The following is a 58,353-nucleotide window of genomic DNA, read 5'->3' as shown; positions in this document are numbered from 1 at the left end:
CTCCTCCCCCGGAGAGGAAGGGGGGTTCGTCATGCTGTGGGCTAATTTTTTTTTATTTAACGTTGATACCCATACATTAAGCAGAGCTACACATATAACAATTAAACACATGAAAAAGTGAGGTGTGTCATAGCTGTCTGAATGTGATTTACCTCCACGGCTGTCGGAAAAATGTACATTTACAGTGACAGTGAAACACCTCACTAGCATTTTCACGTATTAAAGGGGTGGTGTAGACTCACACCATCAACAAATACATTCTGTACTCCCACACATAATCTATTTTGATTGACTCTTCTGGGTAGCTTCAATACAAACTGGAAGTGAGATGAGAAAATCCGGAGGAGCAGAGCGCTAAAAAGGGGCGGGCTGAATAAGGTGAATATTTTCCCTCTCTTTTTCATTCTGACAGCGTTCTGTTAGTTGGGTTCATACGAGGCTACGGGCGGTTGTAAGAGATGGCCTACTTCACCTGAAAACAATGGGGAGAGGGAAGAGGCCACAAATCTCATAATCCACCCTGACCCTGAACCTGGGATGATTAAAAAACCAAGCCTGAATAATGCACTCTGCTTTAAATATACAACCATAGCCTAAATACCCCTAATGGGCTCACCAGAGAGATGGGAGAAAAAACTGAGAACAAATGAAAATGGAGCAAGTGTTTTGGCAGAGCTAAATCAGAACAGGGTGGATAGTGAAGGACAAACCCGGACAGCTTTGTTTTTGAACATCTCTTTAGTTATTTTCATATGCTGCTACATGATGACTGAAATGTAAAAACGCTATTATAATAGGAACTCTGTGTATTGTGCATGATAGTAGCATTATAGCTTATGTAGGGTGAATTCAGGTACATAAACTGCATGTAAGGGATACTGTGTACAGTCATAACCCCTGATATGACATTGCATCTTGAAGGGGTTTATTTTGCGATAATGACCAGTTGACTGTACATTATCCCACTTATTACATGTCTACTTACCAAATAAATAAGTAAAAGGACATGAAATATTGATTTTAGCTTAAATGTTTCAGACAGTTGTTTAATAAATGTATATAAATTGTATCCAAACTCTGACTGTGCTGAAGTCTTTTTGCCCTTGAGAGTTCGGCTTACAAAGAATGCCTGAAATGTGCTGCTCTATGGAAGAGAGATCAGCTTAACATTTGAATGACTACAGGTTTTTGCATTAATAAGTTCTGCTTTGATCCCAGAGAGAGAGAGAGAGAGAGAGAGAGATTGAGAGAGAGAGAGAGCGAGAGCGAGAGCGAGAGAGAGCTTTGGAGGTAATAATAAATATTCACACTTCCAAACCTCCATAATTATATAAATCAGTGGTTCTCAACTGGTTGTTTGCGACCCAAAATGACGATGAATAATTCAAAGCAACTTACTAAAACCATGCATAGTCGGGAACTTGGGATAGCAAAATAAATAGGCTTATCAACTTATAAAATGGAGGAGAAGAGGGGCTTGGGTAGCTCAGCAAGTAAATATGCTGACTACCACATCTGGAGTTGCAAGTTAGAATCCATGGCATACTGAGTGACTCCAGTGTGGCTTCCTAAGCAACCAATTGGCCCAGTTGCTAGGGTGGGTAGAGTCACGTTGGGTTAACCTCCTCGTGGTCACTATAATGTGGTTCTCGCTCTCAGTGGGGCGCGTGGTGAGTTATGTGTTGATGCTGCGGAGAATAGCATGAGCCTCAACATGCGCTATGTCTCCAAGGTAACGCGCTCAACAAGTCACATGAAGATGCGCAGATTGATGGTCTCAGACACAGAGGCAACTGAGGTTCATCCTCCGCAACCCAGATTGAGGCGAGTCACTACACCACCGTGAGGACTTACAGTGCATTGGTAATTGGGCTTTCCAAATTGGGGAGAAAAAGGGAGAACAAAAAATAATAATAAAACAAATTTGGTCACAATTTGATTTCATTGAGTTTTATCCAATTAAATGTGTTAAATTTAAGTGTTCTTAATCCATTTGTGTTGGGATTACATAAATACATTTTGTAGCACTGATGAAACTGGTCAGATGATTTCCATTTCCCAGCATGATTTGCATGGGACTGGATGGGTTGAACAAATATTGAAATTAAGTGTTATTTAATTAATTTGAGCAAAATGTGAATGGGATATTTGTTCATGTTTAATGTTCTGTTTTGTTGGTATTTAATGGAGATTTGGGGGTTACCTTTATGGTGAAGTCTGTCGCTTGTGCTTAGATTGAGGAGGAACTTTAATGCTCAAGTGATGTTCATGTTCAACTGAATGAACAAAATTAAATAGCTTGTAAAAACTTTCTCAAACTCAGTTAAAGGTGCACTCAGCAACTTTTGTCTTTGTGTCATCTTGGATTTACACTGACACCTAGTGGCTTGGATGCAGTATAATTTAAAATACATAGTTTTCAGTTTCAGATGCCGTTGTAGAAATGTAGTATTCACAGTCAGTCATGATTACTTTAAACAATGAGTGAAAGTGTCAAATAACCAGCCTGGTCTCATGAAATTTATGTGAACATTGTAACGTTTCTGCAAAACTGAAATGACGTGCTTCATAACCAGTTTGGCTGCCAAAACCTGGCAAAATGAGGTTGTAATCAGACAATTTTTTAAAGCTGAATTTTAGATGGATGTTTTAATAAAAACATACCTCCCTAACCTTAAATTTGACCCTAAACTTAACCAATAGTGTCTAAAAAGAGAAATGAGAGTTTAACAAAACAGACATCTTTACTCTGAACCAACACCTAACCTTAACCGATAGTGTTTTAAAAAGCAGAAGTGAAATGAAAAGGACATTTTCTGAAGCAACCATGTCAATTCATGTTGCTTCTATCTCTCAGTCATGTCACATGTCAGCTTGAGGTTATGTCTGGTTTTGAACCACAGTTCTCCAAATTCAACATCCAACGCTCTATTAGGTGTGCTACCACGCAAGCTGATAATATTGTAATAACTGTATATATGTTGGTGGGTCTGTAATACAAGCGTTAAAATGTATAATACTTCAAAAGATGCGTCATATTATGGCAGGATCTGAGTAACAGACAGAAAAATATGTGTTTATAAAGTCATAACAGCCATTGAACTCATGATTTGAGTGAACGTGGAGAAAACAAACAGTTGTTGTAGTATCTCTAGTGTACATTTCAGTGGTTGGCAGTGGGTGGCTCAGTGGTTGAGGTTCATGATTACTGACCAGAAGGTTGGGGGTTCAAGCCCCAGCACCACCAAGATGCTGCTGTTGGGCCCTTGAGCAAGGCCCTTAACTCAGGTTGCTCTGGGGGATTGTCCCTATAATAAGTGCACTGTAAGTTGCTTTGGATAAAAGCGTCTGCCAAATGCATAAATGTAAACTGCAGGAAATTATACCTGGAGACATGTATAACAAGTTTTGCAAAAACGTATATAAAGTCACGTTTTCACTATGAGACCAGGATGGTTACTGAGATTAAGCGAGTAGTATTCAGCTGGTCATGTGATTTTAACATGGCAGCCCCCATGTGCAGACCCTCTCCATATAGAATAAAACAGCTTTTATAAGGTTTCAGACATGAATGGAGTCTTTATCTTAGTGAGTGCTTAGAGGGCTCATGATAATACGTATATTGCAATATTACAATTCATGACTGTTGGAGTTAAAAAAAAATGTAATGAGGAAAGAATTACTGTGTGCACCTTTAAGCAAGAGTATTGCCAATTTAGGGGGTTTTCAAACTTTTGGATTCCAAGGACCCCCAAATAGGATGATCCCTTAGGACCCTGTTCAAAACATAAAAAGGCAACAATATATTTTCAGTCCCTTTAATACTGAATGAGACAAATAGTAAGCGTGATGTTGTTAAATAATTGGAAAAAAAGTTATCAATAATTATTAAATAAATAATAATTTATTAAATAAACAATTAACTTTTAATATACAATCAATCCAAAATTGACATTGTATTAAAGCCAAAATAAATTAATAAAATATTATCTGGAAAATATTTACTTTGTATAAAGTTGTATTACATTATTTTCTACCCACTATTAAAGTAATGTGACAGTATAATGCTATGTCACATTATATATGAAACATATGTAAAATGTTACAATTATAAATAATGTCAAATTTGTTAAATGTTTAGTTTTTTATACTTAAAAAAAAATCTAAACTTTTTTGTTTGAAATTTTCTGTGGACCCCCTAGCACTCCATTGTGGCCTCCTGGTGGTCCCTGGACCCCAGTTTTAAAACGGCTGGTTTAACTAAGAACATAGACAATATTAGACTGACAAAATATTTTCTGTTATTCAGTCCATATTGGATTTAAATACAAAATCCATTGTATTATTTGATTCCCACACACATGAACCATGTAGCCTTTTTACTGGAACAGAAATCTGTATAAAATTGCAATGCCAAGATCTCACAACAGAATAAAAACACCCATGCCTTTGAGCAAACAATTGAGGGACTGAAAAGATACACCCCCCAGACACCATTGACAGGCTCTTCTCCCTCCCGGCACATGCTGGGTAACAGTTTTGGGCACATTCAGGTGTCAGCAGATCTCTGTTGTTGGACGTCAGTGCTGATATTTCATGTCCCTTCCCACAGCAACCTCCAAAAACCGTCGTCAGCTGGACATGATGAGATGTGTCACACTGCATGACCAGCACAGTCTGAAAATGGGGACAAAGCTAGCATCATAATGTTTCAGGGCACACAGTGATGCTAAACCCTGTGGTCAGGCTTGCGGTCTACAGTGGGATAATTTGATTGATGTGTCAGTCAAAGCCGAGGTTGACAAGAGAGCATTTCGTGTCAGATATGTTGTCTACTGTATAATTTGGGTGGTGGTGGGTCCTAGTTGTTAAAGGGTTGGTTAACCTAGAAATTAAAATGACTCACCCACATTTGATTCCAAACCCTATATGACTAGCTTCCACGAAGCACAAGATAAGAAAATGTGAAGAATGTTGACATTCTGACTATCCATACTATGAAAATGAATGGTGAATGAGGCTGTCAATCCCTAACATTCTGCCTAACATATCATTATATGTTCCACAGAAGAAAGAAAGTCATGCAAGTTTGGAACCACATGAGGGTGAGTATATAATGACATCATTTTCATTTTGGGGTGAACTATCCCTTTAAGGCTCAGGGCTGATAAATCAAATGTAACAGCTTCAATCTGTGTTAGGCCTGTTGACTGGACAGTTGCTGAAAGAATGCGGTCATCACTGTACCCTTGAGCAGTGCACTTAAACTGAGGTTGCTTGAGGAGAACGCTCCTGTGAGAAGTTAACTGTAAATTGCTTTGAATGAAAAACATATGTTAAATGACATATGTTTTGTTATTCTTATGAACCATCATGAAATCTTCAAGCAAGAATGTAATGAAATTATATACTGTACAAGCTTTGGGGAAACCAATAGGGACATTTTACCAATAGGGAGTCGCTTTAAAGGGGTCAAGACATGCATTTGTTTTATTGTTTTAATATGTTCCTTTAGGTTCACTTATAATGATTTGAAAAATATAATGAAAAACATTTTTAACATTAAAAGAATGAAACAAAATGTATTGTTTTGTGATAGAAAAAAGGCCTCATGAAGCAAAAAAAAAAAAAAAAAAAAGCCTCCTGAAAACCAACTACAGAGGGCAAATATTTTCTCTTAATAAAAAGTTAACTTTTGACACTGTGTTAACACAGCACATCTATAAATCATTGAGGGAGAGTATAATAATGTTTCTTATAGTGATTCTGAGACCCTCATGCCTCTAGGGGTCTTGGGAGCTCCCATTTCACATCTAAACTCATTTATGTATCCATGTCCATGTCTCGATCCTTTAGGTTTGTAAAAATGTAACAGCATCAGTAGCTGGTCCTTGTGAACCTGATGTCTCTGCTGGTTATCAGTCAGTCAAGAGGGGGAGGGTGTGCCATGTGTGAGCATGTGTGTTTAATGTATGTGGTGGCTGATGCATGATGGATCACTCTTGTGTCACTGCATTAGTCTTCTGCCATCATCTCTTCCAGCAGTTGTCCATGACAATCCAGCACCGAATTAGATGATCAACAAGGCCACAGATGGACATGGCACACACACACACACACACACACACATGCACACACTCACGTGATGTGATCTCTAAAATTGATTGGCGTAAGTGTAGCCTTTGGGTGTTTGAGTGCCATCAAAACCATGTGGCAGATTCATGCGAGACATCTATTTCTCAAACTTTAGCTGTATCTGGGCCTTCCACAACTCTGTCTGTCCTTGTTTTACCCAGTTGTCCTTTGTCTTTGAAGACTGTAGTGTACACCTTTATATGAAAACTAAACTTTGGCAATTTCAAACATTGTATAGCCTTCTTTCCTTAAAACAATGATTGACAATGATGTGTAATGTAGTTACAGTTAGGTAAGAAAAGGGGACAGTCCATAAACATTAAAACACACACCATTTCAAGGGTACATTAAAGCCACAAGATGTAAATATTATTTGAGTTAACATGATTTTAGTGTTATAAAAGCAGGTTTTTACTGGTGCTTGGGCAACCGTTAAATTACAGTAAAATACCTTCAACTGTAGTTACCAGAAATTTGTCGTAAAAAATATGGTGACCATGTTTACATCTTCAGGATGATGTAATTTTAATGCCTGTTCATTTTATGGTTCACAACCATTTATATTACTAACCTTCTAGAACTATAAATGGTTACATTTCACTTTTCAACTCTGTACACTTGCTGGCGGGTCAAAAAGTGGGCGCTATAAAAAGTTTTTTCTCAAAATGGTCAAGTCTCCGAAAACATAAGGTATTATGTGGGTTATTGTTTGAAAGTTTAGAATCTGTACTTTTCATAGATTTTCTTCACTTCTGCATTTATGTTACATAAAATAACAAAATAAGCACTGAAAACATTTTCACCGCAAATCAGCGCCACCTAGAGGTCATGTGATAGAAACAGTAATAGGAAAATAACGTTCTTTCAAATAGCACTTAAATAGACAAATCATATAACAAATGACTGCTCTTATTTTCACGAAAGCGACTGTACAGTTTATTTTATTGCCCTAAAACCACAGTTTGAAAGATTTTCAAAAGAATCACAAAGTGAAATATGATATTTGTAAGAAATCAAAAACAAACCTCTTTTTTATGTGCCGATCACTGCTGCTTTAAGCCCCAAATAGCTAAAAATATTTGCTTTTACCTTATGCAGTTTTCAAAAAATTCAAAATGTTTCACTTGTCTGTGAGCTTGCTTGTGTGTTATATCCAATGTTATATCTTAGATGTCCAGAACAAAATATAGGGTCCACCAGGAAAAGCATATTAAACAAATAATTGGAAATATATGTTATCGACAATCAATGATAACATTTTATACATAATTGCAAAGGGGAGCATCTTAGCTTTCTAAATTGAGCTTCTAGTCCACTCAGAGGCCAAGATATTTGAAGGCTAAAATGCATTAGAGCGCACCTACATTTCGGATCGGCATTTTGTGATGGACGGTGAAAGAGGAAAAAGTTTTTGTAGTACTTGCTACCATCTAGTGGAACAAAATTTTACTTTTTGGCAGGATATGGAGTGAACAGAAGCAGAATTACATGCTTAGGACAACAACAACAAAATATGTGATACTAAAATAATTTTAAGTAAACCACATAAAACATGAACTAAACTACATATAATATAACACAGAACGCCCCAGCGTTCATATTGTAAATGATAAGAAATATAATTATATTTCAACTTGTTATGAACCTGGAACATTCCTTTTACAAAACAAAGATTTTATCCATTACTGTTTCCCTGTACCTCTCCATTGTCAGCACATAAAAATGAATTACATGTTGAGATACATGCTGATAATATGAACCAGCCTCACACACTTCTATTTGGAGTGTGCTGTCACGCATGTACTCAACAGGAGTTACTGTGCCTCCATAAATCCTGTCTTGTGTATTGGTCGGGGTGCTATTATCTTATTGATTACTTATTTTCATCAAGGCTTGGTCACGTAGGGGACCTATAAATCACCCATAAATCTTTGTATTAGAGGTTGTAATTCAGAGCAATGACAGCCTCACACTCACTGAAAGCAAGCTGTTAGCTGAAGTTTCCATGAGTAAGCAAAAGGGATATTTAGAAAATGTACATTTTACACTTTACATTAATGTTTCCTTTGTTAAGGGTTTATAAACTGATTAATTAATCACTAAAATGAATTTATAAACGCATTATAACAACAATCATAAAAAAGCAGTTCTTGCCAATGAGTAACCAATTTTGCTGCATCATGACATAAATCATAAATGATTGCACATCATGTTGTTGATTCAAGTATGTTTATTAAGCATTTATTACATGTGAGTTTAAAATGGCTTACTATATGCCAGGTAGTGCATAAAAGTTGCACTAGTTTGCATTTTGCTACAAATCAATCATGTATAATGCATTTTAAAGTATTTATTTGTTGTTAATGAACCCATTTATAATCCCTTAACATTAGGAACATTCATGTAAAGTGTTACCACTTATTTTCAAGCTTTCCTTTATTCCTCTTTTAGAGAGAATAGTTTGAACTGTCATCATACTGTTCATCTTTTTTGAGCAGAAAACTACCATGCGAATGGCTCAAAAATGTATTGTATCACCTCATTGAATCTCACCTTGGATTGGAAATGTAGCCCAATAAATGTGATCTACAGTGGCTGCTTTAACTCTAACTATCCATCCTCAGACATGGAGAGGCTCCGACAACTACATCTGATGATACACTCATCAGTTTCAGTTGCTCCTACATTATTTAAGATTGAGCATTTGCTACAAAAATAAGCAAAAAAGTGAATGTGTAATATATCAGTTTTAACAGAAGAATGAATGTAAGGGCTTTTATAAAATGGTAAGTTTCACATTGTTGCATTTAAACCCTCAAAGAAATTGGCCCCATTCACTTCTGTTGTAAGTGCCTCACTGTAACCTCCATTTTTACTTATTTTACAGAAAAGGAAGGACAAGTCGTAATTATTTTTGTGGTAATCAACATTATGCCACAAATTCTGAGCTTGACTTGTCCTGATTACTTTATATTACTTTAACAGTATAGGTGGTATAATATAATTATTATTGTACAGTGTTTTCTCTTTGCTATATATTTTTTAATAACCTGTATTTTAAGTCATTTGATTGCCATTATGTTTTTTAAAGGTAGTATGTTAATTGTGTTACTTTCCATTGTTTTTTTAATGTTTTACATTGTATTTTAATTCTTTAATGATCATTTTGATATGATGTTTTATGCTTTTTTCACTTCCTATTGCATTATTATTTAAAAACATTTAAATTGCATCTTCAAATAGTCAATACAAAATAACTGATCAAACAAAACATAATCATTTTCATACATTTGTATAGCAAATTAAATGTATAATGTTACGAGCAAAAAATTTCTATTCAGTGTTGTATCTATACTTGCATACTGTATTATTCAGTGTACAGTAAAAGAGGGTGGCACACCAGATGCATCTGGTGGACAACATGGAACATTCTAAAATTTGAAACAACTGTTTTCAATTAAGGTACGCACACTGCCTCTGCCATGTCGCCATGTCGGCGGAACCCAGCTATGACTCTGGAGGCTGCTCAAATTTTGCCACACCATGGAGCGCAACACACACACACACACACACACACACACACACACACACACACACACACACACACACACACACACACACATAGTGTTTCCATGTTTTATGGGGACTTTCCATAGACATAATGGTTTTTATACTGTACAAACTTTATATTCTATCCCCTAAACCTAACCCTACCCCTAAACCTAACCCTCACAGAAAACATTCTGCATTTTTACATTTTCAAAAAACATAATTTAGTATGATTTATAAGCTGTTTTCCTCATGGGACCGACAAAATGTCCCCACAAGGTCAAAACTTTTGGGTTTTACTGTCCTTATGGGGACATTTGGTACCCACAAAGTGATAAATACACGCTCACACACACACACACACACACACACACACACACACACACACACACACACACACACACACACACACACACACATTTAGGCTACTGTACATGCATCAAAACCTACACAAACCAGAGGAGACAGTTAATCTGGGTGAATCTTGTAGAGCCTGTGGTTTTACATTAAGAAAGAAAAGGGAAAATATACGGAGAGAGAGTGGTTGTGAATCATGACGTATCAAGATGTGACGTCTTAATTAATAATCCACTTAGTGGTGAGGCTCAATTGGGATTAACCCGTGCTGAGTCTTTTCTTGGCACAGCAGAGCTAGAAACTACCTGTCCTTACTCGTCTAGGTGGTGCAGTGATACAGTAGTAAAGTGTGTTTGGGCACGAGACAGCTCCAGGGCTAATACGATTGGGTAACATGACAACAACAACACCGTAAATCATTAAGGTCTGTCTCTTTGTTGGCCTCTTAAAGAGATAGTTAACCCCAATATAAAAATTATGTCATTATTCACACACACTTATGTTCCAAACCTATTACTTTCTTTGAGTTTGGAACAAATGAGGGTGTGTGAATGATTTTGGAGTTAACTATCCCTTTAAGGGCTTTCTGTACAGTATGCCACAAGCCGGTCTGCTTGGAATTGTTTCAGAAAATGCTCGCTCCTATCTTTCTGTATGGAGGTCAAAAAGGTCATACAGGATATCAATAGCACACAGAAACATGGTGCAGTAATCAGACACCAGTTCTGCCCCTAAAACAAAAGCAGACCTTTATCTGGGAGACCCTTGTCATATATCTATATTCTCTCTATATCTGCTCTCAGGGACAAGTCTATAAACCACTGTTCACACAGGATGCATTCTTGCATTCAAAAACAGATAAACAGGGCACAACAGATTAAAACAGATGCTGGGGCTGGAGACGCGTTTTTAAAAGCTGAAACTGTGAGCATATAAAATGCCTATTGCATTTTAAAAATGCAACGTTTACTTCAAGGGACTGTAAAAAAACAGCAGAACGGTCAATGATGACATCTAGTACATGTTTACAGATGGACACAAGAATGCGACCGTGTGAATGGCCTATACAAATGAAACAAACAGGCACATGGAGCACAACAGAATGGAAATGAACACTTGGGTCTTGAGATGAGTTTGAAAAAGTTTTGCAAGACACTGAAAAAACAGATAAATGGTCAAAGACACCATCTAGCATATGTTTACATAGAAAAACTATTAAAGTACATTGCATATGGACTAAAGAGCTTTTCTTGTGTGAACGGCCCATGTTCAAAAACAGCTAAACAGAGCCCAACAGAATGAAAAAGAAGCAAGGGTCTTTAGACAATTTTTTTTAAAAGTTCCACTTAATAAAAAAAAAAAATTGTTTTTACTTTTTAAAAATGTGGCTCTGACAAAAGTTTACAGAGTTTTGTCAGATTTCTTATGCCATTTTGCTTGTCAATTAAATATATCTTGTTTTTGTTTTTTTACTGGAAAACAAGACAAAAATACTAATTAAGTATTATGTAAATGAATGAGAGCTTTGAAACTGATGTAAGAGGACTGTGATAAGGGGTTTTTAATGAGTGATTGATGTACCAGTGCAGATGAGTCCCTTTCAATCCCCCATATATTGTAGGTGAAGAAGACAGAGTGAATGAGACAGAGAGTCTAGTCATGTGACCAGCTGCATTATGTCGGCATGTGTAGGGGATTAGAGAGGAAACAGACAGGCTTGGACAGCTGCACTGTGACTGAATGACAACTGCCCCTCCAGGTTTCCCTTTAGAGTTGCTGGGAGATACAGAGCAAAAGGAAGCTCTCGCTGTGCTGAGCTCCCATTGGTGCAGTTGTTCATTTGTTCAGACACTCAGTCACTATGATATTCCAGCTATCCACTGCAGGGTAATTACAGCAAAAACAGGAAGTCTCCAAGGATAAGTGCTGTCACAGAGGGACTTTCAGAAACATGAGGGGATTAAATATGTCAGGCTTTATGAAAATTAATGCGCCTGTCACAATAGTTCTTCAAGAGGAGTAATTATGTTGCACTCCTGTGAGTTGCATTCCTGTGATGTGCTTGTGGAATGGAAAAGAGAATTTTAGAGACATGGAAAAATAGAGCAGTAAAAGACCAAAAAATACTTAAAAATATTGGAGACAAAAATCTAGCATCATTTTATAATAAAACATTAAATCAAACCAGAATTTTAAAACTTTTCAAGGTTAATGCTAGGTGGTTGCTAGGGTCTTATGGGTGGTTGCTAGGTGGTTGCTAGGGTCTTATGGGTGGTTGCTAGGTGGTTGCTTACTGCTCCAAGTATAAAAGCCCATGCCCAAATCTATATGATATTCTGGTTCCTAGATATGTCCAGACTGATTTCACTGTGAAATCGGTGACTGTAGGTCGAAAGTTATTCAGCTGAAATCGGTCTGTACTTACCGAAATTCAAATAACTGCACCAAAGTTTAACACTTAAAGTTAGTAGATAGTTAAAAATACTTATCTCTATGTATAAGCAATAGTAGTATGAGAATAAGTCCAGTTTCAGAAAATAGATATACTATAATAACAGTGGTCTTTTCCTAGGTGGTTTCTTATTCATACAGTATGTTAACATCGTAGATTCTTCAATGGTTTTGTCCCACCTGCTCACATATTTGATATCTTTCCTTAGCTAGTCTTAGCTATCTCTGTTACAGACCAGTTTCAAAAATGTAAATATCTTTCTTGTTTATGCATTCAAATTTAGTGTCCTAAGAAGTGTCCTAAGAAGCATGAAACTATAAAACAGTGATCAATTTAAACTTTATAATAAGGAAAGTGATATGTAGGCTTTCTAAACTAGCCACTTTCAGACCCAGACTTATCCACTCTAAACCAGAAAGAGTGGGAATGATATACCTTATTATACAACAGTTAGTTCTGGTCCTTGAATCTGATTGGACGAGAGGCATTCCAAGAGTTCTGATAGCACAGACTAAGTTTCCGAGTTGGTAGAAGACGTAAACTTTCAACTTGGCGGAAGAGAGAGCGCTTTCAGGGTCGGTGTTAAAAAATACAGTTCCCCAAGAAATGTTATGTTTCTCCAATAACAGCCCAAACTGTCGTTACTAGTTCTAAAGTGTGGTGGGCGCATCTTTCCAGCTTGCAATGGCAGATCCTGAATCTGTGGTGTAAGAAAGTAGTTCCTCACGCAAGAGTATTTTTGGGGTCCTTAGTTTTTCCCTATTTATTTATTTATTTATTGACTTGTTCATTGAACTGTTAGCAATATCACATTCTCAGTCATTCTGTATTGTCCATCCATAGCTGGAAATACTTGCCAGTGTGATATTGCTTTATTATTAATATTATATTATTATAATAATATTACTGCACTATCCTACAACTCAATATTTTACTTAGAGCAACTCAGCCTTAGCAACCAGACTGATTACATAAGTAGCTTATTGGTTAGCCTGGCAATGAACCGAAGAGGATGAAACCAAAACAATCAAAAATCCAAACAGAGTTTTTCACACATAGCATGAAGAACATCTTTCAAGGTGTGATGGTAAACTAGGCACAAAATAGCACATGCAAGGATGGAGCTGTTTTCTAATAAGCAGTAGCAATTCCTACACTATTACATTTACATTTACATTTATGTATTTGGCAGACGCTTTTATCCAAAGTGACTTACAGTGCCCTTATTGCAGGGACAATCCCCTGGAGCAACCTGCAGTTAAGTGTCTTGCTCAAGGACACAATGGTGGTGGCTGTGGGGATCGAACCAGCAACCTTCTGCTTACCAGTTCAGTGCTTTAGCCCACTACGCCAAGACCACTCCGAATTAGAAATTTAGAAATGTAGAAAATAGAACTATTAGAAATTTCATTCAGGTAATTTTATTGCACAGCAATATTCTCTCCAGGTTTCTGTTAATGCAATTTTGTGGCACAATAGGTGTCTTTAAATGGTTTCCACCCTTGCTATAAATAAACCCTTGCAGAGCTCTTCAAACCTGCATTCTAAGAGGCTCAGGTGCTTCTTGGCCAATGAGCACAGTTCTTAGCATTATCAAGGATTTTCTTTTTGATTGATTTGGCAACTGATAACCAATCACGTCTCACACAACAGAAGACTTGACGGGAGCTTCAATGTCATCTCAAAGTCTACTAAAAAAGGTAATGCCTTTGATCCCCACATCTTACACAGGGAGATTATGCTACCCCACTGTGAAAACATAGAGTCTTTAAGGGATGTACTTTGAATGAAGGCTCTGGTGTTGCAGGACGGTGTGGGTTGGAAAAGGACCAAAGGCTTAAATCGCTGCAAGACATTCTAATCCCCTTGGATTTGTACCAGTGTTTTGGCAGGTGACTTAGGGCCCAGCCATTGTGTTCCAATGAGATTTGTGGGATTCTAATGAGATTTTACTAGCAAGAGTTGGCAACTCGCTTGAGCTGTGTCATGAAAACCAGAAATCCAAGAAAGTGATCTTAAACAGATGGAGTGAATATTGGCAAATGAAGCAGTCAATTTCTCTTAGATTGTATAAACTGATACCTCAATTTCAGTTGCTTTTATGCTCTGCCTCTGACTTGGTTTTCTGTATGGAATCTTATTAGGGGTGTTTGCAATTTTTTGCTCGTACTTTTATTACTCTTCCAACATGATCACATGGGAACTCGCCATGTTGCTACCGAATGTTGCAGTACCCTGACATCGACCCCATTCTGCCAAGTTACTGACCAGCACCATCCTCCATCAGACCTTTTGAATCAACTCAAATGTGTTTTAACTTTTCTGGTGGAGCTGCCTGGAGCTACTCTTCAGCCTCGGAGACATGGATTATAGTCTCATAAAACCAGCAAGAAATCGTGTTCACATAAGCAACGATGAGCTGAATTTGGAGGTTGCATTTATGCTCAGAGACATTTTTAATCCACTGATGGTTAGGTCTAGTGTTGGGGTTAGGGTGTAGTGTTCTTCTAAGATTATGCTTTCTTATTAGAAGTTCTTTGGCTAAAATCTTTGTCTGTGTTAATCAAAATTGAATAGTTGTCCCCAGTGAAGCTGGAAGTGTTGTTGAACTTATTGGCACATGTGAGCTCCAGTTTCCAGGTGAAAAGTCCACAAAGTGGCCCAAAAGCGAGTTGTAAAACAAATTGTATTTTTAGATGTAAATTATGTAATTCAGTCAACAGGAATGCATATTTTATTAACCATACATCCACACTCAAACCCCAACCCCACACCTAACAGTCAGTGGAGGAAACTGTAATCTTAGAGGGTAAATGCAACCTTAAAATTGTGCTCACCATTGTTTATGTGAACATGATTACCTCCTGATTTCCATGGGACCCGAACCCATTTTTCTGGGGCTGCTCTTGCAAGTCGCTATCAGTAGAACCACAGGCAAAGGTAAACACATTTAAATTGATGCAAAGTTGTCTGATGTGAGCTGGCACCCATCAGTAACTCGGCAGAATGGGGTCGATGTCAGGATGTTCGTGAGCAATATATAAAGTTCCTGTGTAATCATATTGTTCTCATCCAAAGCAACCCTTGCAAAAAATCTAGAATTCCGCAATGTTTGTCAGGAGTTTGCAGATCTTCACCGGTAGTGGTGAAACAGCAGTAAACCATTGGCAACAGTGGACAATTTGCTATAAGTTTCAGTTGCTCTGAGTTTCCAGTCCAGTTCTCTAACCACTAAGCAACTCCACCTCTATTGGAGTTATTTTTACCACACAGAAAAAAAAAATATCTTGCTTTTTCTAAGTAGCAATATCTAGTTTCAGAGTATGTCACAGTGCAAGTACTTGGAAAGATGTCTGGGACTTACTAAAACAATTGAAAATGTCTATGATGTTCTCACTGTTGTGCTCTGACAGCTGTTCTTGCTGACTTTGACTTTGTGATTCCGATGACTTTGCCGGAAATCCCTGTGACTGACGGCTGATGACAGCATCTCAGCCTAGACAAGTTTTTTGATGCCCCCATTTTCACTGATGGTTTGGGTGTGTTGAGATGGCACTATTTGAACTCTGTTGTATATGCCGGGAATTTTTATGGTCATATAATGCCAGTATACTGGCATGGGCTCAGATCTCCTTGTTTTATGAAACCATGATAGGCAGACATGTGGGTGTCTAGTGGGCTAATTGCCCAGGCAGCAACCCTGTATGTGTAAATGCCTTTAATTTCACCTAATACACTGATGACAGTGTGTGGGCTTCAACAATAACATGGCACATTGCCCTTGTTAGAGTTACTTCTAGGGAGTCTCCTTTCTCTCTTTGGTTTAAAATATGATGCCAAACCACTTAGCCCCCTCACACAATTCCATTTTGAAGATCTCCACTGCATTTTACAGAGTAAAAAGGAAGAAATATTGAATAAAAAAACTTAAGAGCTAAATGTGTAACTTAAGCACCACTTGCATCATCAAATGGAATGTAAAAATAATCACTGTTTTCAAACAGACTTCAGAAGACTTCATTTTCGATTGGTTGTACAATTAAATTCCCACCCCAAACTCAAACCATTGATTGAGGCAATGTTGATGTTTCGGGCAGGATGTGCCACTCAAACGAAAGAGGAATTCTTTGATAGTGACACAGTGTTAAACACTTTGGTGAAATCAACCAACTCTGCATATTAAGAGAGAAAATAATTTTTTACATTGGAAACATTACATCCATCAGCTTTAAGTGTCCCCTATACCTGTACTTACTGCTGTCTAAATCATAAACAATATTTTTTAAATAATTCATATAATCGTATAATATACAGGCTAAATATAGTGTGGAACGGGGCTATATACCCCCTACCATCCTATAGGCGATATATTGCATAGCAACGCCCCTTTGACTGATGTTGTTCAAACCGTCAGACAGTCCCGCCCCCAACTCACGCAATTGGCTGAATAACATTGTTGAAGGCAAGTCTAAGTAGGTCTCTCAATACAAACAGGAATTTTATAGTGCCACAGAGAGTGTTTACTATGCATTATGGAGGACCGAATGTGACAATATTAAAAATTGATACGTAAATAAATATATTTGCAAAGAAATGTAAAAAACTAAAAATGTTTACATAGAAATCAATAAATACATGTTCAAATCAGATATAAATGAATATTTATACATTTATTTCCTTATTTATACATTATTGTATTATGTTTTTTCCACATTTATTTATTTATTTATGTTTTTTCCACATTTATTTCCAAATGTCTTTATTTCTACATTTGTTTATTTCTACATTTATTTATTTCCACCTTCTTTGTCCACATGGTAATGAGGGGGCATGTTTTCTACTTCAGGCATCGCAATCAAACTCAGAGTGATCAAGAGTGGGTATACCAAATTGGGGATAAAAAGTTTAGAAAGGATAAAAAAAAAGAAATGGGTTAGTGATGTGTTGATCTGGAAAATAATTTCAAATGAATAGCTGCATAGCTTTCATTCTTTGCCATATTGCCTCCCTCGCTGTGCTGCTGCCCTACATATATACTGGTCCTGAATAAATGCAAGCCTTTATCACCAACATCCACCACTTTTGCATTAAATATGATTAATACTTGATAATCTTATGTGTGCTGCCTTCTGTTCATGTCAAAGTGTCTGTAATCAGATCTGTTGAAGTTGCGTTTTCATTTAGATTGACTGTCAAGATTTTCAGCTGAATCCTGGACACAATTCCCCCGCACGCGGCGGTGACGTCACTCTGCTTACATTTAATATATGATTTACTGTCTATAAATGTAATTAATGGGAATAAATTATTATTTGTGCCAGGAGTACAAATGAAAACATGCAATATCAAAACGGACTTCATACCTTTGTTTTACGAAAACGCGATAACCAGATGAATCCAGATCCCCACACTTGGGTCAATTGTCCATGACAAGCGTTCATTGAAAAACATCCAATAGCACGTTTTGTCCATAAAAGTGATAAATCTGAGAAATATTGATATATTCTCCATTGTTTACATGAGATCACGCCTGAAAGAATTACCCTTCATCATCGTTCTTCAACAAACTGTGCAATCTGAGCAGCGTTCATGTTGTAAAACTGTATGTGATCTTATATATTAGAGTCTCGTAAAAAAAATGAGCCTGTCTCCAAAGTCTATTTTTAAAAACGGGGCATAGTTTTATTCAGAATATCCAAGCAGTGCAGTCGGATTGTGTGTCGTCTTGAAAGGCTGAACCTTAATTTGACTGTATGCTTCCAGAGATTTTCAGAATTCTTGCAGGAACTTAATTTTTTGTTAGATCATCTTCAAATTTGAAACGTAACTTCTTTAGACTTGTGGCTTTGAGATTGTATTTCTGGGTTGTCTTGGCACATTTATTATTGTTTTTTTAGATTATAAAACATGTTCAGCACAAAATAATTCCATTACTATAAACTTCAGCTTCTCTAACTTTATAAAATTACAACATATATTAATTTTGAAAGTGTTTATTAAAGCCCAAAGTGTCTTCTTTCAAAAGATACCACAACTGTGTCCATACTCCAAAGTGTTCAGTAAATACAACCATTTAAGCTCAGGTATGTCATTTTCATGGTTTGTGCTCAAAAAGGGTGCATACCAATGGGTTAAACATTTATTTATTTATGTCAAAAAGTACTTTTTTTTTTTAATTCCTTTGTAAATATGTTATTTATTTATTTTTAATATTGTCACATTTGGACCTCCATAATGCATGGCTTACAGTTGTATCTGCATATTAAACTGGGATGGAATAAATTATTTGAACACTGAAAAAGTTAAGTAATGCATAGAACTCATCATTTAACAGAAAAATGACAGTGACGGTGATAACCAAAAATAACATGTTAAGAATAAGGTTAGCTCTGAATAATAATAGCTCCAGATGTGCAAGATAAGTGACTTTGTGAAACTTGAGTTTACTGCATATCTACTCGCCTGTTTGAAACTTGCCTGTTATACAACAAACTCTGAATGTGCTGGAAACATGACTTTGAGAACTCTGAATGAACTTTATGTCTTATTCAAACCCACTCAGTTTATGAAAGTGACTCCCACTTTTGACCCTGTCTGATGTTTAAGTTACCTGTTTGGGCACATGTTGGTTTGGTGTATCTGTGCCTACAACCTTAGTTCACTGTATGACCAAAGACTGTGTTCAAGGACTTTGTACCTTACCTGAATACTCGACTCTCATTGCTTTTTCTTCTTTTCCTGTGTTCAGTGCAATAAACTCCCACATCTGGGTTCATCTCATTTCCAGAGTTTGTGTCATTACAGTTTAAAGAACAGCAGGAATGGCGTTTTGTCAAAGCATTGAGTTTGTAAATAATCTGGGGAAGGATTTCAGACACTGACATAGTCACTCAATTATGCTAAATTTGCTCTCCAATAGATATGCGTTTATACATTGAGGTGTTCTAGGACCTATTTAAAATATGTCATTTTTTTTAGGCAGAAGCTATTTGCTCTAAGTGCAAATGGCAATAGATGCTACTGTATTTACACTTCAATACAACTGTAAACGGCAACAAAAAAGAATCCTATTTTCACTCCTAATAAATTCTAACATACAGTATAGGAACATCACTACAGTGTGTTGTGTTTAGAGTCCCACAGACCCCCCCTGCCCCTAACCTTATATAATTAACCATGGTGTCACCATGGCATTTTGTAGTAAAATCAGAGTAACCACAAAATTAAACCTGGTTTCTATATTAACTGCAGATCTGGTGCCAACTGTGGAGAATGCCTCAAGCATAATTCAACACCTGAACATCACGGCCGCACCTGAAAGGGCTTTTCGCAGTGAAAAAGGCCAATTGGGTGATCGTGTCATGTGAGTATAACTTGCTCAAGCCTGATATCAGCATTAATCCTGTCTCTAATTTGAAGAAACATATTGAGGTAAATTTCATATTTCTGCTTACTAGATTCTGTGTGTCTATAATGTAGCCTGTAATATAAATATCTATCTCTGAGATTATTGGGCTGCTGTGAGAGATTAATGCAATGTTATCAATAGGGCTGGGCAATAAAATGATCTAGATGTTAATCGTAAAAAATAGAAAAGTCCTCGATCAAACTTTTGAGTAGTTTTCTATATTTAGCCTATGCTCTACATCTAGAACAGGGGTGTTCATTACATCAATCGTAATATCAAGAGCATCACCTGTAGCTGCGTGCTGTTTGATTGACAGGCGGCTAATGTTTGAGCGCCAATTCGGATTCACACCTAAATGGTCAAATATACTTTAGAATTCTTGGTGATGATTTAATGTCAACGCAGTCGTTTATGTATAAAGTTAATTTAAACAGTGGGACAAAATGTGTATTTGCATCAAAATGTTGGACTTGAAGTGTGCATGTAACCGAATAGAGCAATGTTTAGTAGGATATGTCAAATAAAGGCTATTAATCAAACAACATTAACAAGGAAACGAGAAAACCACTCACTACTTTTGGCCGAATAACTTGAGTAGCTTTAAAAGTATTAATGTAATAGTGTTACGATTCCCCGTTGTCTGCTCAGTGTTTCTTCCCTGTCACCTGTCCCGAACTACACTTCCCATAATCCCCTGCCCTCATCACTGCCAGTGTCATTGTTCTCATCTGAGTTGAATTTAATCATCACCCTTGTGTATTTAAGCCCTGTTGTTTGTTCATTCGTTGTCGGTTGTTGAATGTTATGGTTGTCCTTGATTGTGTTCCTGCCCGTACCCTCAGTGGATGTTTTTCATGTTTATACTTTGTTTTCCCCTCGTGGATGTTTTGTTTGTTCCCTGTGTTGTTCAGATATTTTGAGTTACCCTGTTCACCCTTTTGTTCCTTCATTAAAGAACTGCACTTAGATCCTCACTCCTCATCTGCCCTCGTCTGATTCAGAACAAATAGAATACAACAGTGACATTTTTAATAATAGTTTTTATATAATAATACCGACCCTGATGTAGAGAGTGTAATAATTGGTATAATAAAGTAACAAGAAAGTAGAGATGATAAAATAATGTATAATTATGCTTAGCCTTTATAAAGATAGAAAAGTATCAACATTTGTAGATAATATTTCAGTAGAATATTCCACCAGTCACACACTTCAGAAAATTGTGCATCATGCATTAGAATGAGAACACAACTATTTCTGGGCTTAAAAGATACAAGAACTAAATCAATGTGGAACTTAAAGAAATAATTCACACAAAAATTGTAATTATCTTATCATTACTCACCCTCATGACATCTGTCTATGACTTTCTTTCTTCAGAATACAAATGAAGGTATTTAGAAGAATATTTCACCTCTGTTGTCCATTCAATGTAAGTGAAGGGGTGCCAAAATTCACGATCCAAAAAGCACATAAAAGCAGCATAAAAGTAATGCATACAACTCCGGTGGTTTATTCCTTGATTTCAGAATTGATATGACAGGTGTGGGTGAGAAACAGATCAATATTTAAGTTCTCTCTGCCCAGTAGGTGGCGATATACATGACGAATGTAAATCACCAAAAACACAAGAAGAAAGTTAAAGTGGAGATTGACTGAGGAGGGAGGAGAATTAATAGTAAAACATTTATTAAATATTGATCTGTTTCTCACCACATCTATCATATTGCTTCTGAAGACATGGATTAAACCACTGGAGGCACATGGATTAGACCACTTTTATGCTGATTTATGTGATTTGTGGAGCTTCAATATTTTAACACAGATTCACTTTCATTGTATGGACCAAAAGAGCTGAGATATTCTTCTAAACATCTCTTAATATGTGTTCTGCAGAAGAAAGTATGTCATACACATACGGGATAACATGAGGGAGAGTAAATGATGAGAGAATTTTCATGTTAAGGTGAATTATTCCTTTTATTACCTCCTTTATTGTGCAGGACATGACATGCTAAGTGATCCTGCTATATATATATATATATATATATATAATGGGGCATAGGTTTTGCAATACTTACTACTCAAGAGTACTTTCAAATTAGCTACTCTTTTACTATTTTACTCTTACTTGAGTAGTTTTAGGACAGCTACTTTTACTCTATTCTCTCTACAAATTGGGGAAGTAACAGTACTTCTACTTCAGTAAGATTTTTTTAGTACTCTATCCACCCCTGATTATAAGTAGTATGAAAGGACAATTTCTGTGTTTCCACCAGACTATATGAGTGCAAATAGCTGCACTGTTTGGCAGATGCTATTTACACCAAGTGCAAGTAGCCAATCCATTTTAGGGCATACAATATTTTTTCCATTCCTTTCCGGTTTTTTTTTTAACTTGTTTTAACTTTTATTCACTTTTGCACATATTCTGGACAACTTTTTGTTTTCATTGATTGTTTTGAACTATATAAAATTTGTGCACAGTCACTCTGAAATTTCAAGCATCGTCAGCAGTGTCCTGTGTTGTGACACTTCCTTCATCTAAAACTATTTTAAAAAACGTTTTCGTATTGCAATTGCTAAGACTTTACAATGTGGTTGTATTGGTTAACATTAACTAGATTAGTTAACATGAACTAACAATGAACAATACTTAATAATCTTTGTTAAAAAAATGGGTTTTAACATTAATAGTTGTATATATGTTAACATTAATTAATGCATGAACCAACACGAACAAACAATGATACCTAATGCATTCATGTTCAAGATACCTAATGCATTTACTGAACAAATAGAATCTTATTGTAAAGTGTTACCCTGTGATTATCATACTTGCAGTTTTCAGTACCTCATATTAATTTACCCACCAATTTAAGCCCCATTGTACCCTACTTTACAAATCTCAGGGTCATTGTTATAGATAGTAGTGTCATGGTTTGCCTTGGTTCGCTTTTGCCTTAATCTTTTACTAAGCTTCATAGTTGGGGGGTGTTGGGGGTTTGGGGGGGGGGGGGGTTCTAAGAATTCCCTTTAACCTGCTTTAGAGAATTACAGCTTGTGCCGGTGTATTAAGCTTGAATTATTCAAAACACTTTCCAAGCATTGAACAGTCCTAAGTCAGGATGAGAGCTAAAAATAAACAAACACACAATCCTTTGAATTGCTTAAATGTTCAACATTTTAAATGTTAATATGTATGTGATGTATTTGTGTTGGGGAAATGATATACTGAATAATCAAACAAAGTAAAGTGTTTTGAGATAATCGTGAAAATATGAGCAATATATTTTGTTTACTTTGTTTGTATTGCAGAAGACTTTGAATGTGTCTGAGGAAGATTTATTCTTTTGAACTTTGGAGACTGATTGACTAGCAACCTATAAAAGTTTGTTTCTCATTACTGATGCAGGGTGGCGATGAGAAAAGGTAAATGGTTTACATGTAAGCTCTTGTCTCGCTAAGGGCCATTGGAGCAACACTTTAGTGGAATGAATATTTATGAGAGCTAATTGAGACATTAAATGGACTATTTATATGTTGCTCAAAATCACTTGGAGTTTCTGTTGTTATTATGGGGCCAATACATGAAAATAGATTCCAATATATTATTTATATATATATATAAATATATTTTTGATGTTTTAACCCTCTACATGCCATACAACTGAATTGATTTCCCTTCAAGTACATGAAACTATGACTTGGAGAGTGAAAAGAAGGAACTAATCAGAGTGTCTACAAAAGAGGAGAGGGACTGAAGTTGCACAAGACATACACAAGCACACAGAAATAGCTTCCACTGATGTCCTGTCAAGTTGGGCCTGCGCTGTTTGTGTTGTCAAATAGGTATCGCAGGTCCCGGGTGAATTCCAAATTGATCTAAGCTGAAGAGTCATCTTGGCACTCTTGCGAGTCTCAGGCTTCTCACAGTCTGTCAGCAGAGAGAAATCCCGGGTTGAGGCCACCAGCTGCAGTGTTCAGCACTTTCTCTCTGACCTTGGCTCAAGGGCCATCGTGGCATCTGCAGGGACCCGAACTCTGTGATGCTGTACACTAGGAAGCTGCTGTCATTGTGTCAGCACAACTAAAGCTGGACAGGTAGAACTAAGGCACCGGGATCAAATTTAAGCACTGTGATGCTGAACTGCTCAAAAAACTACATGCAAGCATTTTAACCAACTGCAGAGCGTTGATTCATGGAGGAAGATGAAGGAGACATTGCATTGTGAGAGCAATCCCACAGGAAAATGGTTTCAAATTTTATGAATTCTACCAAAATTACCTGCCATACCATACTAGTAGAGGACTTTTCAAATAAGGATGGTGAAAAGTACCATAAAGCAATGCAAATCACACATCTGTGGTTATCATGAATTCCATCATTTATTTTTTAATTCGTTTTTTTTTTTTCATTTCATCTCAAATAATCTGCTAACAACACTTTTTTTTTATTAGAAATAGAAGCACCAGGGGAAATGAATCTCAACCCCTTATTCACTTTTTAACTCAACTGTGCTTTAAATGCCTTATCATACTTTTCATGAATGCAAAATATGTAAGGATGTATGCTCACTCTTCCATTCCCCAACATCTCACATTAAAGGGATACAGTATAGGACGTCCTTTGGAGCAGTCCATGCAAAGAGTTCATGGAATTCATTTCTCACAATAAGTATTACAATATACTATAATATTTATATATCTATGTACATATATGGCACTTGAATACATAAAAGCAAGAGATCAGTTTCCCACAAATGAAAGCAATGGGCGCTTTGGTGTCAAAAACAAACAAACAAACAAACAAACAAAACAAATGAAAAAGATAGACAGTTAAGCATTATGCAGCATTGGCCAATTCACTGGCTCATGATCTGCAAGTCAGTTTAAATGCAATGGAACGATAACTTACGTTAAGGTCAGTGGTGCAAGCACAGGCAACCAAATTATTAAAGATGCGAACTATTTGATCTAAGCTAACAGAGAGATATGATTCATTTAGTATGGATAAACATTTATAAACTGCGCTCTAACTATTTGTGAGTAAACTGAAACTATTGTATGTGCTACTATCTAGAACCAGAGTATTTTTGAGATGAGAATATCTATATACAGGAATGCTATAAATATATGGTACAACGGGGTAAAAGGCTCCTTTGATTTAATTTTCTCCCAACACTCCCAGCACCACAAACTACCACAGCACTTTCCTAAACATCTTTTTGTCACTGTGCAGTATGCACTGCAAAAAAATGTACTGATCCATGAGATCTTTGCGTGTGGTGTCTAAAGGTTGATTTTGAGGCAATTTGATCTTATTTTATATATATTTTTTAAATGTTGCAAATTTATGGGGCTAATGACAATCCCTGAAATTAACACATTTATTTTGAGACAAAATACTTATTTATCATTTTCAGTTTTATTCAAGGTCATTAAATATAAAGTTTTTTTATGAACTGTCCAATCGAGACAAATTTGTTTAGAATACTTGATGTTATAAAATGCCAAATGTGTTTAAAATGAGCAGGAAATCGTGCACCCTTTTCTGAAGTGGTCTTAATTTGTTACACAAAAAGTAATCTTGCTGTCTCAAAATTATTAGCTTTAGTTTACAAATTGTGTATTTTAGGCTAACTCTTGCAACTATATATACACAATATCACTTTAAACCCCCTAGAGTCCTTTTACCTCCAAGTGTGTGGGACTTTTACCTCAAGTCTCTGGGACTTTTACCCCAAGTGTGTGGGACTTTTACCCCAAGTCTCTGGGACTTTTACCCCAAGTGTGTGGGACTTTTACCCCAAGTCTCTGGGACTTTTACCCCAAGTCTTTGGGACTTTTACCCCATGTGTGTGGGACTTTTACCTCAAGTATGTGGGACTCTTACCTCAAGTCTGTGGGACTATTACCTGAAGTGTGTGGGGTAAAAGGCTCCCACACCACATTTTTTAAAAACTGAATTTTAATCAAAACATCCTTCCATTCTTATTTTTTTCACACAAATGATGTTGCTCCATTGATATTCAATAAAAATAAATATAGCCTATATATATATATATATATATATATATATATATATATATATATATTTTTTTTTTTTTTTTTCCGATCTTGATACATTTTGTGACCAGAAGAATGCCCCGTTGTACCCTACATATAGGCTATATACTGTCTGTGTATATAGGCTATTTATATATAAAACTACACAGCACAAATCGGGTTCGTTTGGCTCCTTCAAATTTATATTTAGTGCAAAACATATTCGGGTTCATCTGATCGTGTGGACAAATAAAACATATTGTAAGCTTTCCGTCCGGACCAATAAAAATATAAACAATGCTAAAAAGTTGCATCAGTGCTCTTCAGTAACTGATAAGAAACAAACGTTTGGTCAGTTTGTTCTGTTGTCCACAACAGACAAATAAAATCCATCTAACCCACCATGAAACAGTGTGAGATGAACAGTTCATAACGTAACTTTTCTTCTGTATATAATCGAATGAATCTATACGATGGGAGTGTTAGACGTAAGCGGAGTCACTTGACTGGGTGCGGCCGAAATTCGGCATACTCATCCGCGGCAAGTCCTTGTTTCTGATCTCATATATGGACTTCCTCCTGGCCTGCACCCCCCTCACCGCCGTTTTAATTTTCCTCCAGCCCAGGTGATTGAGTTCGGCTAGGTTGAGCACTACGCAAAGCCCACTGACCGCGAACATGAAGACGAGGAACACGGTTTTCTCCGTGGGTCTCGAAACGTAGCACTCGACGTCTTTGATGCAAGGGTACCGGTCGCACTCGTACACCGCGGGCACGTTGAATCCGTACAAGAAATACTGACCCACCAAGAAGCCGATCTCCAGCGCGTTCCTAAAAACCACCTGAATGATGTAAAAGCGCGAGATGCCCTCTTGCCTTCTCATTTTAGATTTGGTAGTTCTCATAGCAGAACTAGGGATCTCTTTCACTTCCAAACAGTCGGGCTCGGACTCTTTGGTGGAATTTTCCGTGTTCTGAAGTACTCCGTTCACGAGGGTGTTTTTGATCTTTTTGCTGTTGTCTCGTTTCATCGATTCAGGATCTCTATCTAGGGAGAGGTAGACTGTGGAGTATCTCCGCTCCTTCTGTTTGGCGGACTGATGCACCGAGTATGTGATGAAGCAAAGACTCGGAGTGCACACCATGATGATCTGGAACACCCAGTATCTGATGTGAGATATAGGGAACGCTTTGTCGTAACACGCTTGGTTACAGCCCGGCTGTAAGGTGTTACACACGAACATGGACTGCTCGTCGTCGTAAACGGTCTCCCCAACTATCGCCACGATTAGAATCCGGAAGATCACCACTACTGTCAGTAGGATCCTAAACGTAAACAAACAAATATTATTTAGTGTACAGTGTGTGTTCCAGTCATAGACCATTTGGGAAAGTCAATAAAAACAATGGGGGGAGGGAGGGAAGGGGATAAGACACACTTTGAGCCTTTAACTGAAGCGCCGAGCGGGGAGCTGTCCAGTGCTGAAACTCTCGCCACAGGCGCATGCGAGTAGAAGTAGTCTCAAAAATATCTTACATATGAAACAACAATCTCACAAATTGCACGAACAGCTTTGGTGTCCAGCAAAAATATGTAACCAATTATTCTAACACCTCCATGTCCTCTGCTATGGACAGATTAAGCTCCAATGGCCACTCGCTCGCGCCTATTTAGCGGGTTCACTGCATAATGACATATATATATATATATATTAAATGTAGCAAGCAATCAATAAACATTTCCACCTTTTATCCTCACCTGCCGATCATAGTAGAGTGCTGCTGGACAGCCGCCTCCAGGAGACGCTCGAGAATTGTCCATTCTCCCATGGCTGTTCATTCGGAGACTATATTGGACCGTGCAAAATCAAATATGTGAGCTACTGTTTCGCGTCTATCGCTCGTGTGGTATCGGGTGAATGCATTGACTTGTCGCTGCCGTCCACGCCTCGCTCCAGAGCGCGCCCTCGTCCACTCTGACGCTTGCTCGCGCAAGCCTCAAGTACTGATTAGTCCAAAGCCCTCCTATTTTCTGTCTCGCGAGCAGGACGATAGGTCACTGGGAGCCTAAACGGAGGGGAGTGTAATGTTTTGCTCGTGCTAATCCTGCTTTAAGTAGACTGCCTCCTCCTCCTCCTCCTCTGCGTCACGCGCAGACAGGTTGTTGGAGAGAAATCAGTACAGCAGGATTTCTCTGAATATGCCGGAGACGCACTGATTAATCCGTAATAAAATCATAGGCGATAAACTCAAATCACCGGGGATGTCTAGCTCCGGTGACACACACGCACCCAGTACCGTGATTAGATTAGAGGTAAGAGTCGGTGCGCGCGCGCGCCTGCGATTATAACTAAGTGAAAGTGATGACAGCTACGTATCGCGCGGTTTTGATAAGCTATTAAAAATCTGTAGTGATTCTGTAAAGTATATAAACATAAAGACTGTAAACAGTTGAATAAGTTGGCTTAAACTGAACACACATCAGTTCCTTAACCCTCACTTGCACTCTCCTGCTGGTGATGGAGAGGTAGGCCTATTTGTGGTAATGCCTGTGGTGAATTTACAGTGGGAGCACAGTGAGTAATCGCATTAGGACTACCCACAAGGCTCCAGAATTAAAAACAGTAACATGGGACATCCCTCCAAGGAACTTAAAGTTGTAAATCTCAACACTGGGCAATCAATGCTTGCCATTATTTATAGTGTAGGTAAGATAGAAATAAAAATTCTCATAGGCCTGAAGAGGGCATCTTGACAGTGTTCTTCACTAATCTCACTTTGCCTACTAAAGAGCAGCAACTATTTATACACTGAGTGCTAATTGAAGTTGCAAATTTGAATCCATCACAGATACTTTTATGGAATTCTATATTGACTGCATTAACAAAGAATGTGTGTGCTTGCATGCTTTGTAGTAAATAATGAAGATCTGCAATCAAAGACAAATAAAAATAGTCGTGCTTTTGAGGGGGAAATTATTTCTATACATATTTCCGGTCTTTTTTTATTAAAAAGAAATAAATATCCACTTACAAATGTATTTCTGAACCAGTCAATAACTACGAATAAATTGCACTTTGGTGTAAACATACTGTACATGAAAAGTAAAGGCAAAATTTTATGCTTAACAGGCGGAGGTAATGTTAAGAATTTTGTATCTTTGCATCCATGATCAGCAGGGTAAAATGTGTATCCCGACACTTAGAAGCACTTCCTGTGGACGATGGATGGGCCAGCCTCATCGTACTCCTGCTTGCTGATCCACATTTGCTGGAAGGTGGACAGGGAAGCCAGGATGGAGCCTCCAATCCAAACGGAGTACTTGCGTTCTGGAGGGGCGATGATCTATGAGTAGGAAGACATGAGTTAGTTAAACATCTATGGTAATTACTGAACTTAACACATTCAACTTTTCAAGTAAAAACAAAACAAAAAAAACCTGACACTGTTTAAAGTAAAGCTGAATGAATGAATCAATATTCTACCTTGATCTTCATGGTGCTGGGGGCCAGAGCAGTGATTTCCTTCTGCATACGGTCAGCAATACCTGGGTACATGGTTGTGCCACCAGACAGGACGTTGTTGGCATACAAGTCCTTACGGATGTCAATGTCGCACTTCATGATGCTGTTATAGGTTGTCTCATGGATACCAGCGGACTCCATACCTTTGGTAAAAATGGGAATCAATTTAGAACAATAGGCAGAAGAAGGGCACTGGTCATTAGCAAAGTGGTGTTGAAAGAACAGCTCATGTCACGCGGCACACTAATCAGCAGTTTTGGTTGTAATCTGATAACAAAGAAGGTTAATTAGTACACAATCTTAATGCAATTGAATCTAAATCACAATGTAATTTAAAATCAAAACATACTGTTACACATTACATTTTCAATACTAGTAATCAGATTACAGTTACTGACTTTCAATTATGTTAATTACTTTTAAGTACATTCATTGGGTAACACATTTTTTAAGAACTATTATTTAAAAGAAATTATATTCATATGTACTTCTCGTTGCATTTCTGTGAAAGCTCAAGAGCGTACGCCCCCTAATAAGTCATTGTAAGAAGGAAACGTTTGGTGCTGAGTGTATGACTTTCACATGAAAATGAACTTGCAGGAAATATAGGGTCTGTTCCAAAACTTAGTGAGCTGACTCCCGCCTACATAGGCAGCTGTCTTCTGTGGCAGCATCCTTACTGAAATGATGCCTCATGATCGATTTTGAATGCTCTACATAGGCGGCAGCTCCGTCACTAGGCTTGTTCGAGATGAGGAATATCTGCATAGCACCGTTTACCACTGATCACTGTGAGGTGCATGCCGAGAATGGTCCAACTTGCTCTGATGTCATACTGACGTATGCCTAAAAACACTCGCGATGGTGAGGGAGCTGCGCCAGGTGCGCAGTCAGGCGAAGTTGCTCTCCCCAGACTGCGCTGACAAAAGGCATGATGGGAATCGACTTGCTGGCAACACAGGTTAATGCTTGTTGGCTTAAACAACCTCCATGTTTTTGTTCTCTTCTAAAATGTTTGATTTTTTATTTATAATATAATGTTTTTATGTGTATAAAATATTCCAAACACTGACATTACAATCTCTACATGGGGTGTGTGATTGTTATCATATTTCTGAAATATCTAAATTATGTGTGTTTATTCTGCTAAAAATGGATGGAAAGACATGTATTATTGGCGAAATGTGGTGTCTTTTATCATATTTATTATCAGTTTAAAGAAACAGTAATTCAATTATATCCATTTTTACAGCAGGTGGCGGTAATGCACTGTGAAGTGATCTGCCAATAAAACAGAGGAAGAAGCAACAGCGCATGAACGTGAATCCTGCAATAGCCTTTGATCTCGTAGGTGTCTGATCTACTTTGAGAAGTGAGAACTGTCCAATTTGACTGCTCTTATTTCACATCTTTCCTGACTGCAGCCGCCAACTCTCGTCTACTTTCAAGGCAAAGCGTTTGACATCTCGAACAAGCCGATTCAAGTAGCGCACCTCACGAGCAGCGCAAGACTCAATTCTACTCGCAACTGATTTCGATGGACCCTTTTCACACTTCCGGGTTTTGGAATGTGGAAGTAAACGGTTGCAGGGTAAACTTTGATCCGTGGATTATGGCAGTCAGAAGATAGAAGATGGCAAATTAGCGGTCACTCTCTCAGCAGCTGTATGAGAAATCTAATCGCATCTGTGGTAAATCGTTTTTTTTTTATTAATTCCAAGTTAATATTTACATTTATGCATTTGGCAGATGCTTTGATCCAAAGCGACTTGCAGTGCACTTATTACAGGGACAATCCCCCCGGAGCAACCTGGAGTTAAGTGCCTTGCTCAAGGACACAATGGTGGTGGCTGTGGGGATCGAACCAGTAACCTTCTGATTAACAGTTATGTGCTTTAGCCCACTACGCCAATATAATACTATGTATAATGTTATACATTTGCACTATTTGTCATCACAGTCTGTGAAAAGGGTCCATAGATGTAGATGAGATGAATACACGATCAAGTAATGAACATAAATATGCACAGTACACACACATTTTGGGTAAAAAGACAGTTTTCAGTGATGTTAAACAATTTTTTAAGGACACTTTTCATTATTGAATGGATTATAAGTATATTTATAATGGAAATAGATCTTGCTACGTCTGCCACCTTGGATTTATTTTTCCACCGAGCTCATCACGGTCTATTCTTGGATCGCCTACCCAGGGAAGGATACATATGATGATACCTTAGAATTTGGCCAAAAGCGATATTTTACGAGGCAGCATAATTAAGATACCTACCATTTGGAACAGCCTCCGTGTCCAGAGCACACATATGATGCTGTGAAATGCTGCCTCCGAAGGAAGCTCACTAGGTTTTGTAACAGACCCATAGACAACAGATTCTTTTGACTTTGCTGAGCAACAAAACACTCTTCTGTGAAGTGGGGTTCTAAATACAGTTATTAAATAATAATCAATAATCAAACTACACAATGATGACTCTTAAGACATTACAGACATTACAGTTTAATTTTCTGTTAATGCCTGATCTTCTGTAAGCTGCTTTGAAATTATGTGTGTTGTGAAAAGTGCTATACAAATTAAAATGTCTTGACTTGTTTTAGAAAGTAACTTAAAAGTAAAATAATATTTAATGTAATTAAGTAATCTGATTACAATTTATATAAGTAATTATCTTTTTTATTACTTTTTGAGTAACTTACAGGTAAATACACTGTTTAATTTTTACTATAGAACAACTTGCAAGTCTTTGATAGAAATTTGAATGCTGGACTAATGAAAGATAATATCACTCCACTACTCACCAATGAAGGAGGGCTGGAAGAGGGTCTCGGGACAGCGGAAACGCTCATTTCCGATGGTGATGACTTGGCCATCAGGCAACTCGTAAGACTTCTCCAGAGAAGAGGAGGAAGCAGCAGTGGCCATTTCATTCTCAAAGTCCAGAGCAACGTAGCAAAGCTTCTCCTTGATGTCACGCACAATTTCACGCTCAGCTGTGTGAATATAACGCGAGTATTAACAAACCATTACAAAGTGGGCCTAAAAAGTGGTAGTACTCTTTTTGTTTTTTCTCTCCCCTTTTTGGAATGCCCAATTCCCAATGCGCTCTAAGTCCTCATGGTTGTGTGGTGACTCGCCTCAATCCAGGTTGCCTCCGCGTCTGAGACCGTCAGTCCATGCAACGTATCACGTGGCTTGTTGAGCATATTACCGCAGAGACCTAGTGCATGTGGAGGCTTCAAGCTATTTCCCGCGGCATTCATGCACAACTCACCACACGCCCCACTGAGAGTGAGAACCACATTATGGCGACCACAAGGAGCTTAACCCAACGTGACTCTACCCACCCTAGCAACTGGGTCAATTTGTTGTTTAGAAACCCTGACTGGAGTCACTCAGCATGCCCTGGATTTGAACTTGGGACTCCAGGTGTGGTAATCAGTGTCTTTACTTGCTGAGCTACCCAGGCCCCCCATAACTCGGTAGTACGACAAATAAATGGGACGACAAAGTTTCATGCCATAATGTGCATACCAGTGGTCACAAAAGAGTAGCCATGCTCAGTCAGGATCTTCATCAATTAGTCGGTCAGGTCACGACCGGCCAGATCCAGACGCATGATGGCATGGGGCAAAGCATAACCCTCATAGATGGGGACGTTGTGGGTCACACCATCACCAGAGTCAAGCACGATACCTACATTCATAAACAACAAAACATTTGTTAAGTACTAGAGAAATCTACACATATTATTCCAATACATACATTCACAAACAGTAAGGCACCACACTCACCAGTGGTTCGGCCAGAGGCGTACAGTGACAGCACAGCCTGGATAGCTACATACATGGCGGGAACGTTGAAGGTCTCAAACATGATCTGCAAATTAAAGAATGCCAGGCATTTGTAACATTTTTGATAGCACGTGTAACAGTAAGGCATAATCTTGTAGACACATCATTGGTGCACTATTTGGTGTTGTTTAAATAAGTTTACCTGAGTCATCTTCTCTCTGTTGGCTTTGGGGTTAAGAGGAGCCTCGGTAAGGAGGGTGGGGTGTTCCTCAGGGGCCACACGGAGCTCATTGTAGAAGGTGTGGTGCCAGATCTTCTCCATATCATCCCAGTTTGTGATAATACCGTGCTCTATTGGGTACTTTATGGTCAAGATACCTCTCTTGCTCTGAGCCTCATCACCCACGTATGAGTCTTTCTGACCCATGCCTACCATGACACCCTAGAGAGATTATAAAATAGATGAAAATAATCTGTTCAGTTATATATTGCATATAACCCATTTTTGCAAAAACCATATTCAAACGTCAGCAAACTGTACATCTTACCTGGTGGCGAGGGCGACCAACAATGGAGGGGAAGACAGCTCGAGGTGCATCATCTCCGGCAAAGCCAGCCTTCACCAAGCCGGAGCCATTGTCACACACAAGAGCAGTGGTCTCATCATCATCACACATGGTGTCAGCTGGGGTTCTGAGGGAGGATGTAACACATGTCTGAGTATACTGCTAACAAGTCATTTTGTTTGTCTATCTCAAGTCTATCACAATTTCAGTTAAACTCCAAAGATGCTGACGTGTCCAAACAAACTCTTACTTAAATAACATTCACGATAGTGTACATGGGTCAATTATGTGACACTTATTTTACTACTATGTTTTTAATTTCTAAATTAAAAATAATTTAGATTTTTTAAGGGGTGTAACCATCCAAAGACAATAAAAATTAAAAAGAGAAAATTCTTGAAAGAAGAAATGTTGTCATAAGTAGTTTGGATAATATTTTATTAATTTAATATAACAATAAAAATTCAAAACACTTGACATTTTTTATTTAAAGTATTATTAATATTTGGATAATTGTTTTCCACCACACAAAATCAAAGCCAGGTTGTGTAACCAACATGTAGGTAGCTAAAAAAAAATAAAAAAAAGAAGAGAAGATTGTAACCCGCACAAGAAGAGACAGTCACAATGTCGTATACAAAACAGCTTTATTAAACACAAAGCGTGCAAAGTACAAAAAAAGGGCAAATCCAGTGAAGAGGCGTCAAAGGGGAGCGTGATGTCGGAGCCGGGGAATCAGAATAGAAGGAAGGGGCAAATCCGGGAGAGAGGGGTCAACGAGAGCGGGAGGTCGAAGCCGGGAAAACAGTTAACAACTATGGCGTAGAACAAGACGGGACTAGCGGGATCAACGACAGGGGAACAAGGGGAGCTGGCAAGCTAAGGGGTAAACAAGAGGAGTTAAAAACTAGGTGAGACTAGCGGGGGGCAAGGACACGGGAAACTAAATACAATAACCAACAGTAGTGAGACGAATGTGCTGTGGTATTTATCGAGGCGAGTGCAGGTGTAAACAATGATGTGGTGATTGAGACGAGTGCAGGTGTATATAATGTTCTGGCGATAGGGAGCGGGCATGAGAGCCCGAGGGGGGAGATAGTGTACGAGCAGGAGAGCTCGTAGGAGCAAAACGAGCGTGGAAGCTCGAGGGAGCAAAACGGGCGCGCGAGCTCGAGGGAGCAAAAAAGAGCGTGCGAGCTCGAGGGAGCAAAACGAGCGTGCGAGCTCGAGGGGGCGGAACGAGCGTGGAAGCTCGAGGGGGTGGAGCGAGGGAGCGGGGTTCGTGACAAAGATGCAATTACAATCTCATTATTGTAAAAAAAAAAAAAAACAAATACAAATAAGAAAACAATATTGTATATTTTTACATTTTTCTTTTCATTTCAAATGGTGTAACTAAGAAAACGTATTGATGTTTGCGATTAAAAAATGTATGATATTTGTAAAATAAATAAATAAATAAATAAAATGACCTAGAAATTGTTTGAAAACTTTTTTAAATGAACAAACAAGTTGTGTACACCCATGTTTATTTAAGGTGCAAGAAAAGTATTTTAACATAACATTTTAATATTCAAAATTTGAAGTCATAAAATATTTGTTTTATTAATTTATTAATTAATTATTGTGATGAATATCTTTCAAAAATGTATGAAACTAACATGGTCACAAATAGCCTATTTAATGTTTACGAACTTGATACATAAAATATAATTTTAAGAGATTCCTCATTGTTATTATCTTGGACAACCTTATTTGTCAACATCTCACATATCAACATTAAGAACATCAATAAGTTTTTTATTTTTTACTTTTCCTCCCCAAGTCAGTAATCCTTAACTATAAACTATAAGCGTCTCTGAAGTCTCCAAAATGTTTAAGAAACTATTTAAATTGTTTTCCATTGTAATTCCACTGACCTTGCACTAGAATGGACCTCGTTTAAATCCTTGCATTCAGAAGATCCATGCAGTTAAATGAAGTCAGACGGACACGAAAGCTTTAGCTGTACTCACCAGATCAGCACCAGGAGTTGATTCCCTTGGAGAGTGACTGGTAGAAAGCGCCTTGAGCTGACGCGAATTTATACTCCACAAGTGTCCGGCGCCCGCTGGACTTCCGTCTCCTTATTTGGTAGCCCGAGCGCCATTGAGAGTGGTGTGGAAGGGCACGCTAGAGAGAGACCCCCGCGAGGCATTTGGTGGACGCCCTTGTATGGGAAGAGACCGCGGGGAGGTGAGTGATTGTATTCCACGATTTTCAGTATGTCACATCACCTTGAAGTACCGATAAAATCAAAGTCATCCCTAAAGTCGGTATGTCTGACTCAAGTTACATATCGAATCTTAATTAAGACAACAATAAGATATTGTTCTCTTCAAACAATAAATAATACATTGACATCCATAGCCTACTTAATGATGTTATTTCCACATTAAGGTTTAGAGATATTCATTAAAAAGAAAAGAAAAAGAAAAGTATTAATGTGCCTGTTTTTCTATTGAAAACAACATTTAAAAGAAACTTAGCCTATTATGTGATTGAAAACAACATGTTATACGCAATGACATTTGTGTAGCCATGTGTGTGCTTATGCAATGTTTTTTTTAAACCATCAATGCATCAATAAATCAGAAATACCAACATGGAAAATGTATACAATTGCTATATATAAAAATATATATACTTCGAAAAATATATACATAGACAATATATATTTTGGACGAATATATTGATGAGCTTATCACATATTAATCACAGTCAAAAACTGATCACCTGTCAAATCCAAGAGAATGCTACATAACAATATACAGTTTAGAATATTTATACACCTTAAATAAAACTTTAAAACTTTGCTTCATCAAGGATCTATTTTTACCTTATCTACTTACACAAATGACTTTCACTGGTGTAACCTAATGTTTCAGGTTGATTTAGTCAGATTTAATTACAATTTAGACTTTTACAGTGCATAGTAATACAGTAAACAAACTCAAGACCATCCAATTGACTTTGATTTAAAATCAGAGATTACTCTATGTTGACTAAATGTCAAGGATAATAGTCTATAAAGAGTGAAGTGACACCATATATTTATCAGGGTGGAGGGTCATTTGTGCAGTTGAATTTGAGTGTGCAGGGTGAAATCCTGAAGACAGAATAGACAGGACATCCAAAATACCTATTGTTCTCTTTTGTATTTCATCCCCCATTCACTGCAACCCTTTCATCTGACACATCCCTGCCATTTGTCTCCATTTACACTGGCTGCCAAAAGTTTGGATTAATGTATAGATTTTGCTCTTATGGAAAGAAAATGGTACTTTTATTCACCAAAGTGGCGTTTGAGGGAAGCTGTGGCTCAGATGGTAGAGCAGGTCGGCTGCTAATCGCAGGGTTGGTGGTTCGAATCCTGGCCCACATGACTTCACATGCTGAAGTGTCCTTGGGTAAGACACTTAACCCCAAGTTGCTCCCAATTGTATGCTAGCACCTTGCATGGCAGCTCTGCAGCCATTGGGGGGTGTGTGTGTGTGTGTGTGTGTGTGTGTGTGTGTGTGTGTAAAGCACTTTGAAGTCAAGTGGTTTTTATTGTCGTTTCAACCATATACAGTTAGTACAGTACACAGCAAAACGAGACAACGTTCCTCCAGGACCATGGTGCTACATAAAAACAACAAAGGACCAACATAGGACCACATGAGACTATACAACGAAATAAACTACCTATATATACCTATATAAAGTGCACGTGCAAAAAGTACAGGACAGTACAACAAATTACTGACAATGAACAGGACAATAGACAGTGCAGCGCCGACCAGTACTCAGTAGTGCAAAAAGATGACAGTTTCTAAAAATGTAAACATAACATACTATGAGATAATGTTCTATGCACATAGCAGTCACTGAGGCAGCAGACAGTTACAAAGTGACAGTTAATTAAAGTGCAACTCAGGACACATGTGTGTCAAACCAGTCTCTGAGTATTGAGGAGTCTGATGGCTTGGGGGAAGAAGCTGTTACACAGTCTGGCCGTGAGGGCCCGAATGCTTCGGTACCTCTTGCCAGACGGGAGGAAGGTAAAGAGTTTGTGTGAGGGGTGTGTGGGGTCGTCCACAATGCTGGTTGCTTTGCGGATACAGTGTTTTTTGTAAATGTCTTTGATGGAGGGAAGAGAGACCCCAATGATCTTCTCAGGTGTCCTCACTATCCTCTGCAGGGCTTTGCGGTCCGAAACGGTGCAAGTCCCAAACCAGGATGCTGCTCAGGATGCTCTCAATAGTCCCTCTATAGAATGTAGTGAGGATGGGGGTTGGGAGATGTGCTTTCCTCAGCCTTCGAAGAAAGTAGAGACGCTGCTGGGCTTTCTTGGTGATAGAGCTGGTGTTGGGGGACCAGGTGAGGTTCTCCGCCAGGTGAACACCAAGGAATTTGGTGCTCTTGACGATCTCCACAGAGGAGCCGACGATGTTCAGCGGAGTGTGTTCACCTTGTGCTCTCCTAAAGTCAACAACCATCTCTTTTGTTTTGTCGACATTCAGGGACAGGTTGTTGGCTCTACACCAGTTCAGTCAGCCGCTGCACCTCCTCTCTGTATGCTGACTCGTTGTTCTTGCTGATGAGACCCACCACGGTCATGTCATCGGCGAACTTGATGATGTGATTCGAGCTGTGCATTGCTGCACAGTCGTGAGTCAGCAGAGTGAACAGCAGTGGACTGAGCACACAGCCCTGGGGGCCCCAGTGCTCAGTGTGGTGGTGGTGGAGATGCTGTTCCCGATCCGGACTGACTGAGGTCTCCCAGTCAGGAAGTCCAGGATCCAGTTGCAGAGGGAGGTGTCCAGGCCCAGCAGGTTCAGCTTTCCAATCAGGTGCTGGGGAATGATTGTGTTGAATGCTGAGCTGAAATCTATGAACAGCATTCGAACGTATGAGTCCTTATTGTCTAGGTGGGTGAGGGCCAGATGGAGGGTTGTGGTGATGGCATTGTCCGTTGAATGGTTTGAACGATCACGCAAACTGCAGTGGGTCTAGTGAGGGGGCAGCTGGGTCTTAATCTGCCTCATGACGAGCCTCTCGAAGCACTTCATGATGATGGGTGTAAGTCGCGACGGGACGGTAGTCTTTGAGGCAGGACACTGAAGACTTCTTTGGCATGGGGATGATGGTGGTGGCCTTGAAGCACGTTGGAACAACGGGCTGCTCAGAGAGATGTTGAAGATGTCGGTAAGAACATCTGCTAGCTGGTCTGCACATCCTCTGAGCACTCTGCCAGGAATGTTGTCTGGTCCAGCAGCCTTCCGTGGGTTGACTCTACGTACAGTTTTCCTCACATCTGCCGTGGTAAGACAGAGCACCTGGTCGTTGGGAGGAGGGGTGGACTTCCTCGCCATCACGTCGTTCTGCACTTCAAACCGAGCGTAGAAGTCGTTCAGCGCATCTGGAAGGGAGGCATCTTTGTCACAGGCAACTGATGTTGTCCTGTAGTTGGTGATGGCCTGGATGCCCTGCCACATGCGCGCGTGTCACCGCTGTCCTGGAAGTGACTGTGGATTCTCTGGGCGTGTCGGCGCTTTGCCTCTCTGATTGCCCGTGACAGTTTGGCCCTAGCTGTTCTTAGGGCTGCCTTATCACCTGCTCTGAAGGCGGAGTCTCGGGACCTCAGCAGCGTGCGCACCTCCGCAGTCATCCACGGCTTCTGGTTGGAGCGTGTGGTGATGGTCTTGGAGAAAGTGACATCATCAATGCACTTGCTGATGTAGCTGGTCACTGATGCTGTGTATTCCTCCAAGTTGGTAGAATCGCCATATGTTGCAGCCTCCCAGAACATGTGCCAGTCAGTACACTCAAAACAGTCCTGAAGAGCAGAGATGGCACCTGCTGGCCAGGTTTTCACCTGCTTCTGAAGCGGTTTTGTGCGTCTGACGAGCGGTCTGTATGCTGGAATTAACATAACAGAGATGTGGTCTGAGTAGCCGAGGTGGGGGCGGGGCTCCGCCGGTGCAGCGCCTGGGATGTTTGTGTAAACAAGATCAAGCGTGTTCAGCCCCTCTCGTTGCAAAGTCCACATACTGATGGAATTTAGGGAGCACTGTCTTGAGATTTGCATGGTTGAAATCTCCGGCGACAATAAACAGTCCGTCGGGGTGAGCGTTCTGCAGTTCACTCATAGCCCCATACAGTTCACAGAGCTTCCTTAGCGTTAGCGCTGGGGAATGTAAACTCGGTTATGCAAACAGTGGTGAATTCCGTGGTAGATAAAAGGTCTGCATCTAACAGTCACAAGCTCCAACAGCGATGAACAGTAACTAGAGACTAGCATAGAGTTCTTGCACCATTCTGTGTTGATGTAAACACACAAGCCACCACCGCGAGTCTTACCGCGAGAGAGCTGTATTTCTGTCGGCACGAAACGAGGCGAGCCCGTCTAGCTGAATGGCGGCATCCGGAACTCTGCCGCTGAGCCACGTCTCCGTGAAAACAAAGACGCAGCAGTCTCTAAACTCACGCTGCGTAGCCTGCTGGAGTCGGATATAGTCCAGTTTATTGTCCAGGGAGCAAACATTTGAGAGCAGGATAGACGGGAGGGCCGGCCGGCTAGGGTTTGTTTTTAGCCTAGCATGGACCCCGCCCTCTTTCCGCTTCCGCTTCTCACACACCGCTTACGACGTCCTCTCCCGGCCACCGGCATCAGGCGACGCCGAGGGCTGGAGGCCTGGTCTCCGCAGCAAGCCGAGTACGCGTAGCGCCTCCTGCAGGTCATCATGCAGCTTGGTTTTTGCATGAGTCTTATATTTCAGTAGTGTCTGGCGATGGTAGACACGAACACCGGTTGCTCCGATGTCCATGTGTTGCAAAAGTCGGGCTTTTTTAACAAAAATAGCACCATTGTGGATCCGGAGTGGCCGCTGCGTGCTACCGCGCCGCCAACTTGAATACAGTTAAGGTTAAAAAGGTGCTATATAAGTGCAGACCATTTACCATTGAATTGATCACAATGTATAGTCAGAACATTAATAATATGAACAATTACTTTTACAATTTGAAGAAAATGTTCAGACTTTCTTAAAGTACTTCAAAGAGTTCTCATCAAAAAAATCCTCCACGTGCAGCAGTGACAGCTTTGCAGATCCTCTAGCTGTCAGTTTGTTCAGATACTCATGTGACATTTCACTCCACGCTTCCTGTTGCACTTGCCAAAGATGTGGCTGTCTTGTCAGCAACTCACACACCTTACAGTCTAGTTGATCTCATAAAGCTCAACGGAGTTAAGATCCATAACACTCTTTTCCAATTATCTGTTGTCCAATGTCTGTGTTTCTTTGCCCCCTCTAACCTTTTTGTTTTTCTGTTTCAAAATGTCTTCTTCTTTGCAATTCTTCCAATAGGCCTGCACCCCCGAGTCTTCTCTTTACTGTTGTACATAAAACTAGAGTTGAGTGGGTAGAATTCAATGAAGCTGTCAGCTGAGGACATGTGAGGCGTCTATTTCTCAAACTAGAGACTCTGATGTACTTATCCTCTTGTTTAGTTGTACATCTGGCCTTCTGCATCTCTTTCTGTCCTTGATAGAGTCAGTTGTCCTTTGTCTTTGAAGATGGTATTGTACACCTTTGTATGAAATCTTAATTTGTTTTTGGCAATTTCAAGCATAGTATAGCCTTCATTCCTCAAAACAATGATTGACTGACAAGTTCTAGAGAAAGCTGTTCCTGTTTTGAAAATGTTGACCTAATATTGACCTTAAGACATACCAGTCTATTGCATACTGTGGCAACACAAAAGCAAACACAAAGACATTGTTAAGCTTCATTTAATGAACCAAATAGCTTTCAGCATTGTTTCACTTAATGACAAGTGATTTTCTAGTACCAAATTAGTAATTTAGCATGATTACTCAAGGATAAGGTGTTGGAGTGATGGCTGCTGGAAATGGGGTTTGTCTAGATTTGATCAAAAATGACTTTTTTCAAATAGTGATGGTGCAGTAATGTACAGTAATGTCCTGACCATACTTTGTGATCAGTTGAATGCCACTTTGTTGAATTAAAGTACCAATTTCCTTCCGAAACAGCAAATTTGTACATTATTCCAAACCTTTGCCACCAGTGTATATACTAGATGAAACATTTGAGCTTTAGCCAGATGAAGGGCAGAGTGCAAAACTGATGTAGGGTTATCTGTCTGCTTAAAAATCCAAGTCATTCAAAGAAATAAGTAATTAAAGACCTAACTCCATCAGGTTAGCACAGTTATAACAATGAGAATCTTGTCAATGAGAATAATTGCCCAGTTCCCAATTCCCAATGCACTCTAAATCCTCGTGGTGGCGTAGTGACTCACCTCAATCCGGGTGGCGGAGGACAAATCTCAGTTGCCCCACGTCTGAGACCATCAGTCCATGCATCTTACCATGGGGCTTGTTGAGCGCATTACAGCGGAGACATAGCACATGTGGAGGCTTCACGGCATCCACCGCTGCATCTACACACAACTCCCCACTAGCCCCACCAAGAGCAAACCACATTGTAGTGACCATGAGGAGGTTACCCCATGTGACTCTACCCTCCCTAGCAACCGGGCCAATTTGGTTGCTTAGGAGACCTGGCTGGAGTCACTCAGCACATCCTGGGATTCGAACTCGCAAACTTCAGGGGTGGTAGTCAGAGATTATTGGATTGTTAAATAGGGATTGTGGAAGTCAAATTGACCACTGCTGGTGTGCACTGTTTTTAAAGTATTTAATCTCAAATCGCCCAGTTCACCTCACCTATCCAGAATCATCGTTATGCCCCATTTCTTTATGGGGTCAAAAGATTGTTGAAAAGGGGACATGTGCTCATTTGTGGTACAGTGTTATTTTGTGGTACAGTGTCTAACAGTAATGATGGTTCTTCTCATAATGTTAAATTCATGTGACCCAACTGAGTGGTGTAACGTGCTGCTGTTTGCATAATCCCCAACATTCTCTGTCTGAGCATCTGTCAGCTGGCAGCGGCTTAAGGTTTCCTCTGTGCTACAAAAATAACCTTGATATTTGCTTGAAACACACAAGCGCAAAAGTGTCAATGTTTGGAAGTGTATATTTAGACAGATTTCCTAGAAAGAGAAGTGCTTCAAAAAGGTTTGCAATCATCAAAAATATTCTTCATTTCTGTGTGACTTTGGCGGCTGAAAGTTGAGTATTCAAAAATTGCTTTCCTCTGCATACACTCGCTTTGAACTTACAGTAAGCTTTAATCCCTTTAAGCACCAAAACAGCCTGTAAGGGGCCAGCAGTTGTACTTAATGTAGCTGTTTCAACCACAGCTCTTCATAAGAAACCCAATAATCCACTAACACTTCAAAACTGTGTTTAACTTTCACATTGAATGCATCTCTGCATGGTTTTTCCTTAAATTACAGTAATCTTTTGTTCTCAACATGGGTCTAGCTAATCTTAAAAGGATATGCAAATGGCTTCTGTCATAACTCCTATTGGAAATTTGGGTGATGTGTCCTTTTCCCATTTAAGAACTCATGTGGTTATTAGTTGCTTTAAAAGAAAGCCTCAAGGTCATAATTCTTCAGATGAGTTGTGGTTTCCATTGAGTAGAAAACATTTTTTATTCAAGGGTCACATACTCTGGGTAGTTATGAATGAATGAACATTAACATTACACTCAAAGCGCTTCACACAGTGAACAGGGACTCTCCTCAACCACCACCAGTGTACAGTATCCACCTGGATGATGCAACAGCAGCTATTGGTGAAGAGGAGAAGGTGGAATGATAGAGCCAATTCATGAAAGGGGTTTATTAGGAGGCCATGATTGATAAGGGCCAATAGGGGTAATTTGGCCAGGACACCAGGGGTACACCCCCCTACTCTTTTTAAGAAGGGTCTAGGAATTTGTAATGACCACAGAGAGGAAGGACCTCCATTTAATATCTTATCCAAAGGACAGCACCCTTTTTACAGTATAGTGTATCCATCACTATACTGAGGTGTGGTATTAGGACCCACAAAGACCACAGGGTGAGCGCCTCCTACTGATCCTAATAGCAGCAAACATAGTTATCCCTAAAAGGGTTCTCCCATCCAGGTACTGACCCAGGCCCAACCCTGCTTAGCTACAGTGAGCAACTAGTCTTTAGTTACAAGGTGATATGCCTGCTGGATATTATGGATACATGCTTGTTGCTGGCAAGATCTTCTCTGCCCCCCTCTAAAACTCAACATGTTGAAATTAATTAATTGGTGTATTCACATTGTTTTAGAAAAGAGATAATCATATATCCAATACTATGTGTACTGGGTGAAGTTGACATTGTTGCTAACATTTTATAAATAGTGAAGCAATTACATAATTGTGATGTGACAATCTTTGTAGAGGAGTATTACTGCATACCATTAACATTTCACATAATTCGGCATATGTGTAACGGGGTTGTAATATTCATAATATGAATAATTCGGTTCACTAAAATCCCTCTGATATTTTGAAGATTATTTTCTTTTTTGTTTATGCAATCTTGTTATTTTGACAAAGAACTGTTTTTGGGACTTTTGTTTTGTCTCGGTGCTAGTAGACGCCATTTTTGGATCTGCGCGCTTCTCTCGCCAGTTCACTTTATGCTCGCTGGGGAGAGGTAAGCGTTTTTCCCGTCTCTTCATATAAAAAGATGTTAAAGTTCGTTGAAGTATTAAAATAAGTTTGTTATTACAACAAGTGTTGTAAAAGGGGTTATATTATGCTTGAATATTAGTTTTATACTTGGATGGCATAAATGTGTAATTATATCGAGTTCAGTGGGCCGTGTAACACAAGTTGGTGCACCTTGAATAATTGCAGACCAGCTAATGAGTTTTATATCATGCAGGATGTATAGACGATGCGTTTACATCCTGAAGATGTACTGAACTTTTGATGTTTTACACAGTTCACCCCATGCAAGCTGAGGAAAGAGTGAAACAGATCAATAAACCTCCTTTGGTTAATCAGAAGTGGCAGTTGTCCGACCTCTTTTTCATACACAACGCAGAACGGGTAACAGCAGTTATTAGTAGACCGGTTACATATGCACTGAATGACCAACAGTAGTCGTTCAATTGACAATCAATAATTCCTGTTAACACTTAGCTGTATTTATTTCATCTGTACATATGATTTAGCCATTCAAAGGTACAATGCAACATAATTTTTTATTTATTTTTATTTATTTTTTTTCATTTTACAGTAAGTATTTATTCTTTAACATTAGTTAACTACATGAGTTAACATTAACTAACATGGACAATATTTAAAAAATATTATTTTATGCAATTTCTCTGTATGTAGTCTTGAAGAGGTTTCATTTAAGCTGTCAAATCTTTGATAAACATTTGGTTTGAATTTAATGAAAAACTATGCGAGTTTAGGTCCTTGGCCCTGCAGAATTTTGAGCAGCCTCTGGAGACGTCAAGTGGCAGCAGCAGTGTGTGCGTACCTTCATAAGAAAATAGTTGTTTTAGATTGCGCCATGTCGTCCAGTCGTTAAGTGAATTGCAGACTCTATATTGCCCCATAGGTGTGGGCAAGTGTCAGGAAGGCATCTGGTGTAAAACCTGTGCCAAGTCAAATATGTGGATCAGGGATGGTCAGCAGCGGCAACCCCTAATGGGAGCAGCTGAAAGAAGAGGAAGACTTACAAAGCATTTAATGGTCTAGCTTCTCAGTACTTAAGCAAAAATGTTTCATGCTATAATCCATCACTTTCACTACAATCGCAAAATTCAGGCCTGCTGATAGTACCTAGAAATTCAAAATCCACAAAAGGAGGTAGATCCTTTTCCTATTTGGCTCCTAAACTATGGAATAGCCTTTCTAACATCAGTATGGAGAGCAGCTCTGGCAGCACTGGTGTACTTATCTCTTATACTGTACGTCTCTTTGATCTGTTGATCAGTGGTGTTATAATGGCGTAATCAAATAGAAATCTTTAATGACAAATGTTGTATCCAGGCAAACAAAAAGCATGGGTTTACCCTGCATACATTAACATTAGTGTGCACTAGCCCATTGACTAGCTGAGGTCAAATGTTGCTCAATTTACCTTACAAATGATGAACTTTCACCACTATGTGTCGCTGAGTGATGACTACTAACCCAAGTCTCTGCCAACTAGAGAGTGAGGGGCGCTTCGATGATCACTGTCTGCATCACTTCAATCTATTACGATCTACTTCACAAAGGATGAACTGCTGACAACTTAAAACTGGCTCAAACTGGCTCCCCCAGCTGAGCCTGGTTTCTCCCAAGGTTTTTCTCTCCATTAACTACATCTTATGGAATTTGGGTTCCTTGCCACAGTTGCCTTTGGTATGCTAACTGGGGCCCAAAGACAAATCATTTTTAAAGGATGTTTTTCATTCACATTTTAATTTAAACTGGTCAATGGCGACTACATGATATTACCAGGTTTGTGGAAGGTGGGGTTGGATTATTTACCCAAGGCTATTCCTACTTCGTTTTGCACACAGGTTATTACATTTCAGTCCCTCACTCTTTACCCATTTGAGTCAGATGAGAGTGAGAGGTTGCATATGCTGTGTCCATGTTGACTGCACTATCCAATGGCACAAGTCAGAGCAGCTTTTTATTTGTTTTGGTTGCCGCAGCAGAGGTTATCCCAATAGATATTACATTGGATTGTGGATACAATTCTGAGTGGTCATGAGGCACGCAGTTTGAGTATTTGGGCCCACTTTACAAGAAGCGTGGCATCCTTGTGTGGTTTGGTTAAAGGTGAGTCCTTGAAAATATTTTTATGGTAGCAGGTTTGGCCTCTCAGCATACTTTTGTTTAATTGTATAACTTAATGAAATTGTACAAATTGAGGGTTTATCTCATGCTTCCTATGTTCTGTCTGATAGAACAGGGTAGAACTTATGTGTATGGTTTGTTTTGGTTCATTTATTGTTAGTAAATAATACCTAATTTATGTATTAATAATAGGGATTGGAAACCTTATTGTAAAGTGTTGCCACTAATAAATGTTTTAACATTAAAATTAAAATGTATTATGAACTAACTATAAACAGTTGCATTTTCATAAATAACATTAACCAATATTTTTTTAATTGATAATATATGATACTTGTTTGATGGATGGGGAATTAAGCAGTCTGTGTCAAATGTAATCTTAAATTGAGGCTGACATTTCATAGTGAAGTGTGAAATGTTGTGTCCAAACCCTCGCTATGATCTCTTTCTATGTGTGGAGAGCTGGACTAACAACCTACTTCTTCTTCTCTCTCTCTTAACTATTCTTTTAAACTTTTCCTTCATGTAAGCCAATATATGTGTCACTGCAGATGCTAAAAACATACAGACATTTAGAAAACATGACATTTATCAGCTCTAAACATTCATCATTCAGAGAATAAGAAAGACATACTATGTTGGAATATCTAAACCAAAGAATATCTAAACCATCTGAAGTCAAATTACTCATGGGGGGGGTTAAGGGGTAAAAGAACAGCTGCTGGGGTGTTTGCACAGTAACAGATGCAGGAGGGCTTCTTCCATATTAACTCACAACCCCATTCTTAACACACACACACACACACACACACACACACACACCTGTCTGACCAGAGCAAAGTATCATGCACTGTAAAACCCCGAGACTTAAGAGGTGCACACTTTGTTGTTTGTTTACAGGTCCTCAAAATGGTGACAATTCTTTCCTATGAAGTGTCTAGACCACACACACACGATGGTCCCTTGAAAGGCTGTTACTAAGGAAACCCTTTATAATTCACAGTCCCCCCAACAATGATGGAAGATAAAACCTTGCAAGTGGTGCTTGATTGCCCTTGCAAAATTTGCCGCCATGTTTCTAGGGTGTTCTGGTGGTTACTAGGTGGTTACATATAAATGACTAAATGTAAATGTACATATACTGTACAGCCTTAAACAATGACAGAAGTTAACTTTTACATGGAAGGGCAATATTTGCCCCCAGGACATGATTTCCAGGGCATTTGTTTTGTTTTACGTTTATGTGGGGAACTAAGACTACAGTAGACTGTTAAGAACTATAACAGATGTTATAATATTGCAGGGGCATTTGTTTTGTCACTTACAGTAGCATTTTATACATTTTTTTGTCACTTTCAGTGGCATTTTTTGCCCCGATTCCCCCTTCATTTCTGACCCTGGTCTGAAATCAGAAACCCATGCCCAAGTGTCTATGACCTTCTACATATGGCATTTTCTTTCTCCCATTTTATTTTCCACCAGGCAAAATTGGAAGTCTGGGCCCATATTCACAAAGATTTTTACACTAGGAATTCTCTAAAAGAGAACAGAATTCCTAGCTAGTAGGGGTGTACAGCGCAGCCATTATCTGTATTTTGTATCTGTATCTGTTCATATGGCAAAATGATCTGTATCTGTATTCGGATAGAACCGTATGTGGCCGAGGCTTCAACAGGAAGTGCATGAAACTTAGTGAAATGCCCATTTTTAAGTGTTACTCTTACATTTATAGTTTCTATTAATAAAATATGCCTTATATATACCTTTTCATAATAATATCCCAATAATAATAATAATTATAGTAATTATTATTATTATAATACAGTTGTTATTTAAAAAAGTATTGTTTTATTCTTTTTTTCTTACCAGATTAAGCTGAATTTGTTGGCCACATTAACAGTGTTGTTAACTGGTTTCTCCTGGTATTTCTGATATTATTATCTGCATGAAACAGTATTTTCTGTGTCTGTGTATGTATAACAACATTATTCTGAAGGCTGGAGGTGTCAAGCAAAATGTGAAATGATAAGCACACATTTTGCAGTAAATAATAAATACAAATTAAAACATTAAAATAAATAAAAATAAAATCAATATAGCCTACAAACAGGTGAGTCCCTTCATATAGTCCTATCAGGACTATTTTTTATGATTTTTAAAACTTTAATGTTATTATAATATTTTAATATGTTGACTCAATTGGGATGCGAATTAACAACAGCAGTCATGCCTCAGACCGTTTGTGATTCACTCTTAAGGATTAAGTCCTCAGAACGAATTCTAAGTTGTCGTTTAGGAGCTCCTTTTAGCGTTAAATTGCTTCATGAATTACTCTTAAATAAAAATTTGGACTGACACACCCATAAGTCCTAAAATTTGGACTGACACACCCATAAGTACCAAGAGTTGCTCTTTTTAGGAGATACTTTCAGCCTTCAGATTTATTTGTGAAATTGGGCACTGGAAATGTAAAGTAATAGCACCTCAACAAGCTATGAGTACACATGCCAGATGAATTATGTACAAAATAGTACCCTAGTACACTAGTTATCTAAGTGCACTAGAGTGATGTAGTAAGTTCCCAGTGACAAGAAATTTGTCTGTGCAGACTGAAAGTGAAAATGTTGTGTAACATGACACAACCACTCACAATTAGAACATATATGATACAAAATATTGGACCAATATTATTTCACTGTGGGTGTGGCCACTCAGCGCAACACCTCAGAAATAGAATCCAAGCAACCAACAAAATGTCCTCCTACACATCGCTTGACATTGCTGGTTATGGAAGCTTTTATGGACACCTGCTTGGGACACTGGTTTATAGGAGTTATTTAAAGGAATTAAATGAAAAATCTTTCATAATATACTTTCTCCCATGTCCTTCCATGTCTTTCTTTTATTTATGGAGCACAAAAGGACAGTTTTTTTTTTGTGAATAATCCAATCTGCTTTTTTTGTTTTGTTTTGACAGTTGATAGTGACTTAATTTAAATCTTGACAAAGGACCCAAACGTATAATATAAGTAGTCCATGTAACTTGTGTGTCTTACTCCAAGTCTTCTGAAGACACATAATAGAATTTGGTGATAAACAACCTGGAATTCAAGTCATTTTTCACTGAAATTCTTGACGTTTGTTGCTGGTTTATAATTACTTGAGAGAAAACTATGACTATAATTCTCATGAAAGTGTAAAGGATATCAAGATTTTTACTGGAACATTACCCAGAATCCACATAAGGGCAAAACAATTTTATTGGAGAGTTCCTTTTTTTTTTATTAGAATACTATAAACATAAAAATCCTGTTTTCATGTCTTTCTTTTTTTCTTTTTTTTTTTTTTTTTCTTAGACCAATGAGTATATGATTAGATACTCTAAATTAAAATTTCCTGTCATTAACACTGACTCAGAACTCTGACACAATTCTAACCCTAGTCATTATCAACTGCCATTGTTTTGAAAAGATGAACTGGAATATTTATTAAAATGTTTCCTTTTGTGTTCCGTAGAAGAAAGAAAGTCATGCGTCTGGAATAATATGAGGATTTAACAATTATGACAGAATTTTGGATATACATATATAGGGATTTGAACAAACTCCTATCCCTATGAGTCATCCTTGCCTTACCAAGCACCACTGATTAATTACCAAATCCCTAATAATAAAGTTCAATAAAAAATAAAACAAACAATCAGTTAACAGAAAAAAGCACATAGATCCAAACAATTGTTTGACCACCCAGTCTTGAATACCTGACCCACTATGGTCTTCAGTGATGTTGAGGAGCTGAGTCACATTATGTAAATTCTTGTGGTGAGGGTTTCTTTGCTTTGAGGAGGAGATGGCCTTGAAACCAGAACCCTCACAGCTGAAGTGAAAGACCCTGGCCTGGCCTCGCCAAAATATATTCCCATCACAGATGCCTCTCATTCTCACCCCTGTTCAAAAGATTGTTTCCCTCATCATCACACTATTAACCTTCTATTAATACCACCAACACAAACACAATGCTTGGGGCCAGCAGATGGACTCAGGTGGCTTCGGCTGAGAGAGACTCTAGTGGTTTCAGAAAACTGGAATGCCTACGAGTGTACATTCATACCGGGCTGGGCTGGGTGGGTGGGTGGGAGTCTTCAGGATAGGGACAAGGTCACAACGGATGTGGAGTGAGGTAGTGGAAGGAGCACTTTTATATATATGGCGCCGATCCAAAGGGGAGATAAGTCTCTTTATCTGGCTGCTGGGAGCAGACATTATAACATGACAAATGGGATGGATGTCGCTCATTTCATGATCCTGGTTTCACAGTGACTGTAGCAGTAACTGATAAATAAAGATGTGTAAGTCCAATTCTAAAAGGGATGCCAAAACGAGTCTTGCAACAAGGGTCTACACTAGCCACTCTTTCACTATCGGGCCAGTGCAATCCAGGGATATCAACTGGCCAGCCGGGGCCATTAGCCTTGTGTCTCGAGATCCAAGACCAAAATCGATCTACGTTCCCATCATTGGGCCAATAACTCAGCATTTCCAAAAAAAAACAGCCTTAATCCGCCGTTGCATGCCAACGTCACACACCCCGCCCATTTCACAAGCAAGAGGGAAGCTCAAGCTGAGGTATATTTATATAGTTATTTAGAAAATGTATTATTTATCGTATGTACACAGCTTAGCATTGAGAACTCACTGACTTTAACTGCCATGGTGTCCTGAGTGGTCTCTGCACTAACAGCGGGACGATGTCCCAGCACACCCTCTATGAAAGTTCACCGAACCTTGGAAAGTAATTTCTTTTGGCACCGCTTTGTCCATTGGGCATTGTAATGGATTTGTACTGTGCCAGCATTTTATTATTAATTTTTTTTCAAAACCTGTTGTGTGCTGGATACACAAACTGGGAAGTTCCCTGAGACTCCATCTTTGTCATTGAACCCACCTAAATCCTTGGTTGGCCTTGTTTGACCCAAGGGTAATCGGTGAGAAAGCCCCGAAGTGGCATGATGAAACCCCAGATGTCAGAGTGGGAATGTACTAGCATGCCCTCTTTTGTCCCGATAGTGGAAACACGGCTACTATGTCTATTTCTAAGGACTTCATTATTAGTGGTGTTTGCTAAAGTTTGGACTTGAAAGAGGGACCTGAACTGTATCAAGGGAATATTATAAAATAGAGTCTGGGGTATGGCTTCATTTGACTTTGTCCAGTAAGTAACCAAGTTAAGCAACAGTATAGCAATGCACTAAAACACACAGAACTCCCTAGCAACTGCATAGCAATGTGCTAATAACACCCAGAACATCCTATCAACTGCATAGGAATCCCCAAAACACCAAGAACCCTTTAGCAACTGCATAGAAATGCATAGAAATGCATTAAAAACACCCATAACACACTATCCACTGCATAGCAATGTGCTAAAAACACCAGAACATCCTAAAACTGCATAGAAATGCACAAAAACACCCTAATAACTGCGTAGCAATGTGCTAAAACACACAGAACACCCTAGCAAATGCAAGTACACAATGTAAGAAATGTGTTTGCAGCCACCCTAGTATCATGGTGGTGAGCTTTGTACAGGTAAGCACCACTAAAATTAGCCACAATACTTTTTTATTTGCAGTTTTATTGTTTCCATCAAAGAAAGGTCTGTAAGACTGGGCTTACTGAAAGGAAATTAAAGCTATGCAATTTAGTCACTTGCAGGGAGTTTGACATTGTCACCGCTTCTTAAACCAAGTGTGGCAGAGCCCCGCTGAGAGGTGTACTCGCCTGACATCTTTTACAGACTCATAATAAATACATACGACCTTCATACTCACTGTCTGGGGTTATTTTGGAACAGTCTTATTGACACTGAGCCCCTAAATGAAAGGGGATTGGGGGATTTGAAAGGAGATCCTCATACAGTCAGAAGTTTACATTTAAAATACATTTAAACTCAGTTTTTCACAATTTCTGACAACTAATCATAGAAAGTCTTAGGTCAGTTAGGATCTCTACTTTATTTTAAGAATGTGAAATGTCTGAAAAATAGTAGGGGGGGAATTATTTATTTCAGCTTTTATTTCTTTCATCACATTCCCAGTGGGACAAAAGTTTACCTACACTTTGTTAGTATTTGGTAGCATTGCCTTTAAATGGTTTAACTTGAGTCAACTGTTTTTGGTAGCCTTTCACAAGCTTCTCACAATAAGTTGCTGGCATTTTGGCCCATTCCTCCAGAGAGAACTGATGTAACTGAGTCAGGTTTGATACTTCCTTGCTTGCACACAATTTTAAACTTCTGCCCACACATTTTCTATCGGATTGAGGTCAGGGCTTTGTGATGACCACTCCAATACCTTGACTTTGTTGTCACAACTTTGGAGGTATGCTTGGGGTCATTGTCCATTTGGAAGACCCTTTTGCGACCAAGCTTTAACTTCCTGGCTGATGTCTTGAGATGTTGCTTCAATATATCCACAAATTTCTCCTTCTTCGTGATGCCATCTATTTTGTGAAGTGCACTAGTCCCTCCTGCGGCAAAGCACCCCCACAACATGATGCTGCCACCCCTATGCTTCACGGATGGGATGGTGTTCTTTGGCTTGCAAGCCTCACCCTTTTTCCTCCAAACATAACAATGGTCATTATGGCCATTATTTTTGTTTCATTAAACCAGAGGACATTTATCCAAAAGTAAGTTTTTGTACCCATGTGCACTTGCAAACTTTTGTCTGGCTTTTTATGGTGGTTTTGGAGAAGTGACTTCTTCTTTGCTGTGGAGCCTTTCAGGTTATGTTGATATATAACTCATTTTACTGTGGATATAGGTACTTGTCTACCTCTTTTGTCCAGCATCTTCACAAGGTCCTATGCTATGGTTCTGGGATTGATTTCCATTTTTCACACCAAACTACATTCCTCTCTAGGAGACAGAATGTGTCTCCTTCCTGAGTGGTATGATGGCTGCATGGTACCATGGTGTTAATACTTGCGTACTATTATTTGTATAGATGAAAGCGGTACCTTCAAGGAAACTGCTTCCAAGGATGAACCAGACTTGTGAAGATCCACAATTAGTTTTCTGAGGCCTTGGCTTATTTCGTTTGATTTTCCCATGATGTTTTTGTTTTTTATTTACTTATTTCTTTTTAAATGTTTTATCCCCTTTGCTCCCAATTTGGAATGCCCAATTCCCACTACTTAGTACGTCCTCATGGTGGCGTGGTTACTCACCTCAATCTGGGTGGCGAAGAACAAGTCTCAGCTGCCTCTGCTTCTGAGACCGTCAATCCATGCATCTTATCACGTGCCTTGTTGTGCATGACACCACAGAGACTCCGCATGTGGAGGCTCATGCTACCCTCCGCAATCCACCACAACTTAACACACACCCAATTGAGAGTGAGAACCACTAATTGTGACCATTGGAGGTCACCCCATGTTATTCTACCCTCCCTTGCAACTGGGCCAATTTGTTTGCTTAGGAGACATGGCTGGAGTCCCACTGGATTCGAACTCGCGACTCCAGGGGTGGTAGTCAGCCTCAATACTCGCTGAGCTACCCAGGCCCCCAAAGAGGCACCGAGTGTGAAGGAAGGCCTTAAAATACATCCACAGGTACACCTCCAATTCAGGATACTTCCTATCAGACATCATTTTCTTTTAACTTAGTGTATGTATACTTCTGACCAACTGGAATTATGATATAGTCAATTAAAAGTGAAACAATCTGTCTGTAAACAATTGTTGCCTAAACTAAGTGTATGTAAAATTCCGACTTCAACTGTATCTCAGGGGGAGCAGTTGAACATGTCTGCACAACTGGGCAAACAAGTTAAATAAGAACATCTGAGCTCTAGGGATTTTGGTTGAATAAGATTTAAATTAAAAAAAATGTCTGTTTAAAGAAAGGGCTTTTTTCAAAGGGACTTGTGCAGAAATTTTGTAGGATCTGAAGTTATCACACTCTAGACCATTTTTTTCAAAATGTATTGCTTGACAATCTTCCACTGCTGCCTTGCTGCCAAGCGAGTCAATGATTTAACAGACAGCAATTTTGTATAAAGGTATGTCTTAAGGCTACTAAAGGATACATTACACATGCTTAAACTACTCACAGCCCTGTAGCACATCATGATAAGCTTTGCTACAACTGAAGACATTAACTCTAATGACAAAAATATAAATGGTGATTATCAGATCTAAACAATGGACAGATTATTACTTCCTGACTGAGTCACAATGTTTGGTCATGTTAGCAGATGCAAATGAATACTGCCAGTGCTTACCAACTGCTCTCAACACAAGGTAAACCCTCACAGCATTCAGCTGCTCACTTCAATTATATAGTCTGAGAAATGGTCCCAAATGTCCACCAGTGACTTTTGTTTCTTCTAAAATGGATCCTGGTCATTCATTCTGTTTGCAGTGATGAACACATGTTCAGATGAGTTGGGCAGTTGTTGCACATACAAGCTAGTTTTCATTTAAATGTTTAGCATTTCTAAGCGCATTTCTTAAAATTTGACTAAAAAAAACATGAATCGGTGAGTGTTTCCATCCACTACGTCATGCGCATTACCTTGCAGGATCCAGCCCTTACAAATATTGAGCACTGATAATATTCACCTGCAAATAAGCTTTACAGCAAACTTGCTGCAAATTGTCCATTGTTGCCAAAGGTTTGCCAGATGTTCACACTACGCAAACTTCTGGAAAATATTTTCGGTGAATAAAAAGCTCATTTGCTTGTGAAAATAACGAGCTGCAAATTTGTGGCAAGTTTGCAGCTAGATGTGATTTTTTTGTAAGGGGCCTTGTCTTGATTGATCAGCTGATTTACCTTTATATACAGGATTTGAGCAATTGTACCTTGTGTTATCTAATGCTGCCAGGACATGCCACAGAAAAATTTATTATCTGATATAATGAGTGCTTTTAATCCACTTTAAAGACCAGCTGTGAGTTAAACATTTCCGAATGTCAAGGGCTATATTCAATGAATTGTGTGCCAAGGTAAGACCTTTTTATTAGGCCAGTCGCATCAATTAACACATACACAAATGGTCAAAACACATCATTGTTTTGCGAATAAACTTTTTCCTTCATCTTAATACACATTTGAACTATGCAAAACTCTATAAAATACACCTTCTCCTGCTGCATTACATTTTAAGGGAATTTTGAGAGTTTATTTACATTCCATAACATTAGCACTTCAATTCAGGATTTCTAATGTGCAATTTCAAAATGCACATAAAAATCTTTTTCCAAATTTTAGCCCTCAAAGATGTGCTCGCCCATAGACATTCAGTCTAATTTTCAGTTCATGCACCACCCTATTGTTTCATTGGGAAACAATAGGGTGGTGGGAACAATAATTGTAAGGGAAGCAGCTGCTAGGCGTATGATTTCCTGGCCTAGATGAACAAGCGCTTCACAAACTTATGTTTGGAACTACATTAATAATCTACTTTATGATTGCAAATATTGTACTTTAATACTGCTACATGATTTTAATACTGTATTATAGTCAAGAATATTAACAAGAATTAGGCTTAAAACCAAAGCACTCTGTTTGAAAATACCACAAGCTGAAACAGTGGGTATTAGTGTTTGAAGCCATTTCTGTTGCTTTAGTGACCTGCCAGTTGTGGGTTGCATGTTAAATGTTTATCTGCTTGGAAAGACAATATCCATTCACTGGTCTGGGTCATGCATTAAAGAGCAGGAAAGCAATATCCCTGCCAAACTATGAAATAATGGCAGCTGAACAAGTCATATTTGTGGCAACGTGGAAGCATTTGTTGGGATAAACGAAATCCCTTCACCTCAACACATCATTAGCTGACATTTAACAATGCATTTTATCTAAATGTTTCCATGATTCCATAAGTCCTCGTACCAAATAGAGATTTTCATTGGATTAGACCTTGTGTCAACCTCCTCAAGAGAAAAGTAAATGATGAGAACAAAGCTTAATCTGTGATTGACCTAGAATTTTACTTGATATTGTTAAGCTTGATATGGCGAGTGTGAACTACGCCACAGCAGATTTGTGATATGAAATTTCAAGTTTATGATACCTTGTAAAGGATTAGGTTGTTCTGCACACAATGAATAGGGTAGAAAAGGGCAAAGAGACTTTTTATTTAATTTTCTCCCATTGAAAATACTTTTTTGGGATAAAAGCTCACTTGTTGCAGGGGCTAAAGGCCACCTTTCATTTAAAGATACATTTTAATAAAAAAACAAACTTCTTTTATTACTTTTCACACAAATAATGTCGCTCCTTTAAATCTTGTTACATGTTCTTGATTATAAAAATGCATACTTTCCTTAAGTGGTGACTTTAGCCCCATTATACCCTACATCCCCTCACAGCCTTATTTTCAATTGCGAAAAATTTAATATGCCATGTACTCTGACTAAGGTCTATTGGGGAAAAAAGGGTATTGTGAAAATAAATTTAGTATGCATAAATTCTTATGGACTTATGTTAATTCATAATAAAACATGCACAAACATCGACAACAATTAAGTAGGGGAGAGTGGGGTAAGACGAGCTGATTTTTACATATGTTGTCTTCTTAACAAGGAAAAATTAGACAGGTAAAATAAATAGAGCTACCTTAATTTCAAGGTGTCTGCGATCACATTATAAAAATTAGTCTGTGACAGAAAGACACAAACAACTGGCCTTTAAATGTGATCCATTGGGTTAACTTGCCACAGGTTAGCGGTAAATTGCTCCTGGTCAGTGGGTAAGTTGAGCCATCTAGGGGTAAGTTGACTAGTTGAATTATTCCAGTGATACACTGTATACAATTCCACAAATTATTTTGTATCTATAATTTATAATCAATGTATTTATTAATTATAATCCCATACTTTACTCTTGTTCCCTTTAACACTGAGGATTGTTATTGCCTGTAAATGATTTGGATCAATCACTTACCATAGCCTACACTAAACCCCTAAAGTCTTTGCTTTAGAGAGCGAGACTAACTTCTTAAAACTTATAGCTGGACTAAAATAATAGGTAAAAAAAACACACACACCTTTACGTCCTCTTTTAATTGCAAACTGTAAAGGGATTAATGGAAAGGAGGAGGCGAGAACCGGCTTGACAATATAAATGATATTTAATTAAGAACTTAAACCAAAAGACACAAACACACACATATGACGGACAGCTGCCATAAACGCTCTCTCTCTCTGCCGCACCACCGGCTGCAGTCAGCTTTTATTCCTCTCAGAGGCTTGATTAGCCTGATAGTGGGCCGGGTGTGTAGAATCACGACATGGTCCCACCCTCAGCCCTGTTACATTACTCCCTCGTTCTCTCAGGCCAGGGAGCCCCCGGCATGACGTACACCCCCCTTTACCTGGGGGAGGGTGTCCCTTACGCCCCATCTGCCGGCAGGTCATCCCGCCTTCCTGAATCTGGGAGGGGACAGGGGGAGGGAAACAATAATGATTAGAATAGGGGGTACTCCCTGTAACAGTGCAGTACCCCCAACTAAAAAATAATTTAAAAGGAAAAAGGCCAATGCGGAGCTGCAGTTAGAGAGAGAGAGATGAGGGAGAGAAAAAAAAAAACTTACTCGCCTGTTCTCCGATACGCCGTAGCTTGGTCCTCGGCCACTCCTCCACCTTCTAACGGATGACAGCCGCGCCTCCCCGGGCGGATCGGAGGCACTCCTCCGTCCCCCGGCAGA

General features: G+C 38.9%; 2 protein-coding genes across 2 annotated transcripts; both read right to left on the bottom strand.

Annotated features, from left to right (window-relative positions):
* Positions 1–26,021: 26,021 nt before the first annotated feature.
* gjd2b (gap junction protein delta 2b) lies at positions 26,022–27,909 on the bottom strand. The gene is made up of 2 exons (XM_052096433.1): positions 27,709–27,909; positions 26,022–27,275 (listed from the first exon to the last, which is right to left on the bottom strand). Exons 1-2 carry the CDS (start codon positions 27,777–27,779, stop codon positions 26,432–26,434), a joined length of 915 nt encoding a protein of 304 aa, XP_051952393.1. The 5' UTR covers positions 27,780–27,909; the 3' UTR covers positions 26,022–26,431.
* Positions 27,910–29,060: 1,151 nt separating this feature from the next.
* On the bottom strand, positions 29,061–35,880 carry actc2 (actin, alpha, cardiac muscle 2). Its single transcript, XM_052095248.1, is given in 8 exon segments — positions 29,061–29,294; positions 29,435–29,616; positions 32,291–32,482; positions 33,024–33,185; positions 33,284–33,368; positions 33,486–33,725; positions 33,832–33,976; positions 35,865–35,880. Coding segments are annotated over 7 exon segments (1,134 nt in total). The 5' UTR covers positions 33,961–33,976; positions 35,865–35,880; the 3' UTR covers positions 29,061–29,150.
* Between the last annotated feature and the right edge of the window lie 22,473 nt (positions 35,881–58,353).

Source organism: Xyrauchen texanus, chromosome 28 (assembly GCF_025860055.1).
Source record: "Xyrauchen texanus isolate HMW12.3.18 chromosome 28, RBS_HiC_50CHRs, whole genome shotgun sequence".
In the NCBI taxonomy this organism is placed as follows: domain Eukaryota; kingdom Metazoa; phylum Chordata; class Actinopteri; order Cypriniformes; family Catostomidae; genus Xyrauchen; species Xyrauchen texanus.
Note: the sequence above shows the minus strand (reverse complement) of the source record. Positions and strands in the feature narration are given on the sequence as shown.

Excerpts from the sequence above, each read along its gene's own strand:
- gjd2b (XM_052096433.1), bottom strand. The coding sequence starts at position 27,779 with ATGGGAGAATGGACAATTCTCGAGCGTCTCCTGGAGGCGGCTGTCCAG. Across the intron at positions 27,276-27,708 it reads CACTCTACTATGATCGGCAG|GATCCTACTGACAGTAGTGG; the intron begins GTGAGGATAAAA and ends GTTTACGTTTAG.